The sequence below is a fragment of the Erinaceus europaeus genome, chromosome 13 (assembly GCF_950295315.1).
Source record: "Erinaceus europaeus chromosome 13, mEriEur2.1, whole genome shotgun sequence".
Classification (NCBI taxonomy): domain Eukaryota; kingdom Metazoa; phylum Chordata; class Mammalia; order Eulipotyphla; family Erinaceidae; genus Erinaceus; species Erinaceus europaeus.
The window spans coordinates 49,512,019-49,572,966 of NC_080174.1; the positions used below are offsets into that span (position 1 = coordinate 49,512,019).

At 43.9% G+C, this 60,948-nt stretch overlaps 1 protein-coding gene across 15 annotated transcripts; it reads left to right on the plus strand.

Annotated features, from left to right (window-relative positions):
• Positions 1–3,043: 3,043 nt before the first annotated feature.
• AZIN2 (antizyme inhibitor 2) lies at positions 3,044–60,422 on the plus strand. Of its 15 annotated transcripts, none has more exons than NM_001293802.1 (11): positions 3,044–3,188; positions 3,283–3,403; positions 4,033–4,206; positions 5,767–5,940; positions 23,340–23,512; positions 24,652–24,786; positions 25,569–25,734; positions 28,674–28,836; positions 30,541–30,653; positions 54,559–54,773; positions 59,930–60,405. In NM_001293802.1, the coding sequence occupies exons 3-11, from the start codon at positions 4,102–4,104 to the stop codon at positions 60,066–60,068; spliced, it is 1,383 nt and encodes a 460-aa protein (NP_001280731.1). In that variant the 5' UTR covers positions 3,044–3,188; positions 3,283–3,403; positions 4,033–4,101; the 3' UTR covers positions 60,069–60,405. The 15 variants fall into 15 exon arrangements, with proteins under 15 accessions (NP_001280731.1, XP_060060920.1, XP_060060921.1 ...); XM_060204925.1 differs by lacking the exon at positions 3,044–3,188 and adding an exon at positions 50,723–50,774 and having other exon boundaries at positions 3,277–3,403; positions 28,674–28,847; positions 59,930–60,422; XM_060204937.1 differs by lacking the exons at positions 4,033–4,206; positions 5,767–5,940 and adding an exon at positions 50,723–50,774 and having other exon boundaries at positions 3,059–3,188; positions 28,674–28,847; positions 59,930–60,422.
• The last annotated feature ends 526 nt before the right edge of the window (positions 60,423–60,948 follow it).

Below are 60,948 nucleotides of genomic sequence, written 5' to 3' on the forward strand. Positions count from 1 at the left end.
TTTTACTCTGATTTTATCTTTTTTTAAAAACTTTTTTTCCTCTATTTTTATTGGCAGATTATTGGGTAGAGACAGAGAGAAACTGAGAGGGGAAATAGAGGAGAGACATCTGGAGCCCTGATTCACCACTTGTGAAACATCCCCCTGCAGGTGGGGACCTGTGGCTTGAAGGTAGGTCCTTGCACACTGGAATGTGTGTGCTTAACCAGGTGCACCACCACCTGCCCCCCCTTTTTTCCTCCCTTCTCTTCTTTCTTTCTTTTTTTGTTTTTACCAGGGTACTACTTAACTCTGGTTTACAGTGGTGAAGGTTATTGAACCTGGGACCTAGGAGCCTCAAGCATGAGAGTCTTTTTGTATAATCATGCTACCTCCTTGTCCCCTTTTTCTTTTGTTATTTATTATTATTATTTTATTATTATTATCATTATCATAATGCTGCTTAGCTTTTAACTTATGGTAGTGCTGGGGATTGAGCCTGGGACTTCAGATTCTGATTTGTTTCATCTTACCTTTACTAATTTGTGAAGTATGCATAATGAATGTGCTCAATATTCACTAGATGCTAAAAAGAGTTAGTGTGGGGAGTCAGTAGCGCAGTAGGTTAAGGGCACGTGGCGCCAAGCACAAGGACAACATTAAGGTTGGAGCCCCTGGCTCCCCACCTGCAGGGCGGTCGCTTCACAAGCGGTGAAGCAGGTCTGCAGGTGTCTATCTTTCTCTCCCCCTCTCTGTCTTCCCCTCCTCTCTCCATTTCTCTCTGTCCTAGCCAACAACGAGGACATCATTAACAACAACAATAAAACTACAACAACAATAAAAACAACAAGGGCAACAAAAGGGAAATAAATAAATATATAATTTTTTAAAAAAAGTTAGTGAGATAGAAAATGGCTTCTGACTCTCAAGAATTCTACAGCCTAGCAGGGAACATGGACACAAGTTGACCTAAAACCCTTTTGGCACCACAGATTTGAAATGCTGCCTTCATTATGCATCAAACACTTCAATGTGCGTGACTGCTCTAGACTATGCTCTAGTCTGTTCTGCATCTTCCTACCAGCACCATGCTGTTTTTAAAGACTATATAGCTCTACACAATATTTTGATATCTGACAGAGGAAGTTATCTCTTTTTTTTCCAAGAATATCTTGGCTATTCCTGTACAAGTACTGTTCCAGATGAACTTCTGAATTGATTTTGTCTTATTTATTTTTTTATTTATTTGCTTGTTTATTTTTTATCAGAGCGCTGTTCAGTTCTGGTGGTGGTGGTAGGGGTGAACCTGGGACTTTGGGGCCTCAGGCATGAGAGTCACTTTGCATAACCATTATGCTATCTACCCCCACCCTTGAACTGATTTTGAATAACACAGATATCATCTCTTTCAGCACTCTTAGTCAACGACTGCCACCTCTCCAGATTCAAAGGAGGTCTCGAAACTTTACACCAGGCTCAACCTGACGCTGTTAACTGGCTACGGAAGAAGGGCAAACGCTAGAAGAAGAAGAACTCATGGAAAGCACTCAGTTCCTGGCCTTAGGAGTTTTCAAACAAATTGGGAAGTGTAACCAAACAAGTAGTGTAAAGTGAGGCCTGGTGGTGGCACACCCCATAGAGTATATACCTTACCATACACAAGGACTTAAGTTCAAGCCCCTGGTCCCTACCAATGAGGGAAGGAGGGGGAAGTTCACTTGGAGCAGTGCTTAGGTAACCCTTTTTCTCTCTTTTTCTATTCTCTCCGTCTCCATGATAAAGAAAAAAAAAAAAGGTAGGGGCAAGGAATGGTTGCTGGGAGCTGCACAATCGTGCAGACTCCAAGCCCAAGCAATAACCCTGGTTGGGGTATGGGGTTTGGGAAAGAGAAAAGAAAGAAGAAAGGAAAGTATAAAGTCACAGCTGGAACCTCATGCTACAGGCAACAATAGCCAAATAAATGAAGTTAGTACTGTGAGCTCCACTGCTCCTTCCAGGTAAGAAAGTTATGTAAGGTTAACAGAAGAGGTGGTATTATATTGGACTTTGATGGTCGAGGACTTTATCAAGTACAGAAGAGAAGATGGACTTTGAGTTAAGGAAGTTTGAGAACACTTCTTGAGGAATTTCTCAAGCATAAATGAGATGTTTTGAGTTGAAGAAGTCAGGAAAAACTTCCAAAAGGAGACATATTTCACTTGATGGGTAAGTGGAGATTTGCGCTATTCGGAACGTGCCTGGCAGGGGGGAAAGGATAAGGGTTTTTGAAGACATGTAAGCTAGGTTTTGAGTTGGAGGACTGAGAGAAGATGGTGGGAGAGACAATTAAATAAAACAAATTAAAGGATTTCATTAGAAAATCCAAGGAAGGGGGAGTCGGGCGGTAGCGCAGCGGGTTAAGCGCACATGGCGCAAAGCGCCAGGATCTGTGTAAGGATCCCGGTTTGAGCCCCCGGCTCCCCGCCTGCAGGGGAGTCAGTCGCTTCACAGGTGGTGAAGCAGGTCTACAAGTGTCTGTCTATCTTTCTCTCCTCCTGTCTTCCCCTCCTCTCCATTTCTCTCTGTTCTATCAATAACAACAACAATATCAATAACAACAACAAAATAACAAGGGCAACAAAAGGGAAAATAAATAAACATAAAAAATTTAAAAAAAAAAGAGAAGAAAATACAAGAAAGTAATAAGTGAGTTTACCAGAGAAGAGAGAGCTACCACTGAGTTCTGGGAGCCACAGGAAAGGCTTCCTTCCCGGAACAAGCATCCCGGTTTCCTGCTCACTAAGCCCAGATGCGGGAATCTAAGTGCCCCACAGCACAGATGCTCGGGACCTGGGAGTGACACAGATCTGACTTCTCAGCTTTGGGTAGCCAGAGCCAGAGCAGTCCGAGGACTGAAGCTCAGGTTTGCGCTCCCCAGAGGAAAGCTTTATGTCGGAATCGACCAATGGGGTGGCCGCACCCGGTTGCCAGGGCTACGATGGGGGGGAAGGGCTGAGTGGAGGCGGGACCTGCCCCCTGGGGGCGGGGCCTGGGTGGGGCTTATATAAGCGAGCGCCGGGCAGAGGCGGGGCGTGGGGTCGGTGGCTGCTAGGCGGGCGGGGCGCAGGCCGCGGGGCCCAAGCCGGGGGAGCGAGCGAGCGGAGGCGCCGAGGACCCGATTCACTCGCTGGGGAGACCTATGGGCCGAAGCCGTGTAAATGCGTTTTAAGGCGAGTGCGGGGAGTGACTCGGGAACCTGGGGGGAGCGGGCACCCTCGGCTCCAGCGCTGACCTGCCCCGCTGGCCCCTCTTGCCTCCTTTCAGCAGGGGCCTCGGCTCCGCAACTGCCACACCTCCTCGGGGTGTTGCACAAGTTTCGAGGTCACCGGCGACCCCCCCTAGCAGCGCGCCTGGCTCTGGCCCCCGCGAAGGAGTACGGGGCTTGGTAAGGAGGTGTAGGGGGCGGGACCTCGGCTCTGCACTCGGGAGGGGTCAGCAGGACAGAGCCCCGGTCTCGGCTTCTCGCCTAGGAGCCCGTGGCTCCCGTGCACCATGTGGCATCCCTGTGCACGCTTTCTAACACCAGCCTGACCCCCGTGTACAGATGGGGAGGCTGAGGCTCCGAGAGTTTACAGGTCACAGCCAAGGTCACGAAGCGGAGAGCAAACTCACACCTACGCTCCCAAGGTTCCTTGGTGAGCAGTCTAGGTGTGCGTGTTCAGGACTTGAGGCACCCTGAAACTTCCCCACCCGCTTCCCTGCGCCCTTCTTCTTATTCTCCTCCCCCGCCCCCCAAATCCCACATTTCAGCTCAGGCAAAGATGTAGACTACAGTGCATCCATTCTATGGATGGGGTGACAAGGCTCAGAGTGGCGGTGACTTCTAGGATTCCAGTGCCTCTCCCCAGCCTAAAGGGCAGGTTCCTTGACCTCCCCTCCCTTGGCCCTGAAGGGAAGCACCCCGGGCTTGTGCTGGGGGCCGGACTGTGACAGGACTGGGAGGCCTGATCCTGGAGAGGTGGGGGGGGGCAGTGGAGACCAGCCCCGCAGCTGCCCCCTCTCTCTCTCCCGCAGTGTGTTGCATACTTTCTAAGGCGGTGGCAGCGGCTGCGCTAAGGCTCCATCCATCAGCACCTCCTTGGCATGGCAGGCTACCTGAGTGAATCGGACTTTGTGATGGTGGAGGAGGGCTTCAGCACCGCAGACCTGCTGGAGGAGCTCACTTTGGGGGCCTCCCAGGCCACCACGGTGAGAGGCTGGGAGGCGGGTGGGTACCCTGTGCATTATGTATACCCAGCTGTCCTTTCTGACGGGGTCTCTAGGGCCCTCCTCTTTCCTCTTATTCTTTCACATATTTGGTAGCTAGTCCTATTTGATGTCTAGAGTATGCTATTGGTAAGAGACAGGTTCTTTAGACACCCATTTGGGGGATCTTGTCTCACCTGCTCCACCATGCACCCTATCTTGATGAACAACATCAAGTCCTCTGGGTTGAAATAGGAGAGTCCCTCCACCACCACTCTCCCATTCTAGCCATCAGTAAGGTCTGTGTATTTAGGCTTCTTATGTTATCCTCCACGGTGCCTGGCAAGAACTTGACCTAGTCCAGGTCACATCTCTTTAAACCTCTTGGCATCATCCACCCCTCCAACTGCTCATAATCAGTTTTCTTTGGAGGTTCCCCACTGCTTGGAGGACCAAATCAACCCCTCTTTCTCCCTTGCCCTGTTTCTGGTCCTCCCCACAGTATACAATATGCTCTAGCTGGGCCAAACTACTTTACTCATTTCCCTATGGTGCCATGTACTGTTATCATACCTTTGCTCAAATCTGTTTCTTCCACCCAGAGCACTCTTCACCCAGGCTCTCTCCCCTAATTATACTCAGCCTTTGTTCATTTATTATTGTCCCCTTGTCTTGATTGCCCCACATCTATTTTGTACTTTCTTTCTCCAAGGTCCATCACCTCTGCATGTTTTAGAAACTCCCTTTTATTGAATGATTGACTGGGCTTGTACTTGTTTAGGGAGTTTATCTCATCCAGACCCAAGTCCATTCAGCACTAGAACTCTTTCTGGTCATTTCTAACTCCTAGTATCAATATAATATCAGACACAAAGGGAGTATTAGTTTTTTGTTTTGTTTTTAAGTATTGTGCAAATGGGAAACCGAGTTCCAGGGAAGGTTTTAAGTACCACCCATAGCCTCAAATATGTTCAGCCTTCAGCAGTCTGTGCTGACCACAGGCATGGATTGCAGTGACAGTGAGACTACTTTAAGACTGCATCGAACACCTATATATGAAAGGCAGTGGAATGTAGGCCATAGCTTTGGCCTTCAGGAAACTTAGCTTTTCTGGAGAAGAGATTTACATATATCTACCACACACACAAAGTTCTGATACTTTGGAAGCAAGTGAAAAATTCAGCAGGGGCATAGAAGGCAGAGTTGCTTTAATCATTTGCAGTGGCAGCATCTAAGTTGAAATTTTCCAGACATCAGTAGGGGGAGTCTCCCTAGGTGAAAGGCATGGTGGGAATAAAGGCTTAGAGAGGGAAAATGATTCAGGTTGCAGCTTGAGTTTGAGTTGCAGTGAAAGGAGGGTCTAGAGCTATACCACAGATCCCAGAATGCCAGACTGAGCAGCCTACCTGCTTGCTCTGTAGGCTTTAGAATTCCAGAGAGATGTAGAGCAGGGTAATGTTGTGGCCAGAGCTGAACTGAGGGCAGGGTGGTGAAAGGACTGTAGATGGCACTCACAAGGAGCAAGCTGGGTGGGATCTCACATCTCTTCCTCTTATTGTGCAGGGAGAGGTTGCTGCCTTCTTCGTGGCTGACCTGGGAGCCATAGTAAGGAAGCACTTCTGCTTTCTGAAGCGCCTGCCACGAGTCCGACCCTTTTATGCTGTCAAGTGCAACAGCAGCCCAGGCGTGCTTAAAGTCCTGGCCGAGCTGGGGCTGGGCTTCAGCTGTGCCAACAAGGTGAGCCCCTATCCCACAGCAGCAGTATACTGATGTACTGACCATTACTACCTGCCTAGCTCACACTGGAGTGGGTGGGCTCTGGGGAAGCAGGAGTGACCTGCAATGACACCTCTCCTCACCCCCCCCTCCAATTTGGGAAGGGCCATCCTCTTGGGGTGGGGGTTGAAGGAATGAGGGAGGGAGAAATAAGCATGGAATTTGCCAACCTTGACATTCCAGATAGGAACCTTGTGTGTCTCTTGAGTAGATGGGTCACTTATTAATTTATTTTTGTTTGTTTGTTTTTGATAGCAGTAGAGAGAAATTAAGAGGGGTGTGGGAGATAGAGATAGAGAAGAGCAAGAACAAAAGAGAGAGAGACACCATAGCACTGCTTTATTATTCATGAAGCTTCCCCCTTGCAAGTGGGGTCCAGGGACTTCAGTGTGAGTCTTTGAGCATAGTAATGTGTGTGCTCTACTGGGTATACCACCACCATGGTCTTGATAGGTTACATTTTAATGCAGATTTTTGAACTTCTTGGTATGGAGCTATATACAGTATTCTAACTAAATTACAGCAAAAACATCCTTGAGCTCTGATTTTTCTTTCTTTTATGATCTTTTTTTTTTAGATTTTTTTTTTGTAATTTTATTTATTTATCTTCCTTTTTGTTGCCCTTGTTGTCTTTTTATTGTTGTTGTAGTTGATGTCGTCGTCGTTGGATAGGACAGAGAGAAATGGAGAGAGGAGGGGAAGACAGAGAGGAGGAGAGAAAGACAGACACCTGCAGATCTGCTTCACCGCCTGTGAAGCGACTCCCCTGCAGGTGGGGAGCCAGGGGCTCGAACCGGGATCCTCATGCCGGTCCTTGCGCTTAGCGCCACCTGCGCTTAACCCGCTGCGCTACCGCCCGGCTCCCCTTTTATAATCTTAATAATGTGACTATGTTTGTTGTTTTTACAGAGCACTGCTCAACTCTGGCTTATGCTGTTGCTGGGGACTGAACCTCAGGCATGAAAATCTGTTGCATAAATTTGCTAAACTGCCTCTCAGCCCATGACTGTGCTTTTTATTTTATTTTTTATTATTGGTCCTTTGAGAGTTATGTTGATGCCAATTCTACTGCCTCGCTAGTCTGACTAATGTTGCTGTCTGAGTTCTCTCCTGCTCCTTAGATGTGTTTGCTTAAAGACTCGTTCACCTTCTACAATAAGCTGGTTCTTATGATAGGTAGGCCTGGTAATGCAGAGTTGAGTAAGAGACTAAGTAAGCTAGTGCTCTGTTTTATTTATTTATTTATTTATTTATTTATTTATTTATTTATTTATTTTACTATCTTTATTCATTGCATAGAGACAGCCAGAAATCAAGAGGGAAGGGGCGGTATAGAGGGAGAGAGACAGACAGACACCTGCAGCACTGCTTCACCACTTAGAAAGCTTTCCCCCTGCAGGTGGGGACTGGGGGCTTGAATCCAGGTCCTTGTGCACTGTAACATGTGTGCTCAATCAGGTGCGCCACCACCTAGCCCCTAGTGCTCTGTTCTTGAGTTAACTACTTAGTTATCTATTTTCGTTCTGTTTTCCCTGGATAACTGCCTTGAAGCTGTAGACACATTTAATCACTCAGTTAACATTTACTGAGCACTATTTATTTATTTATTTATTTTTAAATTTCTTTATTGGGGAATTAATGTGTTACATTCGACAGTAAATACACTACTTTGTACATATATAACATTTTCCAGTTTTCCATATAACAGTACAACCCCTACTAGGTCTTCTGTCATCCTTTTTGGACCTGTATTCTCCCCACCACCCACCCCAGAGTCTTTTACTTTGGTGCAACATGCCAATTCCAGTTCAGGTTCTACTTGTGTTTTCTCTTCTGAACTTGTTTTTCAACTTCTGCCTGAAAGTGAGATCATCCCATATTCATCCTTCTGTTTCTGACTTACTTCACGTAACGTAATTTTTCAAGGTCCATCCAAGATGGGCTGAAAATGCTGAAGTCACCATTTTTTACAGCTGAGTAGTATTCCATTGTGTATATATACCACAACTTGCTCAGCCACTCATCTGTTGTTAGATACCTGGGTTGCTTCCAGGTTTTGGCTATTACAAATTGTGCTGCTAAGAACATATGTGTACACAGATCTTTCTGGATGGGTGTGTTGGGTTCCTTAGGATATATCCCCACGAGAGGAATTACAGGATCATAGGGTAGGTCCATTTCTAGCCTTCTGAAAGTTCTCCAGACTGCTCTCCACAGAGGTGGACCAATTGACATTCCCACCAGCAGTGCAGGAGGGTTCCTTTGACCCCACACCCTCTCCAGCATTTGCTGCTGTTACCTTTTCTGATGTATGACATTCTCACAGGAGTGAAGTGGTATCTCGTTGTCTGTATTTACATTTCTCTGACAATCAAAGACGTGGAGCATTTTTTCATATGTTTCTTGGCCTTTTGGATGTTTTCTGTGGTGAATATTCTGTCCATGTCCTCTCCACATTTGTGCATGGGGCTATTTGTTTTCTTGTTGTTGAGTTTGGCAAGCTCTTTATATATTTTGGTTATTAACCTCTTGTCTGATGTAAGGCATGTAAAGATCTTCTCCCATTCTGTGAGGGGTCTCTTGGTTTGGGTAGTGGTTTCTTTTGCTGTGCAGAAGCTTTTTAATTTGATGTAGTCCCATAGGTTTATGCTTGCCTTAGTCTTCCTTGTAATTGGATTCATTTCATTGAAGATGTCTTTAAAATTTATGCAGAAAAGAGTTCTGCCAATATTTCCCTCAAAGTATATGATAGTTTCTGGTCTAACATCCAAGTCCTTGATCCACTTGGAATGTACTTTTGTATTTGGTGAAATATAGTGGTTCAGTTTTATTCTTCTGCAAACCCATTTTTTCCAACACCATTTGTTGAAGAGACTCTGGTTTCCCCGTTTAATAGTCTGGGCTCCTTTGTCAAAGATTAGATGTCCATAGGTGTGAGGGCTTACTTCCAGGCTCTCAGTTCTATTCCACTGGTCACTGTGTCTATTCGTGTTCCAGTACCAAGCAGTTTTGATGACAATGGCCCTATAATACAATTTGAGATCTGGGACTGTGATGTCTCCAGTTCTGTTCTTTTTTCTCAAGATTGTTTTGGCAATTCTAGGTCTTTTCTGGGTCCAGATAAACATTTGTAGCATTTGTTCTATTCTCCTAAAAAATGTGTTTGGGGGGAGTTGGGTGGTAGTGCAGTGGCTGAAGCGCAGGTGACGCAAAGCGCAAGGGCCCAGTTCGAGCCCTGGCTCCCCACCTTCAGGGGAGTCGCTTCAAAAGCAGTGAAGCAGATCTGCAGGTGTCTATCTTTCTCTCCCCCTCTCTGTCTCCTCTCCTCTCTCCATTTCTCTCTGTCCTATCCAACAACGATGACAACAATAATAACCACAACAATAAAACAGCAAGGGAATAAATAAATAAAATAAATATTTTTAAAAATTTGGGTTCTTGATGGGGATAGCATTAAATTTGTATATGGCTCTGGGTAGTATATTCATTTTGATGATGTTAATTCTTCCAACCCATGAACATGGAATATCTTTCCACTTCTTTGTATCTTTTTCTATTTCCTTGAGTTGACTTATAGTTTGCAGTATACAAGTCTTTCACATTTTTGGTTAGGTTTATTCCTAGATAGTTTATTGTTTTTGTTCTTATAGTAAAATCAATTGATTTCTGGATTTCATCTTATTCTAACTTAGTGTTTGCATAGAGGAATGCCACTGCTTTTTTGAATGTTAATTTTGTAGCCTGACACCTTACTGTATTGCCTGATGATTTCCAAAAGCTTCTTGCGGATTCCTTAGGTTTTTCTATATATACTATCATGCCATCTGCAAATAGGGAAAGTTTAACTTCTTCTCTTCCAATCTGTATCCTTTTTAATTCCTTGCTCCTGCCTGATTGCTGTGGCAAGAACTTCCAACACTATGTTGAATAGTAATGGTGACTGAGGGCAGTCATGTCTAGTACCTGATCTGAGTGGAAATGCTTCCAGTTTTTCACCATTGAGTATGATGTTGGCTGTAGGTTTGCTATATATAGACTCCACTATCTTCAGGAATTTCCCATCTATTCCCATTTTTTGTAGCATTTTGATCAAAAAGGAATGTTGTATTTTGTCAAAGGCTTTCTCTGTATCTACTGATATGACCATGTGGTTTTTGGTCTTGCTTTTATTGATGTGGTAGATCACATTGATTGATTTACATATACTAAACCAACCTTGCATGCCTGGGATAAACCCCACTTGGTCATGATGAACAGTCTTTTTAATATACTACTGTATCTGGTTGGTTAGAATTTTGTTCAATATTTTAGCATCTATATTCATCAGAGATACTGGTCTGTAGTTTTCTTTTTTGGTTGTGTCCCTGTCGGCTTTTGGTATCAAAGTGATGTTGGCTTCATAAAGCTGACAGGGAGTATTCCAGTGTCTTCAATCTTCTGGAAGACTTTTAAAAGTAGAGGTATTAGTTCTTCTTTGAAGGTTTTGTAGAATTCATTTGTAAAATCATCTGGTCGAAGACTTTTATTCTTGGGAAGGTTTTTGATTACTGTTTTAATTTCATTAGCTGTGATGGGCCTGTTCATGTTATCCACTTCCTCTTTACTTAGTTTTGGAAGTTGGTAGGTATCTAGGAAATCGTCCATTTCTTCCAGGTTCTCTAGTTTGGTGGCATATAGTTGTTCACAGAAGCCTCGCATGATATGTTGAATTTCTTTTTTTTTTAAATTTATTTCTTTATTGGGGAATTAATGTTTTACATTCAACAGTAAATACAATAGTTTGTACATGCATAACAGTCCCCAGTTTCCCATTTAACAATACAACCCCCACTAGGTCCTTTATCATCCTTCATGGACCTGTATTCTCCCCACCCACACACCCCAGAGTCTTTTACTTGGGTGCAATATGCCAATTCCATTTCAGGTTCTACTTGTGTTTTCTTTTCTGATCTTGTTTTTCAACTTCTGCCTGAGAGTGAGATCATCCCATATTCATCCTTCTGTTTCTAACTTATTTCACATAACATGAATTTTTCAAGGTCCATCCAAGATCGGCTGAAAACGGTGAAGTCACCATTTTTTACAGCTGAGTAGTATTCCATTGTGTATATATACCACAACTTGCTCAGCCACTCATCTGTCGTTGGAAACCTGGGTTGCTTCCAGGTTTTGGCTATTACAAATTGTGCTGCTAAGAACATACATGTACACAGATCTTTTTGGATGGATGTGTTGAGTTTCTTAGGATATATCCCCAGGAGAGGAATTGCAGGATCATAGGGTAGGTCCATTTCTAGCCTTCTGAGAGTTTTTCAGACTGTTCTCCACAGAGGTTGGACCAATTGGCATTCCCACCAGCAGTGCAGGAGGGTTCCTTTGACCCCACACCCTCTCCAGCATTTGCTGCTATTACCTTTTCTGATGTATGACATTCTCACAGGAGTGAAGTGGTATCTCATTGTTGTCTTGATTTGCATTTCTCTGACAATCAGAGACTTGGAGCATTTTCTCATGTGTTTCTCAGCCTTTTGGATCTCTTCTCTGGTGAATATTCTGTCCAAGTCCTCCCCCCATTTTTGGATGGGGTTATTTGTTGTCTTGTTGAGTCTGGCAAGCTCTTTATATATGTTGCTTATTAAACTCTTATCTGATGTATGACATGTAAAGATCTTCTCCCATTCTGTGAGGGGTCTCTTGGTTTAGGTAGTGGTTTCTTTTGCTGTGAAGAAGCTTTTTAATTTGATGTAGTCCCATAGGTTTATACTTGCCTTAGTCTTCTTTGTAATTGGATTCATTTCATTGAAGATGTCTTTAAAATTTATGCAGAAAAGAGTTCTGCCAATATTTTCCTCTAAGTATCTGATAGTTTGTGGTCTAACATCCAAGTCCTTGATCCACTTGGAATTTACTTTTGTATTTGGTGAAATACAGTGATTCAGTTTCATTCTTCTTCATGTTTCAACCCATTGTTTCCAACACCATTTGTTGAAGAGACTCTGCTTTCCCCATTTAATAGTCTGGGCTCCTTTGTCAAAGATTAGATGTCCATAGGTGTGGGGCCTCATTTCTGGGCTCTTAATTCTATTCCACTGGTCAGTGTGTCTATTCATGTTCCAGTACCAAGCAGTTTTGATGACCATGGCCCTATAATACAGTTTGAGATCTGGGAGTGTGATGCCTCCGGTTCTATTCTTTTTTCTCAAGATTGTTTTGGCAATTCTAGGTCTTTTCTGGTTCCAGATAAACATTTGTAGCATTTGTTCTATTCTCCTAGAAAATGTGCTTGGAATCTTGATGTGGATAGCATTAAATTTGTAGATGGCTCTGGGTAATATATTCATTTTGATGATGTTAATTCTTGCAACCTATGATCATGGAATATCTTTCCACTTCTTTGTGTCTTTTTCAATTTCTTTGAGTAGTGACTCATAATTTTCAGTATCCAAGTCTTTCACTTCTTTGGTTAGGTTTACTCCTAGATATTTTATTGTTTTTGTTGCTATAGTAAAAGGAATTGATTTCTGGATTTCATCTTATTCTAACTTAGTGTTTGCATAGAGGAATGCCACTGACTTTTGAATGTTAATTTTGTAGCCTGACACCTTACTGTATTGACTGATGATTTCCAAAAGCTTCTTGCTGGATTCCTTAGGTTTTTCCATGTATAATATCATATTATCTGCAAATAAGGCGAGTTTGACTTCTTCTCTTCCAATCTGTATCCCTTTAATTCCTTGCTCCTGCCTGATTGCTATGGCAAGAACTTCCAACACTATGTTGAATAGTAATGGTGATAGTGGGCAGCCCTGTCTAGTACCTGATCTGAGTGGAAATGCTTCCAGTTTTTCACCATTGAGTATGATGTTGGCTGTAGGTTTGCTATATATAGACTCCACTATCTTCAGGAATTTCCCATCTATTCCCATTTTTTGTAGCATTTTGATCATAAAGGGATGCTGTATTTTGTCAAAGGCTTTCTCTGCATCTATTGATATGACCATGTGGTTTTTGGTCTTGATTTTGTTGATGTGGTGGATCACATTGATTGATTTACGTATATTAAGCCCGCCTTGCATGCCTGGGATAAACCCCACTTGGTCATGATGAACAATCTTTTTGATATACTGCTGTATCCGGTTGGCTAGAATTTTGTTCAATATTTTCGCATCTATGTTCATCAGAGATATTGGTCTGTAGTTTTCTTTTTTGGTTGTGTTCCTGTCTGCTTTTAGTATCAGGGTGATGTTGGCTTCATAGAAGCTGGCAGGGAGCATTCCAGTGTCTTCAATCTTCTGGAAGACTTTTAAAAGTAGAGGTATTAGTTCTTCTTTGAAGGTTTTGTAGAATTCATTTGTAAAACCATCTGGTCCAGGACTTTTATTTTTGGGGAAATTTTTGATAACTGATTCAATTTCATTAGCTGTGATGGGCCTGTTCATGTTATCCACTTCCTCTTGACTTAGTTTTGGAAGTTGGTAGGTATCTAGGAAATCGTCCATTTCTTCCAGGTTCTCTAGCTTGGTGGCATATAGTTGTTCATAGAAGCCTCGCATGATATGTTGAATTTCTTTAGTGTCGTGATACCTCCTCTTTCATTTATGATCCAATTTATTTGTGTCTTCTCCCTTTTTTGATTTTTTGTGAGTCTGGCTAAAGACTCCAAAATGATTTTGTTCACTCTTTCGAAGAACCAACATTTACTTTCATTGATTTTCTGTATGGTTTTCTTGTTTTCAATGTTATTTATTTCTGCCCTAACTTTAGTGATTTCTGTCCTTCTAATTTAGAGTTCTAATTTCTGTCCTAATTTAGGGTTCCTTAGTTCTTCTTCTTCTAGGTCTTTTAGATGTGCAATCAGGCTGTTTATTTGTGCTTTTTCTTGTTTCCTAATATATGCTTGTATGGCTATGAACTTCCCTCTCAGTACTGCCTTAGGTGTGTCGTAAATATCTTGATAGTTTGTGTCTTCATTTTCTATGAACTCTCAAAACATTTTGATTTCTTCCTTTATTTCCTCTTTGACCCAGTAGTTGCTAAGTAGTGTACTGTTGAGCTTCCACATTTTGGGACTATTATTAATCTTTTGTTGATTGTTAAGTGTTAGTTTAATTCCATTGTGGTCAGAGAAGATGCTTGGGATTATTTCAGTGCTCTTGAATTGGCTGATGCTGTCTTTGTGGCCTAACATATGATCTATTCTTGAGAATGACCCATGTGAATTTGAGTAGAATGTATATTCCAGTTTCTTGGGATGAATGACTCTGAAAATGTCCAAGAGTTCTAGTTTATCTATCTCCTCATTTAACTCCCTTATGTCTTTATTGATTTTCTGCCTGGATGATCTGTCAAGTTGAGAGAGTGGGGTGTTGAAGTCCCATACTATGACTGTGTTGCTGTTAATATATTGCTGTAGCTCTTTCAGTAGACGTTTGATGTATTTAGATGGCTTCTCATTGGGTGCATAGATGTTAATAATTGTTAAATCCTCTTGATTGACTGATTCACTGAGTATTAAGTAGTGTCCATCCATATATTTTTCAATTTTATTTATTTAACGTCTATCATGTCAGATATGAGAATAGATGTTCCTGCCTTTTTTTGTGGGCCATTGGCCTATATGATAGTTTTCCATCCTTTCACTTTGAGTCTGTGTTTGTCTTATTGAGTTAGGTGGGTTTCCTGTAGACCACATATTGTTGGATTGTGTTTTATGATCCATTTTCCTATTCTTTGCCTTTTAATAGGTGAATTCTGGCCATTGACATTTATTGATATCATATATTAAAGATTTTTTAACACCATTATTATAGGTTTTAGAGTGTTCTGATATGTGGCATATTTATGGTGGTCTGTTTTTAGGAGACCTTTCAGAACTCCTTTCAGGGCAGGCTTGGTGATAGTTGATTTTTTTCAACAGTTGCTTGTCTGAGGAGGTTTTGATGCCTCCATCTAATCTGAATGACAGTCTAGCAGGATACAGTAGTCTTAGTTGGAAGCCTTTCTCATTGAGCACTCAATAGATATCTTGCCATTCTCTTCTGGCCTGTAGTGTTTGTGTGGAGAAGTCTGCTGCTAATCTTATGGGTTTTCCTCTGTAGGTGACTCTTTGTTTTTCTCTTGTAGCCTTTAGGATCCTTTCTTTATCCTTATTCCTTTCCATTCTAAATATGATGTGTTTTGGTGTCTTTACGCCTGGGTTAATTCTGTTTGTGATACTCTGGGCTTCTTGAACCTTTATGTCTTTTATGTTATCTAAACTAGAGAAGTTCTCAGCCATTATGTCCTAAAGAATGCTTTCTTCCCCTCCCTCTCTTTCTCTGGTAAGCCAATAATGCGTATATTATTTCTTTTGAAGTCATCCCATATGTCTTGTTGTTTTCAGTATCTCTTAATCTCTTTTTGAGATCTCTTACTTCTTTTTTAGTTGTCTCTAATTTGTCCTCGATCTTGCTAATTTTGTCTTCAGCCTCATTTATTCTATTCTCTCTCCCCTCTACTGTTTTCTGGAGTTTATCTATTTTGTCACCCTGTTCTGATACTGTTTTAGCTTGTTCATCTTGTTGTGTTCTTAGCTTAGGTATTTCAGCTTTTAGCTCTCTAATAACCTTGAAATAATTAGTGTTTTCTTCCAGAGTCTCATTTGTTGTTTTTGCATTTCTGATGACAATTCTTTCAAAGTCCTTACTCACTCCTGTTATTTCCTTAAGTTTGGATGTTGACCTCATTATTGTGTGGTTCATCTTTTGGGGGGCTTTTAGCTGGACTCTTGTCCTGGTTCATTTCTCCAATATTTATCTTGTTGTTTTAACCATTCTATATAGTATGTTATGAGGACCCTCTCTCAGTACTTTTCAAATTACTGATCACTCTTGCCTGGATTGACTTGTGTCTAAGTAAGGTAATTAAAGGCTTCACAGTTGTGGAAATTGACAGATGTTTCAATATTATTTTAATCCTTGAGTTGGAACACAGTGGCTTAAAAGCCTCTTTTGTTGTTTTTCTTCCCTGTAGGCTATGGCCGCCTGAGGGCTTTTAAACTTTAAGTAGGCTTCTTAGCTTAATCACTGACTCCTGACCAAGAGATAAAGCAGGATGGGGCAGAGATAATCCAGTTCTTATGCAAAGAGGCTCTCACAACCCCACAGCTAGGCCACCAAGGTATAGATCTTCTCCTGAGTTTCCCTGTTAGTTCTCTGTCCCCTGGTGTCAGCACAGGGCCTCCCCCGCTCCAGATTCTGAGGACAGTAGCAATGGAGACTCACAGTTGCATTTGGTGAGTCTTAGGGGAATCCTCCTCCCTTCAGCCATATTTTTGTTGGTGAAACAGATTGGAGGTGGTGTCTCAACTCAGGTAAACTGCTGGACTGTTACCAGCCACTTAATCTCTCCCTAGGCTCCCCTCTGTCCACAAGCCACACGTTTGCACTCAACCAGTGATTTGGTGGGTTCCTAGTCCTGTCTTGTTGTGGTCCCAGATGATTTTCTTTGGTATTCCTAGTTGACCCGGGAGAGGAGAAGAGAGAAACACAGCTGCTGCTGCTCCATAGCCCCGCCTCCAGAAGTTGGGAAGATTGCACTTTAAGATAGTTTTTTGAGAACTTTCAGTGAATTTTGAATATAGACCTAAAGTTAGTCAAGGGTCATGTCAGACAGATAAGCATGGAAGAGTACTCAGACTTTGGGGGCACCTAGGTGGGAACATGCCTGGAGGGTTAGAGTGTACTGTGTTTTTTTCCTTTTCTTCTCCTAAATAATTTGTAATGATTGTTTTGAGGGGAATATCTTTTAAATTCTTTTTTTAAAAAATATTTATTTATTCTCTTGTTGCTCTTGTTTTATTATTGTAGTTATTGTTGTTGTTATTAATGTCATTGTTGGATAGGACAGAGAGAAATGGAGAGAAGGGGAAGACAGAGAGGGGAAGAGAAAGATAGACACCTGGAAACCTGCTTCACTGCTTGTGAAGCGATTCCCCTGCAGGTGGGGAGCCGGGGGTTGGAACTGGGGTCCTTACACTGGTCCTTGCGCTTTGCACCATGTGCACTTAACTCACTGTGCTACGGCCTGATTCCCCTCTTTTAAATTCTAACCAGCAATATAGCTGGGTGTTGGGGGGGTGTCCAAAAAGCACTTTTTGGAGAAAAAGAGAGTTCATAGGGGCAGGATGGCAGAGCTGGAGGGATTCCAGATGGGAGAAGGTGTGCATCAGGCTAGGCTGGTCAGAATGAGCAGGTTGACTTTTATCAGAAACCCTGATCCTAGTGTTCTGTCCTATGTCTCTCCTTATCTCTTGCAAAGCCTCTACATTAGCTTATACTTTGTGCACTTAGTTCCCTGTAGGCCTCACATGAAGTCCTGTGAGGTGCATAGGGAAAGATAATGCTATCTCACAGCTGAGGAAATATGGTCAGTGCATACAGCTTCCTGGTAGCAGAGTGAGGACTGTCTACTTTGCTGCTGCCTCCTGCAACATGCTATGCCTCTGCTCTGGGCAAAGGAACAGGGGCCCTGATGCAGGGATGAATCACAGGACCGAGTTCCACTGACTAGAATTCTCTAGTTGTAGAAACTCAGGGGTGAGGCTTTCACCCTCTAGCCCCAGAGGCTAAGCAAGAGCTTGGTGTCTCTGGAGACATTAAAGTACCTACTATTTGCTGAGTGTTTCTGTAGTGCCAGGCCTTTTGTCAAGCATTTTTGGTCCATGATCTCATTTTATTCTGCAAGAAGTCTGTGAGGTCATGACTCTTCCTGGGATTCTGACAGCAGACCTGTGAGGAAGTGTCTGACATAAAGGAGCTGAGGCTGGAATGGCTCACTAGGAAGTGGCAGCTTGAGTATGGCAGTGGGGTCTGTGCCTTTGTGGATGCTGTCCTTCCAAGCATAGAGGTAGGATGGCTAAACTGGGCTAAACTGGGACTTGACTTGTGACAGGTGCCTCCTCTCCAACTGCAGGAGCTGGGAATAAAAAAAAAAGAAAAAAAAGAAAATCTGGGAGAGTCCAAGACCATGGGTTCCTTTGCCGAGAGAGCTCCAGAACACACCGCTTTTTTTTTTGGAAGGCCAAGGCTGCCCTCTTCTGGTCAGCTGTAGCTGGTAGCTACTCTTAACAGCATTTGGTTGACATTGACCAAGGGCTTGCTTGCATGAGCTGGGCACAGTGCATGCTGCCTTTCCTCCTCTCCTTCCCCCTCCTTCTCCTCCTCTTTTCATTTTTTTAAAAAAATATTTTAGCTTATTTTGCATAGAGACAGAGGGATTGAGAGGGAATGGAGAGATAAAGAAGGATAGAGAGAGAGAGAGAGACCTACTTGCAGCACTGTTTTCACTATTTGTGAAGCTTCCCCGCTGCAGGTGAGGTCTGGGGGCTTCTAGATCTTTGAGCACTAATGTGTGTGCTCATCCCAGTGCACCAACACCTGCCCACCCCCCACCCCCACATGCATGCTTTGCACGGAGCTTGGGTCTCTCATCTCTTGTGCCCTGTCCTGCCCTCTTGCTGTCTATGTATCTTCCCAGCTTCAGAAGGCTTCTGGATACCACATCACCCCCCTTCTGCCTACCAGGCCAAGCCCTTGTCTCCTCTTCATGGACAAGCTGAATTGTTTACACTTGCCTTCCTGCCCTCACCTGTCACTCTTCCACAGTACCCACGAGCTAAGCCATTGCTTTCTGACCTCCATTCTTACTGTTCCCAGTATTTTCTTCTTACCAATGTCTCCAGTAATCTCCCGGAGCCAGCGAGCATCTTATTTAGACATTCCTTTTAGGTTTTTCAAACAATTCATTAATTTATTTGCAGATAAAGTATTATATCAGCAGCATTCCTCTGGAGTAATCACCATGAACAGTTTGGTAGGTAGATGGTATTTAATAATATTTGTAAATATGGTCCCTACAAAGCATCATCATTATTAGTAACAATACAGAGAAGATTTTCTAGGCTGGTGGGATAGCTCACTGGAGAGGGTACCTGCTTTGCTGTGATCATGACTTAGGTTACAGTCCCCAGTATACCACATGGTAATTTTATGGCACTGGGGGAAACAGTGGTGCTGTGTTCTCTCCCTCTCTTTCTTACTACCTAGAAAAGTCAAGGGCAGGGGTAGATAGCATAATGGCTAAGGCTATGCAAACAGTCTGTCATGCATGAGGCTCCAAAGTCCCAGGTTCAATCCCCTGCACCACCTCAAGCCAGAGCTGAGCAGTGCTCTGGTTAAAAAAAGAAAAAAGAAAAAAGCTAAAATATAAATAATAAAATTCTTTAAAAAAGAAAGAAAAGTCAACTTTGGGTGGTACAGCCCCAGCTATAACAAAAGGATGATAATAATGAAATAAAGTCATTTGTGTCATAGGTATTGTGCCCTGGTAGCCGTTAGTTCAGTATCTCTGTCTTTGGTGATGCGTTTAGACTTTGTTAGGGACACGCTGTCTTCTTGTCATGTGGCTTTTTTTTTTTTTTTTTTTTTGGAAGCTGATGCTCTTTTTTATTCACTTCTTTTTTAAAATTATTTATTTATTCTCTTTTGTTGCCCTTGTTGTTTTATTGTTGTAGTTATTGATGTCGTCGTTGTTGGATAGGACAGGGAGAAATGGAGAAAGGAGGGGAAGACAGAGAGGGGGAGAGAAAGATAGACACCTGCAGACCTGCTTCACCACTTATGAAGTGACTCCCCTGCAGGTGGGGAGCTGGGGGCTAGAACCTGGACGCTTACGTCGGTCCTTGCGCTGGTCCTTGTGCTTTGCGCCACCTGTGCTTAACCCACTGTGCCTGACTCCCTATTCACTTCTTTTTTGTCATGTAGCCTCTTAACAACTCTCAATGTGTGTGTGTGTGTGTGTGTGTGTGTAAGAACACTTAACCTGAGTTGTATACTCTAAACAAAATTTTAAATGCCCTGTGCAGTATTTTTGATGACAGTCCTGAGGTGGTACAGAAAATCTCATCTTGAGCAACTGAAACTTAGGCCAGTTGAATGGTCATTCTCCATTTGTAACATATCCCTTTTAACGTTTTAATGAGTTCTTAACAAAGGTATGTGCTCCTAGCTTTTAAAGACTTCAGAGGCAGGGAAGATGAAAGTGATCATTGTTCTGTGCCTGTCACACCCCCACTAGGCACCTGTGACAGCTGAGACACCACCTTTCTTATATGGGCTGCAGCACAGGGTTTGCTTTGATGGTTTCTCAAGCATGGCTTATAATCTCTGTGTTGTTCTGCCTCTTCTGGAGACACTCTTCACCTAACAGCAACAGTTCCTCTGGCTTCTGTGTCTTGTCAATTCTCCTGCTTTGGGGATTTCATCTCCTCCCATGCTCTCAGAGCCATAACAGCCACCACCTCCCACAGTTTGATCTCCAGCCCAGACTTGTATATTCAGCTCCTGACATGATCCCACAGAATGCCTGCAGCCTGGAGTGTTCAGACACACTTGTGATCTTCCCCCACTTTTGGCAGAGGGCCCTGAAGGTTGCTGGGAGTGCATCTCCCCCCCCCCCCCCCATCGCCTCACTCCTCATCCCCACGTGCAAGCTGTCACCAAGATGGTCAGCTCTGCCTCCAGAACATATGTCCCCCACCTTTCCAGCATAGCCCTTATCACCTCTCGCAGCATGATTGTTACCAGACTCTCAGGAACCCTCTTGGGTCCATCTCATTTTCATACGGTAGCCAGAGCGACTAGCATCTATTTTATTTTTTTATATATTTATTTATCAATATATGAGGGAGAGGGAGAATGACACCGCTACTCTGGTACATGTGATAACTCGGGAGTCTAGCACTTTACCCATTGCACTACCTCCTGGGTCTCCAAAGTGATAAGCATCTAGACCTGGCATTCAAAATGCAAATTTGACCACATCATTTCCCTTTGTGAAACCCTTCACACTCTTTCCCACTGCTCTCCCAGGGTAAACTGTGGATCCACATGCAGCCTTCTTGAGACCCCTGCTGAATATCTACCTCCCTCCAGCCTCATTTCTCCCCCTGTGCTCACCTTGTCCCAGACACTCTGCATTCTTTGTTCCTTGATTAGGTTGGGTATCTTCTGGCCTCAGAAGATGTTTTATCCTCTGCATAGGCTGCTTCCTTGACTAAAAACATTAGCTCCCTGGCCTGACTGAAGTCACTTCTGCTATATAGCACTGACTAAAAACTAGTATGCAATGTTTGACAATTCAGAGTTAGAATTCCAGCTGTGCTATTTAGAAGCTATGTGATTTTGGACAAGCTACTAAGCCTCTCTGCTTCCTGTTATAAAATGATTATGAATATTACATGAGATTATATATAAATTATTTATTTTTACCATAGTACTGCATAGCTGTAGCTTATTGTGATACTGGGTATTGAACCTGGAACCTCAGAGCCTCTGGCATGAAATTCACTTTGTATAATCATGATCCTGGGAGTAGGGTGGATAGCGTAATGGTTATGCAAACAGACTTTCATGTCTGAGGCTCTGATGTCTCAGGTTCAGTCCCTCGCACCACCATAAGCCAGAGCTGAACAGTGCTCTGGTAAAAAAAAAAAGTAACACCATGATCCTATCTCCTTAGTCCTATATAAAATCTTCAGTGCCAGGACTACCACATAGTAATCCTTCAGTGGGTAGCAGTTGTTATTCCTTAAAATACCTTCGATCAGGTGCAGCAGATAAAGCACTGGAATCTCAAGCATGAGGTCCTGAGTTTGATCTTCAGTGTCACATGTGCCAGACTGATCTGATTCTCTCTCCTATCATAAATAAATGAAATAAATCATTAACAAATGCTAATGATCAGAGTGAAATCACAGATCCCCAAAGTGCTACTATTGCTTCTCCTTCTCACTTCACATAGTTGAGGGGACAAAGACACATCTTCGTATCACACACATTTTCATACCCTCTCAGGCAGCAACTCTAGCTCTGAGGCTGAACCTTTGTGCTCCACCCTGCTTCTTAACTGCCTGTATCACCATAGGCAGGTGGACTTCTCTGCAGTCACTTTTGTTCTCTGTAAAAGTGACTAATAAGCATTTAACAGCATAGTTACCATTATCACACCTTCGAATGCACAGACATGCCTCTTGCTGTAAGTTATATTAAAATTAAGCATGGACTAGAAACTCAGGGTAACTAAAAATAGCACAGTGTTTCAAAATGGCATTGTGTCTCCTGCCAGCCACCAAGACTGGCTCCCTCTTGACTTTGTTCCCTTAATTATAGAAAAGTTGACCTGAGTTTGAAAGTTGTTTCTACCACCTACTGACTGTATAGTCTCTCTGATTGTCAGTTTCCTTCTGTGCAACATGGAGTGAACACCCATCTGGTGGGGTTGCCACTAAGGAGCAAATAAGATAGTCAGTCTAAAGCAAGGAGTGGCATACTATGGAGAGTGGGAAGAATCCAGCCCAGTGCCTGCTTTTGTGATGTGCAAGTTGTCTGTGGTTGCTTTGGTGCTACAAAAGTAGTAGAGTGGTAGTTGGGATGCTGAAGCAGTTAAGCAAAGCCTAGAACATTTACTCTCTGGTCCTGTATAGAAAAAGTTGAACGATACCCAGTATAAAGCATCTCATTTGGTTCTTGCATGTGGCAGGTGTAGCTCAGTGAATGTGACCACTCTTATTGTCATCTGTATCCACTGCTGGAGCAAGCAGGTGGAGCAGTGCTTTGTAACAGTGAGGAAAGAGAGACTGTGGGAGCAGCAGCTTAGCTGGAGTCATTCTGCACAGACTAGGCCTTTGGAGGTTGGATGACCTCTGTCAAGAAGCCTTTCATCTGCTGACCACTCTAATACAGAAAATTGTTTTCTCTACAGATTCAAATCTGCCAGAAGCCTGTTTTTAGGGACCATCTTCAGTCCATATGGTGGCCTTAAGATACTTATAGTAAAAATGCTGTTAACATGAGCTGTTTGGTTGTTAGGAAATTGTAAGAGATACACAAAGCAGTGGCCCAGGAGGTGGTGCAATTAATTAACATTAATTAATGGACAGGGCACTGGATTCTTGAGCATGAGTTGCTAAGTTCAATCCCCACATTGCATATGTCAGAATGATGCTCTGGTTCTTTCCCTCATGAATTAATTAACTAAATTAATTAAATAATCTTAAACACACACAAAGTGACCATGTATTTTCTGTGAATGGGAGCACCCCCACACCCCATTGTTCATTTGTACATAGCAACCCTGCTTGTCACACAGTGGTGAGTTCATGTGAGTGTTGTGTTTTATCTGTCTGTCATCTCAAAGTGAGGCCCACTTCTTCTGGACCTCCCCTGCATAGCTACAACTTTGCCCCTCATCTATTCTTCCTTGGCCTCTGTGGATCCAGCAGGCCCTGGAGGCACCTCACCAACACCTTTGGGACCCCGCAGGCAGAGATGGAGTTGGTCCAGCACATCGGTGTCCCCGCCAGCAAGATCATCTACTCCAGCCCCTGTAAGCAAATTGCACAGATCAAGTACGCCGCCAAGAATGGGGTCCGGCTGCTGAGCTTTGACAACGAGATGGAGCTGGAAAAGGTGGTAAAGAGCCACCCCAGTGCCAAGTACGCTAAGAAGCACTCATGTGGGGAGGCTGGGCTATGTGTGAGAGTGGTTGGGGCTAGAGGAGTGGATTTGGGGCAGAGGACCCTGCCCTGAACGCGGGTGAGCAATTCAAGGCTGAACCCAAGATGTCAGGGCCTGGTTAGGACCAAGACAGAAATAACTGCTTGGGGCTCATGGGGCTGGGGAGGTCAAAGTTGCAGAGTGAGAAAGGGTAGTCAGGAAGTCTTCATGAAGGAGTTGGCTTTGGAGATAGGCCTTAAGGAATGAATCAGATTTGGGGAGGGCATAGACAGTACAGGGGAGTTTACTGTATGAACAAACACATGCAGATCAGAATCAGCACAGGGCATTGAGGAGTAGGCAGGACTTTGGTCTGACTGGACAGATGAAGGAGACAGCAAATGACACTCTCCATGAGGCAGATGCAGATGGACTTTGGAAGGAGTTGGGGCTGGAGGTTTTGCTCAGGCCCTGGCTCTCATATGGCCACTTTGACACACTGGGAACTCTAGAGAGGGACTCTAGGGTATTCTGGTTCATCCAAAGCAGCTTCCAGGTTGTCTGTTTCATATAATATTGAAGTTCCTAAGACAATGTTTAAAAAGCTCTTTCTCTTTAATTAATTTACAGAGATAGGAAAATTGAGAGAGAAGGGGACGGAGAGAAGGAGGGAGACAAACACCTGCAGCAGTGCTTCACTGCTCATGAAGCCTCCTCCCTGCAGAGGAGGATGAGGCCTTGAAACGGGGTCCTTATGTGTGGTAACATGTGCTCTCAACTGGGTGTGCCACCACCCAGACTCCAAAAGCTTTTTTTTTTTTATACAGGAGAAGTTTGATATCGCTTATTGACATAGAGGCTTATTTAAAGGAACTAGAGCTTCCCAGGATGGATGGAGCTTGGTAGACAGGGACTGGTGAGCTTGCCACTGGGCAGGGGCCATGAAGTGGGGCCAGGGATTTTAAGAGAGTGAACTGGACCAGACTGTAGGTTGCCTGGCTATGCAGGGAGAAGAAAGACTCAAGAGTCTTTGGGGTCTGAGCCATGTTGGTGAACATCCCGTGATTTGGAGAAGATGTGGTTGGGGTTGGGCTTGGGGAGAGGGCTCCCCCAGCTGAGGTGCAATTTGTCTCCTCAGGATGGTTCTGTGCATCGCTACCAATGACTCCCACTCCCTCAGCCACCTGAGCTTCAAGTTTGGAGCATCGCTGAAATCCTGCAGACACCTGCTTGAAAACGCCAAGAAAAGCCAGGTGGATGTGGTGGGTGTGAGGTGAGCAGTGGGGAGTCCCTCATCCCCACCCACTCCAGACTCACAACCTCTCTCCCCCTAGGCCTCTAAGGGGATTCTGTCCCTAGGCCTGGAATTCTCTGCCATTTGAGAGTTTCCTTTGTTTGGAAGAAAATAACCCTTAATCCCATAGCCCTTAGGAGGCCTTATTACAGGAGGTCACACCTGGCTTATGGTGTTGCTGGGAATTGAACCTGAGGTGTTGGAGTCTCAGATATGAAAGTTTTTTGCATAACCACTATACTATCTCTCCAGTCCTCTGCAGTAGTTTTAGTAGCCTGTAGACCAGAGATGGTATAGTTACACTATAGCTCTGCCTCTTTTCCTGCAGGGATACAGAAGTACTAATAATAAAGGCCAAACAATAGAGTTTTTATTTATTCATAGGTGCTATGTTCAATGTACACAGTCCCACAGCTTTGTGCTATCTTATCCCTACTTTTTAGGTGGGGGAAAACAAAAGTCACAGAGCTAACTGAGGCATGCCCAGATCTGACAGACTGGGGCTCCGAGCCTCATCCAGGAGGTTCATCCCTAGGTCAGCCTGGGGAGATGAGAGGAACAATAAACGCCATGCAACCTGAGCCTCTTGTCCTCTCCTAGTTTACTGATGGCCATTGGCAATCCAGTAATCTCCTAGGCCCTTTGTCTCTGCATCTGTAAATGGGCACAGTGGCCCACATTGCCTGCTCATGATCTTTCCTACCTGGGGTCAGTATACCTGGGACCCTACATGTAAAACAAGGCTTTTCCTCTCTCTCCAGTTTCCACATTGGTAGTGACTGTCCCGATCCCAAGGCCTACAGCCAGTCTATTGCAGATGCCCGGCTTGTGTTTGAAATGGGCGCTGAGCTGGGCCACAGGATGCAGATCCTGGACCTTGGTGGTGGCTTCCCCGGAGTCGAGGGAGCCAAAGTGAGATTTGAAGAGGTAATCCTGGGGTTAGGAGCATTGAACTGGGCTCTCCAGTGATGGGGGTGGGCGGTAAAGAGGGTTATCATTTTTATTTTATTTATTTATTTCCTGATTTTTTTTTTATTGGGGAATTAATGTTTTACATTCAACAGTAAATACAATAGTTTGTACATGTATAACATTCCCCAGTTTCCCATATAACAATACAACCCCCACTAGGTCCTCTGAATCCTTCTTGGACAGGTCCAAGAAAGAGGGTTATCATGATTATAGGTCTTGTGTGCTATGCTGGGTGCCTTCCCTGGATTATGTCAGTGATTATTAGCCCTGTGTTACAGTTGAGTAAACTGAGGCTCACAGAAGGTACCTCACTTCCTGAGTTTACAGTAGACCCAGCTGCACACCCAGATCTGTCTCACTCCAACCCATGCACACATCTGAGGCTTTATCAGGACATATTTGCGTAAGTCATGAGGCCCTCTGAATGTGCTGGGTGTGCCCGTTTCACCTCCCAGGTGAGCTGATGAGGGCAGGAAAAGGAAAAACCAACCTTCTGTCTACTGCCCATCTGTCTCCTGTCCATCTGTGAACTGAAATCAAGAAAAAATATATCACCATTCCTATTCTAACCATTAAGGGATCACCTCTCAGTGAGAGCTGGTCCAGGGCTAGCCACAACTAGGAACTGATCTTACTGAGGGCAGAGGAGGTAGCATAATGGTTATGCAAAGAGATTCTCTTGCCTGAGGCTTTGAAGCCTCAGGTTCAGTCATCTGCACCATAAACCATAAACCATAAAAAAAAAAAAATCTGGAGTATGCACCACGTGTCAGCAGCTGCATTGCAGTATTATTCTGCAAAGTCTGGTGGACTTCCTAGTTCATCTAATACTTGAGGATTTGTTAAATTAGAGCACATATTTTTATGTTGGAAATGTGCTCAGTATATTGAATAAAACAGGTTATAAAGAATGCATGTGGGGGCCAGGTGGTAGCCCAGCGGGTTAAGCACCCATGGCTTGAAACACAAGGACTAGTGTAAAGATCCTGGCTTGAGCCCCCTGCTCCCCACCTGCAGGGGGGTCGCTTCACAAGGGGTGAAGCAGGTCTGCAGGTGTCTGTCTTTCTCTCCCTCTCTCTGTCTTCCCCGCCTCTTGCAATTTCTCTCTGTCCTGTCTCAGAACAACTATAACAACAAGGACAACAAAAATGGGGGGGTGTCCTCCAGGAGCAGTGGATTTGTAGTGCAGTCACTGAGCCCCAACAATATATAACAACAGTAACCCTAGAGGCAAGAAAAGAAAAGAAAAAAAGAATGTGTGTAACCCTACTATGTTTCTAATCAAATGTCTGTATAAAATAAAAAGCTAAAAGGGTTACTTCAGATTAGGTTAATCTGGGTGATAGAGTTAGGAATGATTTTGATCACTTTCCTTCTTTGTATTTTTTTTTAACTGTGTTATTTAACAGATTGGTATTTATGAAAGCTCCATACTAGGGTTTCTGAAATCTGAGTACTAGTCATTGAGGAGAGTGATTTGCACAAGCATAATGGTCTTGACCCAGCTCTGTCTCCTGCCTACTTTCTTGGCCTGCTGTCCAAAGTTACCAGATGGGGCCTTAGAATTTGCCAAGTTCTTCTTCGTGAAATCAAAGAAGCTTTCAAGAAATAAATTTGGAGGTTTTTTTTTCTCCCCAGCATAAACCTTCACTTAAAATTTTTTATTAGTGACTTATAAGATTATAATAGTAGTATACTATACTTCTCCCACCACCAAAGGTCTGTATCATCTCTCTCCAATAGTAACCACCATAGTTCTTCCAAAGTCATAGATTTGTGTTGACTATATATACATTTTTTTCACTCTTTTAAGTTCAAGTGTTTCAGTTTTCTATATTCCACATGAGTGGAATCATCCAATAGTTATCCTTTACTTTTTACTTTCTTCATTAAACATAACCACTACCAGTTATATTCATTTTGTTCTGAAGGATACAATATAGCCTTTTAAAACTGCTTTGTAGAACTACATTGAATATATATATATACATATATATATATCCCATAGCCACCACTAGTTCTGTTACTACTACTACCTCTTCCTCCTCTTCCACTACCACCTTCTTTTGCATTTATAAGACTCCAACTAGTAATTTTTATTCTACTGTTAAAGGCTTTCCCCATCTAGTTCTATCTAAATATTCCTTATAGGGTTTCTCCCCTTATATTTTAAACTTTTAATCAGGAAAATGAAAAGGCACACACCAGAGAAACACACAGGCCATTTGGGCAAAGATGGCTGACCCCATGTGGAAGTCAATGCCCATTTTTATTCACTTCTAAGGCCCTGCCTTCTTCCTTTTTTTTTTTTTTTTTAATTGTTGTAGTTATTGTTGTTGTTATTGATGTCATGTCATTGTTGTTGGATAGGACAGAGAGAAATGGAGAGAGGAGGGGAAGACAGAGGAGGAGAGAGAAATAGACACCTGCAGTCCTGCTTCACTGCCTGTGAAGCAACTCCCCTGCAGGTGGAGAGCCAGGGGCTTGAACTGGGATCCTTATGCCAGTCCTTGCACTTTGCGCCACGTATGCTTAACCTGCTGCGCTACTGCCCGACTCCAGCCTTCTTCCTTTCTAAGTCACATCTGCACCTATTACAACTCAAATTTTAAAAACATAATTGTCCAAAACGTAAGGACCACATGAAGGATCCTGGTTCCAGCCCCTGGCTCCCCACCTGCAGGGGAGTCTCTTCACAGACAGTGAAGCAGGTCTGCAGGTGTCTCTCTTTCTCTCCCCCTCTCTGTCTTCCCCTCCTCTCTCCATTTCTCTCTGTCCTATCCAACAATGACATCAATAGTAATTACAATACAACAACAAGGGCAACAAAAGTAAATAAATAAATATTTACAAAAAAAACAACACCTAATTGTCCTTTCAACCCCTTCCACCAGATTTCTTCTGTGATCAACTCAGCCTTGGACCTGTACTTCCCAGAGGGCTGTGGTGTAGACATTCTTGCCAAGCTGGGGCGATACTATGTGACCTCAGCCTTCACCTTGGCAGTCAGCATTATCTCCAAGAAGGAGGTTTTTCTGGACCAGCCTGGCAGGGAGGGTAGGTGCCAGGTGGGCAATGGAACCCCCCTTTTCCCTGGGTAGTGACTAAATGGGCAAGGTTGAGGGGGTGGAGGGACCTGGAGAATGGGTCCTTGCTTCAGGAAACTTATTGTGGGTGCCAAGCTGGGCCACAGGATACAGTTCCTGGACCTTGCTGGTGATTTCCCCAGAAGGGGTCAAAATGGGATTTGAAGAGGTAACCCTGGAGTTGGAAGTGTTGTACCAGGTTCTGTGGGTGTAGGGGAAAGGCACAGAGGGTTAGTTATCATGATCACAAGGAGCCCACTGTGAGTAGTCCAGTGCTGTGCTTGGTGAATTCCCTGGATTATCTTTCATTGTTAACCATGCGCTATGACTAAGTAAACGGAGACTCTCAAAAGTTAACCTGTCTTCCCAAGTCCACAGTAGATCTACTGCATACCTAAATCTATCTGACTCCAGCCCATGTATATATGTGAGACTTAACTAGGACATCTTTGTGGATAGAAACAGGCAGAGAGAAATTGAAAGGAAAGGGTGAGACAGAGAGGGAGAGAGACACCTTTAACACTCTTTCACTGCTTGTGAAGCTTTTCCCCTGCAGGTTGAGGATGGGGCCTTACACCTGGGTCCTTGTATATTGTAACATGTATGCTCTACTCCACTGCCCATCCTGTATATTTTGGTGTCGGGAGAGGGAACTTCAGACCATTGTTCTGACCCATGTGATAGCAGGGATCAAACTCAGGATTGAACTCAGGACCTCATGCTTGAGAGTCCAGTGTTTGATACACTATGTCATCTCCTGGTCTGCCATGTTCATTATTTTTTAAAGAATAATGTCAAAACAACCTTAGGAAGCTAGGTACTTTATAAGTCCTATAGTACCAAAATGAGAACCAAAAAGAACGCAAGTGAGTTGCCTGATGGCTTGTAAAGGTAGAGTCTACCTTTGACCCTATGTTTTTCTCCTCTCCAAAGTATAGGTTCTTACTCACTTTGCTACTTCTTGTAACACTGAAAATAATTAATGACAGAATGTAGGCATTAGTCCAAGTTGAGCCTGGCCTGCCTCAGAGTTTCTCTATGCACATCCCCAGTATCAGGGTTCTTCCCTGTCCTTCCAGAATAATCCTCAGTCCTCCCAGTAGCCTGGTGAAGAAGCAGAGTCAGGGACTCTGACCTTGGGGCTTTACTCTCTGTTCTGGGACTCTGAGCAGGAGAACCCGAGGTCTGTGCTTTCACTCTTCCTCTCTCTCTCTGAGATAATCCACCTGGAAGCACAGTGGGCCCCAGAAATGTCTTTGGTGTTTAGGCACAAGCAGGGGTGGAATTCTTGTGCCCTCCTTTGTAGGTCTGGGGAGATTTTCCCATCTAGTCCAGCCAGCACATACCCTTGACCTTTGTGTGCCTCTGAGCAGGGGGTTTAAGTTTTCAGGGTCTTACTGCTTTTCAGCCTTTACTGGAGCATTGATGGGATCATGGATCATTGATGGTGAGGGCATCTTGGACAAGGTTGTCTATTACAAGGATGAGTGTTTCCAGCCCAGTGGTGAACCTCAAGTCACAGGAAGATGCAGGACCTACCCCATAGTGGAGGAGGGGGCAGCCCTTTTGCTGCAGTAAGCTGTCATCCATGATGAACCCACCATGTGCCAGCTTCTCACTCTCATGCCCCTCACCTTGCTGCCTGTGCGGCCCCTGCCTCCTCCCCTCTCTGCAGAGGAAAACGGTCCCACCCCGAAGACCATCGTGTACTACCTCCACGATGGCGTGTATGGAAGCTTCAACTCAGTCCTGTTTGACAACACCTGCCCTACCCCCATGCTGCAGAAGGTGAGCTTACCCCTTATGGGCTTGTTTTCAATCCTGTACATGCATCTAAAAACTATTTTGGTGTTTTTGTCTGACTTTTTAAAAGTTAAGCATTTACTGTAGAAAATAAGCAACAGGCATGAAGGTTGCTCCCCATAATCCCATGAAGGTTACTGCCCATGAAGACAGAGAGAAACTTTATTTTTTAAAGGCTTTTTTTTTTAGATTAAAAAAAAAAATCTTTATTTATTTATTTAATAGAGACAGCCAGAAATCAAGAGGGACAGAGACACCTGCAGCCCTGCTTCACCACTCGCAAAGCTTTCCCCTTGCAGGTGGGGACCAGGGGCTCAAACCTGGGTCCTTGAGCATTGTAACGTGTGTTCAACCAGGTGTGCCACCACTCAGCCCCTTAAAAGGTTTTTGAAAAATTTGTATGTGTGTATGTGGGGGGGGTGAGGGAGGAAGGGAGGGAGAGAGAATTACAGCATCACTTTGGCACATATGTTACCAGGTATTGAACAAAGGACTTCTTGTTTGAGGGTCCAACACTTTAGCCACTGTGCTACCATAGGTTTTGAATATTAGGTTTCTCTTCAGTTTTTAGAAAATATATTAAAATTTTTTTCTCCGTGAAGCCAGTGGTCACACTATTTTGCAACTACTCTTTCCCCCTGCTTAATATGAGGTGTAGTTTTTTCTGTGCTGTTGACTAATCTTTAGCAAAGTGTTCTTTTATGACATAGTATTTAAACATAAAAGCTCTAGTGGTTACCCTTCAGCTTTCTGTTTTTGAGCACTTTAAGTATGTCTTAATATATATATATATATATATATATATATATATATATATATATTAATAGGACAGAGAGAAATTGAGAGGGGAGGTGAGATAGAAAGGGAGAGATGAAGAGAGACACTTGAGCACTGCTTCATTGCTTGTGAAGCTTTGCCCCTACAGCAGGGACAGGGGGCTGGAAAACAAGTCCTTGCACTTAACTGGATGTGCCACTACCTGGTCTCCAGTATGTCTTGACATGTAGACTACCAGTCATGGTTCTGCAGTAAATTCCTAGAAATAAAAGAAATGGGGTGGAAGTAGATAGCATAATGATTATGCAAAGAGACTTTTTTTTTTTCCCTTTTTTTTAATTTAAGAAAGAATTTATCAACAAAACCATAGGGTAGGAGGGGTACAACTCCACACAACTCCCACCTCCCAATCTCCATATCCCACCCCCTCCCCCGACAGCCCTCCCACTCTCCATCCCCCCGGGAGCATGGACCCGGGGTCACTATGGGCCACAGAAGGTAGAAAGTCTGGCCTCTGCAATCGCTCCCAAGCTGAACATGGGCATTGACTGGTCGGTCCATACTCCCAGTCTGCCTCTCTCTTTCCCTAGTAGGGTGGGTCTCCAGGGAAGCGGAGCTCCAGGACACACTGGTGGGGTCTTCAGTCCAGGGAAGCCTGGCCGGCATCCTGATGACATCCGGAACCTGGTGACTGAAAAGAGAGTTAACATACGAAGCCAAACAAATTGTTGAGCAATCATGTACCCGAAGCTTGGAATAGTGGAGAGGAAGTGTTAGGGGGGTACTCACTGCAAACTCTAGTGTACTTCTGCTTTCAGGTATATATTTTGCAGTAGTTTACGGATACATGTGAACATATGCTCTCTCTCACACAGAAACTGGTGTATATCTAGGTTTTGGGACTTTGTTAGAAAGTGAACCACCTGAGATGGAATTAGAGTATACTATGAAAGGAAAGGTCCCACCCGAATGAAGCTGAAGGGTTGCCACTCCACAAGTGAAGTCTCTGGACACAGTCTGAAGTGAAGCATGTTGAGGTGGCCATTGTGTTGGTTAGGTTGTGATCGGCAGATGCAATATTATTTGATATGGATTGGGAGAGGCATACAGGAAAGTGGGCCCTATCCAATGGTTCCAGGACTGGGGGAAGTAGAGGCTCTATAGTGGAGATGTGAGGTTCCTGCTGTCTTAGGGTTCAAAAAGACAATCGATAGTTAATGTTATCATCACATTATTTGGTAATTGGGTTAACTTTGAAAAGTCCTTTTGTTAGGGTTTGCTGTACAGTACACAGTATCTTGTATATAGCTGTGCTATTGGTTGCTTCTGATCTACTTGGTATAGGCTTTTGAGAGAGTCTGCATATCAATTACACAGCCCATATATTGGAAAGATTCAGTTTGTATTTTGAAAAACTTCGAGACATACAATTAATTTTCCCCCTCTCGTATTAATTAGTGATTTATATGACTACATTTTACTAGGAGTGTACATAAACACCATTCCCACCACCAAAAGACTATGACCCATCCCTCCCACCTACTCCCATCCCCCACTGTCCCAGGAAGCTGCATGTCTACCCCTCACCACAGGGTTTTTACTTTGGTGCCCTACTTACAATTTGGTCAGGTCCTGCTTTTAGTTTCCCTTTCAGATCTTCTTACTCAACTTCTGTTGATGAATGGGATCATCCCATACTCATCTTTATCTTTCTGACTTAGCTCACTTAACATAATTCCTTCTAGCTCTGTCCAAGATGGGTCAGAGAAGGTGGGTTCATTGTTCTTGATAGCTGCATAGTATTCCATTGTGTATATATACCACAGCTTTCTCAGCCACTCATCTGTTGTTGGGTACCTGGGTTGCTTCCAGGTTTTAGCTATTATGAATTGTGCTGCTATGAACATAGGAGTACACACCTCTTTTTGGTTGGGTGTTATGGAGTCCTTGGGGTATAACCCCAGGAGAGGAATTACTGGATCATATGGAAGGTCCATGTCTAGCCTTCTGAGAGTTTTCCAGACTGCTCTCCACAGAGGCTGTACCAATTTACATTCCCACCAGCAATGTAAAAGGGTTCCTGTCCCCACAACCTCTCCAGCATTTGTTGCTGCTGTCCTTTTTGATGTATGCCATTCTTACAGGAGTGAGGTGGTATCTTAGTGTTGTCTTAATTTGCATTTCTCTGACAATCAGTGACCTAGAGCAGTTTTTCATATGTTTGTTAGCCTTTTGTTAGTGAATGTTTTGTTAGTGAATGTTTTGTTCATATCTTCTGCCCATTTTTGGATGGGGTCATTTGCTTTTTTGGTGCTAAGTTTGCTGAGCGCTTTATATATTTTGGTGATTAGTTTCTTGTCTGATGTATGGCATGTGAAAATCTTCTCCCATTCTGTGAGGGGTCTCTTTGTTTGTTTAATAGTTTCTTTGGCTGTGCAGAAGCTTTTCAATTTGATGTAGTCCCATTGGTTTGTTTCTGCTTTAGTCTTCCTTGCAATTGGGTTTGATTCATCAAAGATGTCCTTGAGGTGTAGGTGGGAAACTGTTTTACCAATGTTTTCCTCTAAGTATTTTGATTGTTTCTGGTCTGACATCTAGGTCTTTGATCCATTTGGAGTTGATTTTTTTTTTTCTGGTGAGATAAGGTGGTTCAATTTCATTCTTCTGCATGTTACAACCCAGTTTTCCCAGCACCATTTATTGAAGAGAGCCTCCTTTTTTCCATTTAATTCTTTGGGCCCCCTTATCAAAGATTAGATGTCCATAGGTGTGGAGATTTATTTCTGGGATTTCAATTCTGTTCCACTGGTCTGTGTGCCTATTTTTGTTCCAGTACCATGCTGTTTTGATGATGATGGCTTTATAATATAGTTTAAAGTCTGGGAGTGTGATGCCTCCATTTCTGTTTCTTTTCCTTAAGATGGTTTTGGCAATTCTAGGTGTTTTCATGTTCCAGATAAATGATAGTAGTGTTTGTTCTATTCTCTTAAAGAAGCTTGGTGGAACTTTGATGGGTATTGCATTAAATTTGTATATGGCTCTGGGGAGAATATTCATTTTGATGATATTTATTCTTCCAATCCATGAGCATGGGATATCTTTCCATTTCTTGGTATCAGTTTCTATTTCCTTGAGTAGCGACTCATAGTTTTCAGTATATAAGTCTTTCACTTCTTTTTTTAAAAAATATTTATTTTATTTATTTATTCCCTTTTGTTGCCCTTGTTGTTATATTGTTGTAGTTATTATTGTTGTTGTCATTGTGGATAGGACAGAGAGAAATGGAGAGAGGAGGGGAAGACAGAGAGGAGGAGAGAAAGATAGACACCTGCAGACCTACTTCACTGCCTGTGAAGCTACTCCCCTGCAGGTGGGGAGCCAGGGTTCGAACCGGGATCCTTATGCCGGTCCTTGTGCTTTGCGCCACCTGCGCTTAACCCGCTGCGCTACAGCCCGACTCCCAGTCTTTCACTTCTTTGGTCAACTTTATTCCTAGGTATTTGATTGTTTTTGCCGAAACAGTAAATGGGAGTGATTTCTGGATGTTCAGATTTAGTGTTTGCATAAAGAAATGCCACTGATTTTTGTACATTGATTTTATAGCCTGATACCTTGCTATATTGCCTAATAACTTCCAGTAGTTTTCTGCTGGATTCTTTAGGTTTTTCTATGTATACTATCATATCATCTGCAAATAGTGAGAACTTGACCTCTTCCCTTCCAATCTGTATTCCTTTGATTTCTTTCTCTTGCCTGATTGCTATGGCAAGAACTTCCAATACTATGTTGAAGAGTAACGGTGACAGTGGACAGCCCTGTCTAGTCCCCGATCTGAGGGAGAATGCCTTCAACTTCTGTCCATTGAGTATGATGTTAGCTGTAGGTTTGCTATATATAGACTCCACTATCTTGAGGAATTTCCCATCTATTCCCATTTTTTGTAGAGTTTTGAGCATGAATGGGTGTTGGATTTTGTCAAAGGCTTTCTCTGCATCTATTGAGATAATCATGTGGTTTTTGGCTTTGCTTTTATTGATGTGGTGATTGACATTGATTGACTTACGGATGTTGAACCAGCCTTGCATTCCTGGGATGAATCCCACTTGGTCGTGATGAAAAATCTATTTGATATGTTGCTGTATCTGGTTGGCCAAGATCTTGTTTAATATTTTGGCATCTATGTTCATCAGAGATATTGGTCTGTAGTTTTCCTTTTTTGTTCTGTCCCTATCAGCTTTTGGTATCAGGGTGATGTTGGCTCCATAGAAGGTGGATGGGAGTATTCCTGTTTCTTCAATCTTATGGAAAAGCTTAAGAAGTATGGGTACTAACTGTTTCCTGAAAGTTTTGTAGAATTCATTTGTGAAGCCATCTGGTCCAGGACTTTTGTTGTTGGGGAGGTTCTTAATAACGGTTTCAATTTCTTTGTCTGTGATTGGTGCATTCAGATTTTGTAGTTCTTCTTGGTTCAGTTTTGGAAGGGCATATGCTTCTAGGAATTGTTCCATTTTTTCCAGATTCTCTAGTTTGGTGGCATATAGTTCTTTATAGAAGTTTCGCAGGATTCTCTGGATTTCTGTGGTGTCAGTTGTGATGTCTCCTCCATCGTTTACAATTCTCTTAATTTGAGTCTTCTCTCTTTTTTGTTTGGTGAGTCTGGCTAGGGGTTTGTCAATTTTGGTTAATCTTTCAAAGAAAGATTTCATGCCTGAGTCTCCAAAGTCCCAGGTTCAGTCCCCTGTACCACCATAAGCCAGAGCTGAGCAGTGCTCTGGTCTTTCTCCCTATACTTCTCTCATTAAAATAAAAGTCCAAAGAGATTTTCATGCCTGAGTCTCCAAAGTCCCAGGTTCAGTCCCATGTCCCACCATAAGCCAGAGCTGAGCAGTGCTCTGGTCTTTCTCCCTATACTTCTCTCATTAAAATAAAGAAAATATTAAATAAAGAAAATTTTCATTATTAGTGAATTTTTCTAGATTAACAAGGAACAAAACAGAAAAACCATTACTCCCAGTCTTTGGAATCCAGCCCAGGCTTTTGTTTGTTAGTGGGCATATTTAAGAGGGAAGCACAATCAGGCACGTTGTATTTTTCACCCCTCCTGGCTTTTTATTTGTAAGGACTGTCTTCTGGAAGGAAGCTCAGATGACTAACTGGCACCTAGATCATCACACACAAGTGCTCAGTATTTTTGTTTGTTTTTTCCATTTCTACCCTGTCTAGTTTTTTAAGACCCATGAAATGTCAGGATATATATATATATATCCCTCATAATTATTCTTGTTTCTTCTCTACTGCAGGCAAAGGCTTACCCTTCCCTCTCTCTCTCCCTTTCTTCTTCCCTCCCTCCCTCTGCTAGGTGCCCAAGCACATGACTTGATGACTTCTCTTTCCAAAGGTGCCTTTTTTTTCTTTTTAATATTTATTTATTCCCTTTTTGTTGCCGTTGTTTTATTGTTGTAGTTATTATTGTTGTCTTTGTTGTTGCATAGGACAGAGAGAAATGGAGAGAGGAGGGGAAGACAGAGAGGGGCAGAGAAAGATAGACACCTGCAGACCTGCTTCACCACCTATGAAGTGACTCCCCTGCAGATGGGGAGCCGGGGGCTCAAACCAGGATCCTTACGCCAGTCCTTGTGCTTTGCACCACCTGCGGTTAACCCGCTGCCCTACCGCCCAACTCCCAGGTGCCTTGTTAAATGTACTTGTGTCCACTGGTCTGCATCAGTGCTACTGTGCTACCTCAGCACTGCCTGTATTCTTGTGGACCCAGCCCTATATTCTCCTACACAGAAGAAGGACCATTCCAGGCTAGGGAAGCCAAGTCTCATTTTACACAGCAGGCATCTGGTACTTCCGCCTTACTCTTTCCTCTTTCCCTCCCAGGCCCTCCATTCCTCCCATTGCATGTCTGCCCTGACCCAAGCCCCATTCCTTCCTCAGTTCCATAGGTGAGCAGGACTGTGGTCCTACCTCACAACCAGGTTGACCCACCCCTAAGCCGGTCTGTGTTCTGATTAATCTCTACATGGTATCCCTGGTAGTTATTTACCCTCTTTGCATGCTGCATTGTTCCTTCTTTGGACAGTGTCCCAGATGTCTCCTTTCAGGCTGCCAGTCACCAACAAGAGTTCAGCCATGTGGCCAGATCCAGTGTGGTGCCCACAGGCTGGTGGCAGAGACACAGGCATTAATTAGAGAGATGACAGCAAATACAATGTAGCTGCAATTGTGCTGGGAGTGTGTACCCTAGCCTGGCCCAGCATATCTGCATTATTTCCGCCAAGGAGGGCCCCTCATGGCCATTATAGCAGCTTTGTACCCCTAATCTTTATTTCTTTTCTTTCTTTTTAATATTTATTTATTCCTTTTTGTTGCCTTTGTTGTTTTTATTGTTGTAGTTATTATTGTTGTTTTTGCTGTCATCATTGTTGGATAGGACAAAGAGAAATAGAGAGAGGAGGGGAAGACAGAGAGGGGCAGAGAAAGATAGACACCTGCAGACCTGCTTCACCACCTGTGAAGGGATCTCCTTGCAGGGGGGGAGCCAGGGGCTCGAATTGGGATCCTTAGCCATTCCTTGCGTTTTGCGCCACCTGAGCTTAACCCACTGCGCTACCACCCGACTCCCCCTAATCTTTATTTCTAGGAACTTTGTTGATGGACCTCAGGTACAGAAAGCTGTGTTAAATATAATCAGTAGTTCAAGAACTGTGTCTCCTAATGATCATGTTTGGCTTTTTTAAAATCAAGACATATTTGAATACCTTTGGTGTACATTAGTATGTTGATTTCCCAATACAGATGCTGGCTTATTATTATTATTATTTTTTTTAAATTTATTATTATTGGGGCTTGGTGCCTGCACTACTGATTTACGACTCCTGTGGTTATTTAAAATTTTTTTTTTTTTTTGGATAAGACAGAAGTTGAAATGGGATGGGAAGATGGAGAGGGAGAGTGAAAGATAATATACTTGCAGACCTGCTTCACCACTTGTGAAGCTACCCCTCTGAAGGTGAGGAGCCGGGCCTCAAACTTGGGTACTTGTGCTTCGTACTATGTGCACTTAACCTGGTGTGTCACTGGCCACCCCTGGTTTATTATTCTTATTTGTTGTAAAACCAAGTTGTTGGTCCTATAATTGACTGTGTCCTGGGTTTTGCTAGTTGATGAATTCCTTGGGTTCTCTGGTGTTATTGAATATGTTTCTCCATCTGTGCCCCCCCCCATACTGTTTTTTTATTTTATTTTATTTTATTTTATTTATTTATTCCCTTTTGTTGCCCTTGTTGTTTTATTGTTGTAGTTATTATTGTTGTTGTCGTTGTTGGATAGGACAGAGAGAAATGGAGAGAGGAGGGGAAGACAGAGAGGAGGAGAGAAAGATAGACACCTGCAGACCTGCTTCACCGCCCGTGAAGCGACTCCCCTGCAGGTGGGGAGCCGGGGTTCGAACCGGGATCCTTATGCCGGTCCTTGTGCTTTGCGCCACCTGCGCTTAACCCGCTGCGCTACAGCCCAATTCCCCCAATACTGTTTTTTAAAACTAGGTAGTTAGACTTAATGACTTGAATAATTTACAGGTGTTTTTTTTTTTTTTAATTAAAAAGTGATGTTTTGGCTTTGTTTTCTCTTTAGTGACATAAGCATCCTAGTCATTTCACCACCCCACCCCTTGGTTCCTTCCCTAGCAGTGTCACCATGATTTTGACTCATGTGTACCCCTACTTTCTTTTTTCTTTTCTCATTCCCCCCCTTCATCATTTTTTTTTTTTTTTTGCCACTAGGGCTATGGCTACGGGTAGTTATGGCTATGGCTATCGAGTGGGGTACCCCCCCCCCACTACAAATCCTCTTTTTTTTTCTTTGATGGGGGGAGAGGGAAGGAGAGTGACAAGGAGAGAAAAAGAGAAGGAGAGACACCTGTAGCACTCTTCCACCACTTTTAAAGCTTCCCTCTGCAGGTGAGGGCTATGGACTTGAACCAGGAGCCTGCATGGTAATGCTACCAGGTGCACTACTGCTTGGTCCCTCTAGCTATTGCTCTTATCTTGGTTGAAGCAAGTTGAAACTTTTAGCTATTGTAGGAAAGAAGAGATGAAGTTCATGTGTCAGTTGTCTTTGCAAGAGATTTCCTAAAAGTACATGTTTATATTTGTGTACTTATTTCATCATCATAATTACCTGTAAAGGAAGACGGCAGATACAGTCTTTATTCCAGGTGGATGTGTCCCCAGGAAAAACTGAGGTTGGAAACTGCAATACATAAGATCTAATAAGATATAGGATAGCAATAAAAGTAAGGTGGAAGGCAGAGTGATCACGTTAGTGTTCTGGGATCATAAATTTTTGGAGAAGAAGGCAAAAGTGTTTTAATTTTAGATTTTAATTTTAAAGATTCACTTATTTATTAATGATAGAGAGAGGGAGGGAGAACCAGAGCATCACTCTGGCACACACACATGGGATTAAACTCCGGACTTATGCTGGAGGTTCAGTGCTTTATTCAATGTATCATTGCCCTCCCCCATGCTACTTAGATTTTATTTTTATGAAAGATTTTTAATTTAATATTTTAATTATATTTATTTATTTATTGGATAGGGACAGTCAGAAATTGAGAGGAAGGGGGAGACAGAGAAGGAGAGAGACAGAAAGACACCTGCAACCCTGCTTCACCACTCGCAAAGCTTTCCCCCTGCAGGTGGGGACCAGGGGCTCGAACCTGGGTCCTTGAGCATTGCAACATGTGCGCTCAACCAGGTGTGCCACCACCTGGCCTAATTTATTTTTTTTTAATGCCACTAGTTTTATCAGTGGGGGCTCAGTGTCTGAATGACATATCTATTGCTCCTGGCATCCAGTTTCTTTCCATTTTATTGGAAAGGACAGGGAGAAATTAAGAGGGGAGGGGCTGATCGAGAATGAGAGAGAAAGATACCTGCAGACTTGTTTTGCCCCTTGTGGGGAACTGGAGGGTAGGTGGGTGGTTGGGGTCGAACCCAGATCTTTGCACAGGTCCTTGTACTTTGTACTATGTGTGCTTAACCAGGTGTGCCACTGCCCAGCTCCTGTTTTCTTTCTATTTATTTATTTATTTATTTATTTATTTATTTATTTTGCATCCAGGGTTATTGCGGAGGCTCAGTGCCTGCACTATGAATCCATCACTCCTGGAGGCCATTATTCCCATTTTTGTTGCCCTTGTTGTTGTTGTTGTTGGATAGGACAGAGAGAAATGGAGAGAGGAGGGGATGACAGAGGGGGGAGAGAAAGATAGACACCTGCAGACCTGCTTCACCGCTTGTGAAACAACCCCCCCTGCAGGTGGGGAGCTGGGGGCTCAAACCAGGATCCTTAGGCTGGTCCTTGCACTTCATGTCATGTGTGCTTAACCTGATGTGCTACCCCCAGCTTCCTTCTTTCTTTTTATGATAGAGACAGAGAAAAATTCAGAGGGAAGAGGGATAGAGAGGGAAACAGAAAGTGAGGTACCTGCAGTCCTGCCTCACCATTCATGAAACTTCCTTTCTGTAGATGTAGACCAGAGTATTGAACCCAGGTCCTTGCACATGGTACTATGTGTGCTCTGCCAGGTGCACCACTGCTCAGCTACTAGTTGTTTGTTTATTTCAATAGATAGATAGATAGACAGATAGACAGATAGGCAGACCAACAGAACGAATGAACAAACAGCACCAAAGCTTCCTTCAACATGATGGGGGCTGAGCTTGATCCTGGACCATGCACAGAGCAAAACAAGTGCACTATCCAAGTGAGCTATTTCACTGCCCCCCCCCCCCCGCTACCCGCCCTTTTTGTGATATGCAGAGAGATCAGAGAACCACTCAGCTCTGTCTTGTGGCGGTGCTGGCTATTGAACTTGGGACCTCTGGAGTCTCAGGCTTGTAAGTCTAGTGTCCAGTTACTGTGCTATCTCCCTGGCTTTAATTTTAGATTTATTTCTTTATTGGATAGAGACAGAGAGAACCTGAGATGGAAGGGGTTGGAGAAAGAAAGAGACACCTGCAGCATGGCTTCACCACTTGTAAAGCTTCCACCATGCAGGCAGGGACTGCTTAAACCTGGGTCCTTGCACCTGGTAATACATGCTCTCAAGTGGCTGCACCATCATCCAGACCCTAATTTTAGGATGTGGAGACTGCCACGAAAATAGCAGAAAGAATTACTAACATCAACTTTGTTAAGATAAATCATTTTGTGGGCAGGCGGTGGCATGCTTGGCTGAGTGCACATGCTACCAAGCTCAAGGACCTGGGTTTAAGCCCCCCAGTCTTCATCTGTAGAGGCAAGCTTCATGAATGGTGAAGCAGTGCTATGGTTATCTCTTTCTCCCTGTCTCCCCTCTCCCTCTTAATTTCCCGCTGCCTCTACCCAACAGACAAATAAATAAACAATCAAGCTATATATGTTAAAATAAATAAGTAGTTCAATTTGGACAGAAGCACAAAATATAGATCAACAGAACATAGAAAAGAACTGCATGTATATGAGAACTTGAGTCTTCTTTATTTACTCACATTTATTTAATGTGGAGCAGAAATCTCATACATGCATGATTTCACTGCTTCCTGAGAGAGAAAGAGGATGAAGAAATCATATAGACAAAGGAATATTATTTAACCATAAAAATAAAGGCTTGCCTTTTTGAATAACATGGATGAACCTTGAGAGTATTTTGCTAAGAGAAATAAATCACGTAGACAAAGATAAATACTATATGATTTCTCTTAAATATCAAACCAAAGAAATTGAGCTCATAGATAGAGAGACGTGACTGGTTATTGCCAGAGGTCAGGAGAGGGGGTGGGAGAGAGGGATGAAAGGAGTAAAAACAAAATCCCAATTTTTAAGAAAGTAAGCACGAGGGCTGGTGAAATAGCTCACTGGGATAGTACACTGCTTTGCTGGATCCGTGATCCAGGTTTGAGCCATCCCCTGAGGCACTAAAGGAAGCTTCAGTGTTGTGGCTCTTCCCCTCTGCCTCTCTTCTTTTTTGACTCTATAAAAAAAAGAAAAGAAATTAAATTAAATTAAGTGAAAAGAAAAAAAAAGAAAAGAAAGGAAAAGAAAAAGGGAAGTGGAGAAGGGAGGTAGAAGAGAGGAAAGGAGAGGAGGAGAGGAAATGAGTGAGGGGGAAAAGCAGGGGAGGAGAGAGGAAGTGAGGGTAGAAGAGAAGAGAATAGGAAGACAACAATACAAAATAGGAAACAAACAAATACAAACAACAGCAACAACAACAACAATCTGTCTTGCTCTGTGGGCAGTCCAGGTTCAAGTCCCAGCACCACGGAGGAGTGCCATTGTACCAGGGGCACCTCTGGTGCTGTGGTCTTTCTCCCTTCCTCTCTCTGCCTCTCTTCTTTTACAGCACTTTCAAATGTGTATTATAGGGCTGAATAGACAGTATAATGGTTATGCAAAAAAGACTTTCATGCATAAGGCTCTCAGGTCCCAGGTTCAACCCTGAACACCACCATAAACCAGAGCTGAGCGGTGCTTTGGTAATAAAATAAAAGTAATAAAATGTATGTTACCATGCCCACGACCAAAGTGCCAACAACCCTGCAACACACTTCACTCAACTCCTACCACCTTTTGCTTCAACTCCCTCCAGCTCTGGCAACCTCAGTGCTGAGGTCAGAATTCAAGGATTTGTTTTGGGAGAAACAACTTTATACTGATTAGAAACATGGCAATGGTTGGCAAGTATACAGAGTAACTGAATCTCTTAGATGCTGGTAGGTGGAATCCCTCTCTCTCTCTCTCTCTCTCTCTCTCTCGCGCGCGCGCGCGCGCACACACACGTGCTGTCTTCTCTCTTGCTACTAAGGTTATCACTGAGGCTCTGTACCTGCATGTTGAGGTCACCACTTCCAGTTTGCCATTTTTTTCCCATTCTTTTTTCATTATATAGATTGAGAGGGGTAGATGGAGGAGAGGGAGAGAGAAAGAGAGACACCTGCAGCACTGTTTCACCACTCCTGAATCCTCCCCCCTGCAGCATGGTAGCATGTGCTCCTAACCAGCTACACCACCGCTCAGCCCCCAGGTGGGAATCTCTTGGGAAATCCGTTGTCATTATTTAAGGTGTGTGTACCCCCAAACTTCCAGCAAGTTCCTGGGTATAATTATAAAACTAAACTTCACCCATGTGTTTAAGGAGCTATATTAGAATGTCTGTAAGAAGATTTTTATAATATAAAGCAGTGGAAACAACCTTATTATTTCTTGGCAGGGTAACAGATAGATCATAGTGCCTTTCATACAAGGGGTTCTATGCAGCGTATTGGCACTTATGCCTGAATGCATTAACTGGATGAATTTTGGGAATTTAAGTTTTGACAGCAAAAAGTCAGCTGCAGAAGTAACATAGGCTATAATTTATAGAAATTTCAAAAGTGTGCATAACTAAACATTATATAATTTATGGTCAGGTAGACTCATGGAAAAGAAACTACAGCAAAAGAATAATGGGCTGGGGAAGGGATGTGAGTCACACAGAAGGGCTTCAAAGATATTGGAAAGTTTATACTTCTTCCACTGGGTGGCATATATTCACTGATAGTCATTTTATTGTTATTTACATTTCACACGATAGATTTCTTTTGTATGGATTAAAATTGAACAAAATTGAATGTCATTATTGTTTGCCAGTGTTCCTTGGTCCAGGACACATTGGTGGGGTTGTCTGCCCAAGGAAGTCCGGTTGGCATCATTTTAGCATCTGAAACCTGGTAGCTGAAAAAAGAGTTAACATATAAAGCCAAACAAATTGTTGACTAATCATGAACCTAAAGGCTGGGATAGTGCAGATGAAGTGTTGGGGGGTCTCCGTTTTGTAGATAGTAGGTCTATTTTAGTTATATTCCAAAGGACCCATGACTTAACTAGTTTTTTTGTTTTGTTTTTCTCTCTGAGCCTGCCATCTGATATGCAAGTGGATCCAAGTTATTGTCTGGGGAGATGATGTCATGGCTGGAAAAAGGATCAGAAAGCTGGATCAGGGAAGAGAGTAGCACTCAAATATGAGAAAGGTGTATAAATATTGTTGACTGTAAAGCCCATCAATTTGATCTGATCTGGGGCCCATATTCAGCCTATGTGGCCTCTGCATCCCTGTAGATCTGAGCTCACATTCTGTGGTGATGAGTAGGAACGTTCCAAGCTGTCCCAATATCAGGACCCATCTTCCTCAGGTGTAGCATTGAGTATATTGTCCAGCCTCCCTTTGGAGGATGGAACATTCTCTACCGTTGTTGATCCACGTTGAAGGCAAGGTCATATGGGGGCCCACAAAGGGGTCTATTGTGTTGTTCCTGATAGAGATGACCAGTAACAATGAAGAGAGGGGTTTATTCAAGGTCTAGGCCCATCATGTGTGTTTGGGAATCTCAGGACTCCCTGATTAGGGACCCAGCTGATGGAGTGGCCTGATAGTGACTAAAGAGTCATCTTTAAAGTATGCCACTCTCTTGCCCATATTCAGGTTTTGCAGTCCTTGCTTTGGTAAGGATAGCTTGGAAGTGAGTGAGGGAAGTATAATAGGAAGTAGGTGAGGAGGGCATCTAAGTCTAAGTAGACACTATTTCATTAGGAACTTTATGGTGTCTTTTTAGGTCTTTCTACTTGCTTGCTGCATGTACTGACTCACTGCAGACTATTGTGCACTTTTGCTTTCAGGTATATATTTTGCCTGAATTTATGGCTACATGTGGACATATGCTCTATCTCATGGGACCTGGTCTATATCTACGTTTTGGGACTTTGTTAGAAAGTGAACCACCTGAAATGGAATTAGAGAATCCTATGAAAGGAAAGGTCTCACCTGAGTAATGAGGGTGAAGGGTTGGCATTCCATGCCTGATGTCTCTGGACATAGTCTGAAGTGAAGCATGCTGAGGTGGTACTCGCTGCATTGATTAGGTTGGGATCAGCGATACAGTATCATTTGGTATGAATTGAGAGAAGTATGCAGGAAAGTGAGCCCCACCCTAGAGATTCCAGGACTGGGGAAAATATAGGCTCTATCTAGGAAGTAGGAGGTTCCTGCTGTCTTAGGGTTTAAGAAGGCAATAGATAGTTATTGCTGTAATAAAATTATTTGGCAATTGGGTTAACTTTGAAAATCCCATTGTTAGGATTTGCTGTATTATACACAACATCACCATTATTTATGTCCTTTGACATTATTTGTGTATAGCTGTGTCTTTTAGAGTAATGCTACCGGTTGTTTCTGTTTTCCCTGGTCTAAACTTTTGAGAGAGTCAACATTTCAGAGACTCAGCCTATGGTCTGTGCATTAAAATGTTTGAGACATTCAATCAATTTTCCCCTCTCATATTAATTAAATAGTGATTTATATGACTACAAGTTTTTAGGAGTGTACATAAACACCATTCCCACTACCAAAAGACTATATCCTTTCCCATCCTCTTCCCCCCCACCCCAGTGAAGCTTAATATCCCCCCTCACCCTCAACCCAGAGATTTTTACTTTGGTGCCCTACTCCAAACTCAGTCAAATTCTGCTTTGAGTTTCCCTTTCTGTTCTTCTCAACTCTTTTTGTGAGTAGGATCCTCCCATACTTTGTCTTTCTGACTTAGCTCAGAAAAGACATAATTAACATAATTCCTTCTAGCTCTGTCCAAGATGGGTCAGAGAAGGTGGGTTCATTGTTCTTAATAGTTGTGTAATATGCTCTTTTATTATCATTATTATTTTAAATTTTAGCTGGCCCATTTTTTCCATTTTATGTTATGAGGGAGAGGGAGAGACATTAAATTGTCTTTATGGAATTATTATTTTTTTAAATGTTTATTTAAAAATATTTTACTTATTAGATGGAAAGTGAGAGACAGATAAAGAGGGAGAGAGAGAGAAGGAGAAACGTCATCACACCACTGCTTCACTGCTGTGACACTTCCCTGTCAGGTGCCCCCATGGAGTGATCAGGCAGGGCCCAAACCCTGGTCCTTGCTCATGGCTCTCAGGTGAGCTACCTCCTGGCCCGCATAGGCTCATGTTTATTTTTATATTGCACCATTTCTAACATTTAGACACCTATTTTTTTAAAGGATTTTAATTGGTAGTGTATTAAATTGGGGGAAATTCTCTCATTTTGCTTTACTAGGTCTTTCTAGCTAGGAAAGGGTAGTGAAGCTTTTTTGTTTTCTCTCTCCAATTAAAATTTTTTTCTTTCTGAAAAAGGTTTATTTATTAGTTTTTATTTATAAAAGGGAGACGCTGACAAGACCATAGGATAAGAAGGGTACAATTCCATACAATTCCTGCTACCGGAACTCCATATTTCATCCCCTCCCGATAGCTTTCCTATTCTTTAACTCTCTGGGAGCATGGACCCAGGATCATTATGGGGTGCAGAAGATGGAAGGTCTGGCTTCTGAAATTGCTTCTCCACTAAACATGGGCACTGGCAGGTTGATCCATACTCCCAGCCTGTCTCTCTTTCCCTAGTGGGGCAGGGCTCTGGGGAAGCAGGGCTCCAGGGCACATCGGTGGGGTCGCCTGCCCTGGGAAGTCCAGTTGGCATCATGGTAGCATCTGGAATCTGGTGGAGGGCTCCTCGTTCATTTGCTCAGGATATGGTATGTGTTTGTCCCCTCTGTAGCCAGCTCCAGCCTACATGTGATCTGCTGTTCTCCTCCTGACCCCGTTGTATCCTCTCACAAACACTGACCTGCAAATCCTGCCCTCAATACACTCCCAGTGCTCAAGCCAGCCGCTGCTTTGCAGAGAGAGTCAAGAGTAGTTACGCTGCCATCTTGGCTCTGCCCCCCCCCCCACCCACAAAGGTTTATTTATTTAATGAGAGAGAGCAGAGTATGGCTCATGCACATGTGGTGCCAGGGATTGAATTTCCACAGGCAAGTCCTACTCTCTAGCTATAGAACCACGTCCCTAGCCACCATTAAGGTTATTTTCTTTGACTCATTACGATTGTGGGTCAAGCACAGTCAAGAATTTAATAACAATGCTTTCATTACTTTTTGTGAGCAGAAACCTCCCCCTGTAATTTTTATTTTCCCCCTGTGATTTTTGACCTCGGACACTAGCTTATACTTTGAAACTCACTGGTTCTCCCAGTAACCACCCATCTTTCCTTTGAATTCTCCAGGTGGGCAAACATGTTATCTGCAACATACCTTTTTTTTTTTTTTTGCCACCAGGATTATTGCTGGAGCTCTGTGCCTGCACTATGAATCCACTGCTCTGGAGGCCTTTTTTTTTCCTCCCATTTTTGTTGTTGCTATTGTTGGATAGCACAGAGAGAAATTGAAAGGGGAGGGAAAGACAGAGGGGGTAAGAAAGACAACTTGCAGACTTGTTTCACTGCTTGCGAAGCAACCCCCCTGCAGGTGGAGAGCTGGGGGCTCAAACCAGGATCCTAGCGCCCGTCCTTGCGCTTCATACCCCACCTCCATCCCAACATGATACTTGTATTTCTTCATTTCCAAAATATATTGTACACTTTTGCTCTCCCATAGATATCTCCAGCATTTCTCAGGCTATATCGAGTGGGAAGGATGACACACAGCTTCAAAGTTGGATTCAGAACATTTGAGTCTGACTGGTTCTGAGTGACAGAAGACAAGTCGCTTCACCTCTCTTGAGTGTTAGTTCCCTTATTTCTTGATCTTGAAAACAAGGGTTGGTTATTTCTGGTTCAAAAATTAGGTCATTCAATGCATATTAAGTTAAATGTGATTTCTTTAAATTTATTCATTTTACCAGAGCACTTTTCAGTTCTGGCTTATGTCGGTGCAGGGAATTTGCGATTTTGGAGCCTCAGGTGCAGATGTCTTTGCATAGCCATTATGCTATCTCCCCAGCCAGCTGTCTTTACTTTTAAACTCTTTGTAGAGTTTTGTTTTGTCTTCTCTGTGGTTTTATCCCCCCACCCTTTTCATTTATTCATTTATTTCTGCTAGGTTCTTTGCTGGGGCTTTGAGCATGTGCAATTCCGCTATTCCTTGACTCTTTAGAGAGAGGCTGGGACATAGAAAGGGACAGAGAGGAGAGACACTACAGCACTTCTCCACTGCTGGGGAGCTTAAACCTGGGTCCTAACAAAGCTCTACTGAGTGGGCTATTTTCTGGTCTCCTACTTTTAACCTTTATGTGGTGTCAGGAAATGAATCCAGGGCCTCAGGCATGTATTCCACCACTGAGTCATCTGGCCCATTTTTTCCATTTTATGTTATGAGGGAGGGGGGATAAATACTAAAGTATCTTTATGGAATTATTATTATTTTTTAAGATGTCCATTTAAAAGCATTTTACCTATTTATTGGATAGAGATGAGAAATTGAGAGGGAAGGGGGAGAGAGCATGAGAGAGAGACAGAGAGAGAGAGTGAGAGGAGAGATGAAGATACCTTCAGCATTACTTTATCATTTGCAAAGCTTTCCCCCCACACACACAGGTGGGGACTGGGGGCTTGAACCTGGATCCTTGCACATTATAACATGTGTGCTTAACCAGGTGTACCACCATGTAGCCCCCATTTATGGAATTCTACCTTTCTTTTTTTTAATATTTATTTTATTTATTCCCTTTGTTGCCCTTGTTGTTTTATTGTTGTAGTTATTATTGTTGTTGTCATTGTTGGATAGGACAGAGAGAAATGGAGAGAGGAGGGGAAGACAGATAGGAGGAGAGAAAGATAAGACACCTGCAGACCTGCTTCACCGCCTGTGAAGCGACTCCCCTGTAGGTGGGGAGCTGGGGCTCGAACCGGGATCCTTATTCTGGTCCTTGTGCTTCACCACCTGTGCTTAACCCGCTGCGCTACAGCCCGATTCCCATGCTACAGCCCAACTCCCAAATTCTACCTTTCTATCACTTATTACATTGGTGCCAGGAATCCAATCCAAGAATTTCTTTACGGAAGGTGTATGCTCTACCTGCCGAACCACTTCCCAAGCCCTTGTCTACATTTTTATTATTTATTATTTATTATTTATTTTTAATTTTTTATTGAGAGAGAGAGAGAGAGACAGAGAGAGAAGCCAGAGCACCACTCCTGTTACATGCCTTCTGAGGATCAAACTGGGAACCTCAGGCATGAGAGTTATATGATCTCCCAATTGAGTTATTTTCTGAGCTGCACTTACCTGTCCTTTTTAGATGTGACAGGCTATTGATATGTATTCAGAAATTACATTTGGATTATAGATGTTATTTTCCATTTTGTGATGAAGCGAGTGATTGGCTTGCTCAGATTGTCCTGCCATTGTCTACAGTTTTAGGGCTGAATTTCTCATCATGAAAGATGGTGAATGTGAGTGGATTAGGTTAGTTAGTTTTATTTCAGATTCTTGCCTATATGGTCACAAGAAAGATTTTGACCATAGGTTTTTGTTCTATTTTCTTTTCCCCCTTTTATCCGCTGCCCTCATTCATCTCATTTTTTTCTTTTGAAATAGTTTTTGTACATTTTATATAGCATAGGACTTACTGATTTGTTCTTTTTAAAGTATTTTATTGAATAAAGAGAAATTGAGAGGGAAGGGAAAGGCAGAGAGGGAGAGAGAGAGATACCTGCAGACCTACTTCACAAACTGTGAAGCTATCCCCCTGCAGGTGGGGACTGAAGGCTTGAACTTGGGTCCTGGAGCATGGTAACATGTGTGCTTAACTTGGTGCAGCACTGCCTGACTCCTTGATTTATTCTTTAAATGTTGAAATACTTAGGAGCTGCCATCAAGGCCACATGCCATTTTAAATGCTTAATAATATTTCTTCTGTGAATCTGCTTATGTACTGGGTCTCTGAAGAAAGAAGGCAGCCAGTAGGGAGAGGCTAGGAGGTCATTTCCTCTCAGAATTTGTCCCTTCATTCTATATTTCAACCTCCCTCCCTCCCTTCCTCTCTCTCTCCCCACCTCCTTCTCGTCTTCTTCTCTCCCTCCTTCCCTGCCTCCCGAATTCCTTTCTCTTCACACTCTCTCCCTCAGCTTGCCTTCCCTCCCTTCCTTCCTCCCTTCCTCCCTCCCTCCCTCCCTCCCTTCCTTCCTTCCTTCCTTCCTTCCTTCCTTCCTTCCTTCTTTCCCTTTCTTCCAAAGATTTATTTATTTATTAGTGATAGGGGAGAGAGAGAGACAGAGAGAACCAGGGCATCACTCTGGTATATGTGATGCCACAGATTGAACTCAGGAATTTATGCTTAGAGTCCACCACTATCCACTGTACCACCTTCTAGGCCACTTCTCTCAATTTTCTTACCTGCAGGATGGAGACTGCAGCTGCCTCTCCCATTCCCCCATCTGGCTATGGAGTAAAGGTGAGCAAGCTTTGCAGTCTTCCAGTGGGGGTCCTAGAGGCAGACTAGGGGCATTGCCTATGAAAGTATTGAAGGCCAGGCAGTGGTGTACCCAGTTGAATGTACATGCTACCATGCACACTGACCCAAGTTCAAGCTCCTGGTCCCCACTTGCAGCAGGGAAGCTTCACAGGTGGTTAAAAAGGGCTGTAGTGGGGGTCGTGCGGTGGCGCAGTGGGTTAAGCGCATGTGGTGCAAAGCACAAGGACCAACGTAAGGATCCCGGTTCGAGCCTCCGGCTCCCCACCTGCAGGGGAGTCGCTTCACAGGCAATGGAGCGGGTCTGCAGGTGTCTGTCTTTCTCTCCCTCTCCCTGTCTTCCCCACCTCTCTCCATTTCTCTCTGTCCTATCCAACAACGAATGACATCAACAATGGCAATAATAATAACCACAATGAGGCTACAACAAGGGCAACAACAGAAGGAAAAAAAAGGGCTGTAGGTATCTCTCTGTCTCTCCTCTTCTCTCTTTGTCCTATCAAATAAAAGGGGGTGGGGGAGGAGAAAGAAATCATGACCACTGGGATCAATAGATTTATTGGGCAGGCACCAAGCCCCAGTGATAACCCTGGTGGAAAAAAGATGGAAAGAAAAAACGAAAGAAAAGAAAAAAAAGTATATATCCATTTCCATTCATAAAAAAATTATTTAGAAGCATGTGGCCACAGGCTTTTGGACTACTTTGCAGACTTCTGTTTTTGTTTTTGTTTTTAGTGGTTGTCGTTTGTTTGTTTTTGTTTTCATTTTATTCAATAGATCAGAAAGAAATTGAAAGGGGAGGGGGAGACAGAGAGAGAAAGACATCTGCAGACCTGCTTCATCACTTGTGAAGCATCCCCCTGCCAGTTGGAGACTAGAGGCTTGAACCTGGGTCTTTGTGCAAGGTAACATAATTGTCTCCCCCCCCCATCTTAATTAATATAATGACTGGGGCTAAGGGAAATAATTCAGAGCAATTGAAATTAATTTAACAAAAAACTTGCAAACCAGAAATTCCTATTCTATGTCAGACTGTCAGGTGTGGAGGAGGTGTTGTTGAGCAAGCCTGCCATGCTCTCTGGGGAGCTACTCTCTTCCCTGATCAAGGTTTCTGGTCCCTTTTCCATCCATGACATCATCTCCCCAGACAATAACTTGGATCCACCTGCTTATCAGATACCAGGCTCAGAAAACAAAACAAAACAACAACAACAACAAAAAAAAACTAGTATAGTCATGGGCCCTTTGGAGTAGAAGTAAAATAGGCCTACTATCTACAAAACATAGACCCCCTCCCCCCCAACACTTCATCTGCACTATTCCAGCCTTTAGGTTCATGATTAGTCAACAATTTGTTTGGCTTTATATGTTAACTCTTTTTTCAGCCACCAGGTTTCAGATGCTAACAAGATGCCAACCAGACTTCCTTGGGCATACAACCCCACCAATGTGTCCTGGAGCCCCACTTTCCCAGAGCCCCATCCCCTAGAAAAAGAGAGAGACAGGCTGGGAGTATGGATCGACCTGTCAATGTCCATGTTCAGCGGGGAAGCAATTACAGAAGCCAGACCTTCCACCTTCTGCACCCCATAATGTCCCTGGGTCCATGCTCCCAAAGGGTTAAAGAATAGGAAAGCTATCAGGGGAGGGTATGGGATATGGAATTCTGGTGGTGAGATGCAACCCTCTTATCCTGTGTTTTTTTGTTGGTGTTTCCTTTTTATATATAAGAATTAAAAAAATTACAGTACAGGTCTGAGCAGAGGCATTTCACAAATACATGACTATAAATCACCACCAGTGATGTAAAGGCAAAGCTTAGGAAATGTAGAGTGTTAGGAAAGGCTTCTGTGAGGTGATCTGAGTTCCTCCAGAGGAGCATTCAGAGTTAGCTCGGGGCCTCAGGGAACAACTTGGGAAAGGCCAGGGATGGAAAGGAAGCAGAGTTTGCTTGGGGAGCTCAGAGCAGAGTGAGTAACTGGGCTGCAGGTAGTGCAATGGAAAGCAGAGAGAGAGAGAGAGAGAGAGAGAGAGAGAGACTTCAAAGAACATAGCACCTCAAAGAACATAGCACGCTGGCTGTTCCTTGCATCCAGCTCTCTCTCACCATTCCTCCTCTCAGCTTTCAACGACATCCCCATTGTCTGCAAGAGGTCTGTAGTCCTTTCCAGATTAGGAAGTCATGTAGGATCAACATGTATATGCTATATGGTGGTTTTGTGGTTGGGTTAAGTCACTCAGTCTCAGAGCCTCAGTTTGTGTGAAATGGGAGTAATTATGTCTATTCTGTGGGGGCCTCTGCAGGGTTGGAGGTCTGACTTCTTCCCCAGGTTGAGGACCATAGAGGGTGGGGGTAGTTTACTGGGTCAGATACAGAATAAGGAGGTCTGGAGACCTTCTCAAAGAAAGGGCTCTGGGCCAGGCCCAGCAAAAAAGCAGGATGTGGGGGTGGGGGAGGAGGATGAGGAAGTTGGATACTCACAGGACTTGAAAAGTAACCCATCTGCCATTGTAGACAGAAGCAGAGGAGCAAAATCAATAACTATACTAATGACTTAGCACTACCTGATTGGGTCCCTGCCATGTGCCAGATGCTGTTCTTTATAAATATTTCATTTATTTATTGGATAGAGACAGAAATTAAAAGGAAAGGGGGGATAGAGAGGGAGAGAGACAGAGACACACCTGCAGACCTGTTCCACTGCTTATGAAGCTCCCACTGCAGGTGGGGGCTAGGGAGCTTGAACCTGGGTCCTTGTGCATGGTAATGTGTACTCAATCAGGGACACCACTACCCTGTTCCTAGTCATTGTTTTATTATTTTATTCTTTAAATTTCTTTATTGGGGATTAATGTTTTACATTTTACAGTAAATACAGTAATTTGTACATGCATAACATTTCTCAGTTTTCCACATAACAATACAACCCCCACTGGGTCCTCTGTCATCCTTTTCCAGGACCTGTACTCTCCCCCCCACCCCCCAGAGTCTTTTACTTTGGTGCAATACACCAACTCCAGTTCAGGTTCTACTTGTGTTTTCTCTTCTGATCTTGTTTTTCAACTTCTGCCTGAAGTGAAATCATGCCATATTCATCCTTCTGTTTCTGACTTACTTCACTTAACATGATTTCTTCAAGCTCCAACCCAGATGGGCTGAAAATGGTGAAGTCACTATTTTTAACAGCCGAGTAGTATTCCATTGTGTATATATATCACAACTTGCTCAGCCACTCATCTGTTGTTGGACACCTGGGTTGCTTTGTAGTCATTGTTTTAAACATTCTACCTCTACTCATTTGTCCTTTCAGTAACCTAATGAGGTATTGTCATTATTCCCATTTTCATTTTTATTAGTAATATAATAATGATTAACAAGACTATAGGATAAGAGGGGTACAACTCCATATAATTCCCACCACCAGAGTTCTATATCGCATACCCTCCATTGGAAGCTTCCCTGTTCTTTATCCCTCTGGGAGTATGGACCAGAATTCTTTCTGGGGTGCAGAGGGTGGAAGGTCTGGCTCCTGTAATTGCTTCTAAGTATCCTGCCCAAGGTCATACAGCTAGTAAGTGTTAGAGCCTCAACTTAAGACCAGGCAGTTGTGTCTTCAGCAGGTGGGAGGCAACCAATGCAGGAAGCTCATTCAGTTTGTATCCCACTGACTTTGGGAGCCATGGAAGGCTTTTGAGGGAAGGAGTTGCTGAGGCTGATCAGAGTGTGCCCAGGAAAGCTGAGTTTGCTCTTTCCTCTCTCATGCAGAAACCATCCTCGGAGCAGCCCCTATACAGCAGCAGCCTGTGGGGCCCGGCGGCCGAAGGCTGTGACTGCATAGCTGAGGGCTTGCGGCTGCCGCAACTACATGTAGGGGACTGGCTGGTCTTTGAGAACATGGGCGCTTACACCGTGGGCATGGGCTCCCTTCTCGGGGGAACCCAGGCCTGCCGCATCACCTATGCCATGTCTCGGGTGACCTGGTAAGGGGGCCCTGCTGGGAAATAGAGGGGTGGGGGGAGGGAGAAGGGTGTGGGCTGGGTAGAAGCAAGGAGGGAAGTCTGAGGTTTAGAAAAGAATTTATTTATTTATTTATTTGTCACCAGGATTATTGGGGCTTGGAACTGGCACAACAAATTCACTGCTCCTGGTGGCCATCCCTCCCCCTCCTTTTATTTGATAGGACAGAGGGATATTGAGAGGGGAGAGAGGGCGAGAGACAGAAGATGCCTGCAGCACTGCTTCACCACTTATTAAGCTTTCCCTCTTCAGGTAGGGACCAGGGACTTGAACCTAGGTCCTTGTGCATAGTAACATGTGTACTCAACCAGGTGCACCACTACCAGGCATCTGGAAGTCTGAGATTTGAGACTCTGTTTCTATGTAACCAGATTTCACATTTAGCTTTTGGCTCCTAGTTCTAAGTGATGCCTGTGCTCTGCACCTGACTGTGGCTGTGAATAAGACTGAGTGTTACTTGAAGAGTTCTGAGAGAAAGAAAAGTAGACACTCTCATTGTACTTTGTTGTTGTTGTTGTTGTGTGTGTGTTTGTGGGGGGGTCGGTTGGCACCAAGCACTTAAGAGTCCTTCCTTGGCCAAGATCAAGCAGGCCACCTTCATGAAACTCCCTGAGGTTAGTGGTGGCTGGGTAGGGGGCAGGAGTGGGTCTGGAAAAGACCCTGACTGTCATATGAGGACTTTGAGCATCAGGAAGCACAGATTAGTTCAAAGCAGGGGAGTGACATTGTCTGATTTGAGTTTAGAAAGATTGCCCTACTTTTTGGATTAAGGGAGGACAAGCATGGATGTAGAGCCAGCTGCCCAGCCAGATGGCTGTTGTATTCAGGAAAACCTTGCTTGCTCCTCCCAGCCTCTGTGTTCCCGTCTAGAAAATGAGCACTTACAGCTGGGGAGATGGCTTTGGTAGGCAGGAGCAGTGGGGGACATGGTGTGTGCTTGAGAGCCCGCAAGAATAATGCCTGAGAAGGTTCAGTATCCAAATCATTTCATCCATCCAGTCAGGAAGCCTTGGTTGAGGGTGGGGGTAAATAGCATAATGGTTATGCAAAGAGACTCTCATGACTGAGGTTCTAAAGTTCCAGGTTCAATCCCCTGCACCAGTATAAGCCAGAATTTATAAGTGCTCTGGTAAACAAACAAAACAAACTTGGTTGTCTCTACTCTCTGCAGAGCCAAGGGATAGGCTGATAAGACTTTTTTGACATCAATAAGGTATAAAAAGCGAACTTTATAAAAAGTTCTCAGGGGAGGGGTGGTGGCACACCTATTCATATGTTACAGTGTGTAACAACCTGGATTCAAGCATCTAGTCCCCACCTGCAGGGGCAGTGCTGTTGGTAGTCTCTTCCCGTCTCTCTCTCCCCCCCTTCCCCCCTTCCATCACAGTTTCTCTGTCTCTATCCAATAAACAAATAAAAGATTTTTAAAAGACTATTGGGCTAGTACAATAGTGTGTTGCTTTGTCGTGCATGACCCAGAGTTAAGCCCGACCCCCTACCACAGTGAAGAAAGATTTGGTGTTGTAGTCTCTCCTTCCCTCTCCCCCTCCCCCCATCCCCTCCCCTCTCTCTCTCTCTGCCTCTCTTTAAAAAACAATCTTATGCCTGAAGCTCTGAGGTTCCAGGTTCAATCCCTGGCACCACCATAAGCCAGAGCTGAGCTCTACTCCAGTTAAAATGCCACGACTAATAATACTAATACTAAATTCACCACATAGGCTTCCATAGCCCATCCCGGCTCCATCAGCAGCAAATACAGGTAGATGAGGTTGAAGGGAAGTGGTTGTTTTCATTACCTGGAACAAAATGTTATGATGTGTTAAAACAGAACAAACAAACAACAAATTCCCATGTCAGATGGGTCTTATCAAAATATGTTGCTTTAGTGCCTGGCTCCATGCTGGGCCTGGGGTGGATGGTGGCCTGTTTGAACATCCAGGACTGTGTGGTGAGTCAAGGCACAGGTGTGTGCCTTCAGAGCCTTTCCTTTGGAAGGGACAGCCTGTCTGGGCTCTGTGCACAGAGGCTGACTGTGGGTTTGCTGCTGAACTGTACGTCCCAGCAAAGAGGAGCCCTGCCTCTAGGAGTGTATAAGCAGGAAAGGAGGGGAGGACTTATGTGGAAAAGAGGTGTCTTTTATTTCTTTTTCACCAGGCAGTGAATATCTCAGCTACTCCCTGCCTTCCTGTAGTCAGAGGATTTTCAGGAAAGCAGATATTGACGCTTTATTGTGGCCACAGAAAGAGCTAGTGTGCTGTGTGACTCAGTGAAGGAGTCCATGTGATTCTGTCACTGAAGCTGAACACGGAGGCTTTTAAATTATTTTTTATTAAATAGCACAGAGAGAAATTGAGTAGGGAAGTAGAGAAAGAGAGACACTAGAGCTGGGCAGTGGCACATCTGGCTGAGCAAACCTGTTCCCATGCACAAAGCCCCAAGTTAAAGTCCCTGCTCCTGGCCTGCAGGTGGGGTGCTTCATGAACTGCAGAGCAGGTCTGCAGATGTCTGTCTTTCTCTCTCCTCTATCTCCCCTTCCCTCTCAATTTCTGTCTGCTATCAAATAAACAGAAAAGGAGAGAAAGGGAGAAAGGAAAAATGGCCACCGGTAGTGGTAGTGGATTCATAGTGCCAACGCTGAGCCCCAGTGACAAGCCTGGTGGAAAAAAAGAAAAAAGAGAGAGAGAGCATGAGTAAGCTGCAGTACTTGTGAAGTTTCACCTCTATAGGTGGGGAGACAGGTTCTTGCACATTTCTTTCTTTTATCCTTTAGCAATTTATTTAATAGAGGGAGAGGACTAAATATGATTCTGGCATAGGTGATGCCTGGGATCAAATTCTGAACCTCATGCTTGCAAGTCTGGCATTCTGTCCCTTGTGCCTCCTGGGTCTGGAAAGAGGGTGTCTTATAATAAAGCAGACCCTGGCAGAAATGGGCAAGCAGGCATGGCCGCCCATCACCCCTGGCTTCCGTCCCCATTAGCATCTGCCCCACTCCACCTGCCCCCCACCCCCAGTGTAAGTGCTCACTGTGTGTCAGTTGCTGCTGGGGGCACCAGGCAGTGAATAACTCAGCTGCTCCCTGCTCTCCTGAGGTGACAGGAGTTTCAGGAAAGCAGATATTGACACTTTATTGTGGCCACAGAAAGAACTAGTGTGCTGTGTGACTCAGTGAAGGAGTCACTGTGATTCTGTCACTGAAGCTGAACACAGAAGCTTGCAAAGGAGATGATTGGGGAAAGGTTGATGATGCCGGCACACAGCACACACAGGCTGGGAGGAGATGTGATTAGTCTGTCAGCTGGCTGCCCAGCTCTGATGAGCAAGGCAGACTGGCTAGAGGCTCAAGAGCAGGAGTCTGCCTTCTGGAATGGATGGGCTGGACCAAAATGCCAGCAGGTGGGTAGCAGGAGCAGACCAGAGAGACTGTGAGACAGTGGTGGCAGCAGGAATAGAGAGAAATGAATCCCTGTGAAGGATGTTCAGGAATTGGGCTTGGCAGGGGCTAACTGGCAGTGGGAACAAGATTCCCAACTCCTGGAACCAGGTGGTGGTGCACCTGGTTGAGCGCACGTTACAGTGCTCAAGGAAGTGGGTCGAGCCCCCGGTCCCCACCTGCAGAGGGAAAGCTTTGCAAATGGTGAAGCAGTGCAGCAGGTGTCTCTCTTTCTCTCTCCCTCTCTATCTCCCCTACCCTCTCAATTTCTGGCTGTCTCTATCCAATAAATAAAGGTAATAATAAAAAAAAAAGATTCCCAACTCCTGGTGAGAGAAGCTGGTCAGATGATGGAGCTGTTTGTTTACACAGGTATGGGATGGGGGAGGATTTTTAAAATCATTTTTATCAGTGTTTACAGCATAATTATGACATGGGTAGTTTCGTTATGCACCAAGACCCCAAGTTTCTCTTTAACCCCTCCCTCCTCACTCCTTCCCCAGAGTCCTTTTCTTTGAAGCAATACACCAGGCCTAGTCCACATTTCACTTTGTGTTCTCCCTCCATGTCCCTGTTAAGTCCCACTTAGAAGTGAGATCATTCTGTATTTGCCCTTCTCTTTTTGGATTACCTCACTTAACATGCTGTCTTCAAGTTCCATCTAAGATGACACAAAGATGACATCATTATTTTTAATAGCTGAGTGGTATTCAACATGTATATATACCATAGGGGTTTTTTTGTTTGTTTGTTTTTGTTTTGCTACTCACCTGTTGGGCATTTGGGCTCTCGGCTCTCCCTCTCTGAGGTCTCGCTCCCTGCTCTCCCCCCGTGGTCGGCCATTGCTGGCTGGCTCCACGTGGTCTGAACCAAACCTCCCCCCCATCCTATAATAAAGATCTGTGTACCCCTTTGCTCTGGACGTCCGCTCTCTTCTCCGCGGTGCAGCCCGACACCAGACCACCTCAACAACACTGCACCATGGTAATGTGTTTGCTTAACCAGGTGTACCACTGTCAGCTCCCCCCCCCTTTAAGTCTTAAACCCTGGGGTATGATGAATGTGGGCTTTGGACTGAGAGAGTTGGGTTGAATCCTAGTTCTAGGACCTTCTGGGGCTATGACCTAGCAAATTCCTTTCATCTGAATCTGTTTCTCTGGTAGTAGAATCAAGATGATTCCCTTCCAGGGTATAGATGAAGATGCAATCAGAGGGTCCAAGTGGTGGCACACCTGGTTAAGCACTCATACAAGGACCCTGGTTCAAGCCCCTGGTTCCCACTTGCAGGGGGAAAGCTTCATGAGTAGTGAAGCAGGGCTGTAGGTGTCTCTGTGTCTCTCTTTCCCCCCATACCCTCTCAATTTCTTTCTCTATCCAATAATAAATAAATAAATAAATAAATTACATGTTAAAAATTGCAGTCTGTTAACATTAAGTAAAAGCCTGGCAGAGTGTTATAGTGAATGTTCAGTAAACGGATAAACGTTTCCTGGTAGAGATGGACTATGAGGAAGACAGTGGTGAGGTAGGGTGGGCAGCAGGCCTTCCCTGTCTCTGCTCTTGGCTGGGCCATGGGACTCAGGCCAGTCCATGCCTAATGGGGTTCATCTTGTGGACTAGGGGCCCTCGGGAGCTCTGGTGTTTAGTCCTCCACAGCTGCCTCCAGCACCCCTCTTTTGTCTGCAGGGAAGCACTTCGAGGGCAGCTGCTGCCTGCAGAACAGGACGACGATGCTGAAGGTGTGTGCAAGCCTCTGTCCTGCGGCTGGGAGATCACAGACACCTTGTGTGTGGGCCCTGTCTGCACTCCAGCCAGCATCATGTGAGCGGGCCCCGTTCCCCCACAGACAACCCCAACGGGGCCGCAGAGATGACTCTGGGAGAGGTGGGGATGATGGCAAGCAAGGCACCCTCCGGCCAGGGCTCTGGTGCTCACTCTGCCACTTCCCCACACTCCACCTGTAGTGTTTCTGCCCTGTAAATAGGACCAGTCTTACACTCGCTGTAGTTCAAGTATGCAACATAAATCCTGTCCCTTCCAGCTGTGTCTGCCTCCTCTGCAGGGTAAGGGACTTGGTCAGCCAGCTCTGGGGGTGTTTTGGGGGTCTCCCTCAGTCTCCTCCTCACTTTTGTAAATATGAAGCAAATAAATATTTAGGTTTTGTAATATACCAGAGAAATCTGCTGTTCAGTTCACAGAGCAGCTTGGACTAGGTTTGGGGTGAGATAGTCCCATCCTACTCTGAGGGTTCCATGTGCTCTGACCTGTCTGGGCCTCTCCTGCTGACCCCTTCTGATTAGATTCATTGTTCTCTACTCCTCAGCCCTCCGTACTTGGCATCCAGAGGAAGGGTGAGTGGTTGAGCTGGGGATTATAGTTGTCTTCGTTCAGCCCCAAGGCTGATGCCTAAAATCAGTGTAAAAACCAGCCTAAAGGCTGGCGCAAAGTGGGAGCAACACATCTTCAGACATTCATACCAAAGGCAGAAAACAAAGAGTTGAGTCTCTGGTGGGCTTTTAAAGATCTTATTTATTTATTTATTTATTTATTAGAAAATAGAAGGAAAAGTGGGAGGGTGGGAGAGATCCAGGAAGGTTGGAGAGACCCAGAGCACCACTCTGGAATATGCAGCACTGAGGATAGAACCCAGTACCCAATGTTTTCCAGTCAGGCATTCTGCCTGCTGTGCTACCTTCTAGACCATG

Excerpts from the sequence above, each read along its gene's own strand:
- AZIN2 (XM_060204925.1), top strand. The coding sequence starts at position 4,102 with ATGGCAGGCTACCTGAGTGAATCGGACTTTGTGATGGTGGAGGAGGGC. Across the intron at positions 5,941-23,339 it reads GCTTCAGCTGTGCCAACAAG|GCAGAGATGGAGTTGGTCCA; the intron begins GTGAGCCCCTAT and ends GGGACCCCGCAG. Across the intron at positions 23,513-24,651 it reads AAGAGCCACCCCAGTGCCAA|GATGGTTCTGTGCATCGCTA; the intron begins GTACGCTAAGAA and ends TTGTCTCCTCAG.